Genomic DNA, 72,089 nt, shown 5'->3' with positions numbered 1-72,089 from the left:
ATCTGACACTTGGAGTGGTGAGCGGGTATAGCCATTGCTATAGTTAAGGACACTGGTGTTAAACAACACCTACACAGTTTAGCTGGTGGGACTTGTAGTCTCACAGAAGTTAAAGTGGTTGTAAAGGTATTTTTTTTCCCTAAATAGCTTTCTTTACCTTAGTGCAGTCCACTTTAACTTACCTCATGCTTCGATTTTGCATTTAAATGTTCTTATTTCTTCTGAGAAATCCTCACTTCCAGTTCCTCTGTCTGCGAGGCTTTCTCCCTGGTGTGGAGAAAGCCTCTTGAGGGGGGGGGGGATGCGAGCAGAAGTGTCAGGACACTCTCTACTTTGCAGATAGAGAAATGAGCTGTGTGTTAGTGGGCGTCCTGACACTCCTTATTGCCCCCTCAAGAGGCTTTCTCCACACCAGGGAGAAAGCCTTGCATTACTGTGTGTAGTTACAGAACAGGAAGTGAGGATTTCTCAGAAGAAATAAGGACATTTAAAAGCAAAATCGAAGGATGAGGTAAGTGAAGGAGGACTGCACTAAGGTAAAGGAAGCTATTTAGGGGAAATTTGTTTTACCTTTACAACCCCTTTAAACCCTCTGTCATAAAGGACACAGTCAGCAGATGCCTATTTTCAATACACATTACTGGTTCCAGTAGCCATATCAGATGACATCTTTAGGATTATAAAAAGAAGGAAGTTATTCTACTACCAGGATAAATCACAGCTTTGATAACTTTGTCACACCTTACCTTTATTTAGATTCCTTTTTTTTACAACTAACAAAAGAGGCTAGCTGAAGACATCTGGATTCCAAGGAATACCCTTCCTCGTCTTGTTATAGTTCCTCTCCCCATCTGCTCAAATTGCATTGAACTGCTGAAGGGAGCCATCCTATTGAATATAATATTGTTTATACTGTTATCAATATTTTGCAGTGTGGCTGGATTGTGAGTTGAGAAGGCAGAAGGGAGAGATCTGACACATAAGATATTGTGCCAGGTGTTTATTCTTCTGTTAACCTGTTCACATAGGTCCTTGTATTGAGTCAATATCTGTGTTTATTCCCAATTCAGGGAACCTCACACTAATATATTGTGTTTACTAGACAAGTTTGAGATAAAGAGTGGTGTATACAGGAGTGTTTGCATTATTGACCAAAGTTGATATACATATGTATCTTGTGTTTTGATACTACAGTAAACATATTTGAACCATTTCTTTAATATTGTTTGAGTCTCTATTTACTACCACAGCTGGTGACATGATGGAACCCAGGGTGTCAGAGGTAAGAGAGTATTTGCGGATTTGAGGTAATCAGTGGGGTACAGCGTCTACTAGAAGCCCTTACGGGTACCACTACATACAAAAAATCCTTTAGGTAGCATGCTTAAAACCACTTAAGGACCCCTCACTGTATATATACGTCATTTTTTTTTAAGATGGATATCTCGGTAACGGCAGCACCTGCTGCCACAACCGAGATATCCATCTTTTTAGTGAGCGGTCCTGTAAATAATAACGGTGGTCTCCGCGGCGGATTTGCTGCGAGATCACCGTTATCGGTGGCGGGAGAGGGGCTCCCCCTCCTGCCGCTCTCCCACGCCCTCCGCAGATCGTGTCCTGTCCCCTGCTCTGCTGGGATATGAGTTAGGGCAAGATGACCCCCACCCGTCTCCATAGCATAGCAGCTTCTTAAAGGGACATTTTCTTGTTGTCATTTTTTCAATTTTTTTTTATTTTTTTTTGCATTTTAGTTTAAATATGGGATCTGAGGTCTTTTCAGTTTACATTCCTTGTAATAGGAATAAAAGTGACCCATTTTTTTTGTGTGTAAAAATGTATAAAAAAAAGAAAAAGTAAACAAAAACATTTTTTTTTAAAGCGCCCCGTCCCGACGAGCTTGCGCGCAGAGCGAGAGCAATAATTGCGAGCCGCCGGTGGAGAGCCCTCGTACTCATTTACAAGCACTTGATGTCCGCCAGCTACCCATGATCGCTCCAGAAACAGGCAGAACGGGGATCTGTCAATGTAAACAAACAGATCTGTCAGGGGAGGAGAGAGAGATCGTCTGTTCCTAGTGATCAGGAACAGACAATCTTTCTCATCCTCCAGTCAGCCCAGCCCCCATACAGTTAGCAACACCTCCCAGGAAACACCCTTAATCCCTTGATCGCCCCCTAGTGTTAACCCCTTCCCTGCCAGTGACATTTATACAGTAATCAGTGGCTATCTTTAACTCTGATCGCTGTATAAATGCCAATGGTCCCAAAAAAGTGTCAAAAGTGTGCGACCTGTCGGCCGCAATGTTGAAGACCTGCTAAAAATCACAGATCACTGCCATTATTAGTAAACAAAAATAAAAAAATATGCCATAAATCTATCCCATAGTTTATAGACGCTGTAACTTTTTGCATAAACCAATCAATATACACAATTATTTTTACCAAAAAATATGTATCAGAATGCATATTGGCCTAAACTGAAGAAGAATTTTTTTTTAACTTGTTTTGGGATATTTATCATAGCAAAAACTAGCACCATCATTTTCTGTTTGCAGATAAGTCAATATTGTCATATATCCTTATAATGCAAATGTTGTGACATTCAACCCTAAACGGACAGTCGGACACTCATATTCCACCAACAACATACAATTTGGTAGCATTCATACAATAGCAACATCCTCATTTAACTCGAGAACATTCAATCAGTGTTACAGCTCCCCGGGATATACAAATATAGCTTGCAAATGATGCTTAATTCACAGAGAATGAAAATACTTTCTTGGACAAATTACAATCTCTTATTTGACACTATATGATTTCACATCAGTATTAATATAGCTGAATAATACGTCAGGGATAAAATAGGGTTTTTCATTACATTTAGGAAATGTGTTTAATAACACAGTGTAGGTAAAACAATCAAGGAAAGCATCCAAATGTGAAAAATATATGAATGAAAAAATAAATGTTGCATAAAAATGCTACAAAAGAAAAAAAAAGGTATTAGTGCTTTTTCTTCTATTATGTTTTAACTATCCACACACAAAGCATTTTTTTTTTCATTTGCATCTTTTTTAGTGTTGTTTTAAAAATGCACATCCTTAAAAAAAAAAAAAACCTTTGGGAGCTCCTAGCAGGCAGGTATGTCAGTAGTGAACAGGAATCAATCATTCGTGGGGGTTCTGGTAAATCTGTTTGTGTTTTCAAACATTTCTGTGACTTTGGCAGCAATGAAACAACCACTAACATCTAAATACTTTTTCTGTCAGAACAAGGACAGGCAAGCAAGAATCTGGATAGTAAACTGTGTCAATTTATGACCAGTTGTGATGCCCAGAATTCCATTGATTCTGCACCAAGGTACCATACACACTACAAATAAAACTTCCAGATTTTGCATATAATCAGTTACAGTATGTACAAGTCAGTGGTAGCTGTAAAAAAATTCTGTCATGTTCAGTAAGCTGTACCTCTGTTTCTTTTTTTTTTTTTTTTTTTTATCAATCTGAATTTTATTGGGTTTTAGTAGTACCTAAATAAACATACAATACTACTATAATATTAACGACTAAGCATACATGTACATGATACTTATCTTATCTGCAACCTATAATACCCATAGACACATAAAAAAATAAATAGGAAAAAAGGGGATCAAGAAGAGAAAAAAAAAAAGGAAAAAGGGGACGAAAAAAAAAAAAAGAAACAGAGGTACAGCTTACTGAACATGACAGAATTTTTTTTACAGCTACCACTGACTTGTACATACTGTAACTGATTATATGCAAAATCTGGAAGTTTTATTTGTAGTGTGTATGGTACCTTGGTACCTCTGTTTCTTTTGCCTGTATTAGAAGAAATAGAATAACCAGAATTAGTAGAGCAACTTTGAGCAACCAAATACAATTTATACAGTGATTTTATATCCCAAAAAGCAAACTATATATACACACTATGGCCCGGATTCACGTAGCACTTACGCCGACGTATCTCGAGATACGCCGCGTAAGTGTAACGATGCGCCGTCGTATCTGTGCGCTGTGCCCATAGAACTAGATATGCCTGAAAATAGGCTTCTTACGACCGACGTAACTTGACTACGCCGGCGTATGTTGGGCGCATATTTACGCTGGAGACATATGAAAAATTCGATTCCCATATGAAAATGAGTGAGATACGCCGATTCACGAACGTACTTGCACCCGGCGCATTAATATACGCTGTTTACGTAAGTCGTACGTCCAGCATAAAGTTAAGCCTCATAAAGCAGGGGTAAGTCATGTTAAGGTATGGACCAGGGAACAGCCATCATATTTTACATTGTTTACGTAGTAGTACGTGAATAGGGCTGGGCGTAGGTTATGTCACGTCGTAGGCAGTGATTCGACGTATCTTATGGAGTATTTACGACGTGATTCTGACGCATGCGTACTAGGATGCGTCCACGGGACGGTGCATGTGCCGTTTGTTCGGCCCATCATTTGCATGGGGTCACGCTTCATTTAAATGGATCACGCCCACCTTCCACCTACTTTGAATTAGGCGGGCTTACGCCGAGGAATTTACGTTACGCCGGTGCAACATTGGGAGCGAGTGCTTTGTGAATACTGTGCTCGCCACTCTGCTATACAATGGCGTAGCGTATATTCGATATGCTACGCCGGCATAACAATGCACCGCTCTACGAGAATCTGGGCCTATATATCCAAAAGTTGGGACGCCTGCCTTCACACGCACATGAACTTTAATGGCATGCTAGTCTTAGTCCATAGGGTTCAATATTGAGTTGGCCCACCCTTTTCAGCTATAACAGCTTCAACTCTTCTGAGAAGGCTTTCCACAAGGTTTAGGAGTGTGTCTATGGGAATGTTTGGCCATTCTTCCAGAAGAAAATTTGTGAGGTCAGGCACTTATGTTGGACGAGAAGGCCTGGCTCGCAGTCTCTGCTATAATTCATCCCAAATGTGTTTTTATCAGGTTGAGGTCAAAAATCTGTGCAGGCCAGTCAAGTTCACCCCAAGTCCCCTCCACCCATGTTGTCGTGGGTTATGATGCAAATAATAATAATACATTTAATATTTACTGGCAGGAATATGAAAGTCCAGTAGGCCTCAAAATTGAAATGAAGCATTGCAAATGAAAACCTTTCAAAAAAAAAAAAAAAAAGCACCTTAACCACTTCCATACAGGGCACCTACGCACCTTCCTGCCCAAGCCAATTTTCAGCTTTCAGCACTGTCGCACTTTGAATGGCAATTGCGCGGTCGTGCTACACTGTACCCAAACAAAATTGGCGTCCTTTTTTTCCCACAAATAGAGCTTTCTTTTGGTGGTATTTGATCACCTCTGCGATTTTTTTTTTTTGCGCAACAACTAAAAAAAGACTGAAAATTTTGAAAAAAAATTACGTTTTTATTTTTTTCTGTTAATTTTTTTGTAAATAAGTAAGATTTCTCTTTCAATTACGGGCACTGATATGGCGGCACTGATGGGCACCGATGAGGTAGTACTGACGGGCACAGATGAGGTGGCACTGATTGGCGGCGCTGGTATGCGGCACTGATGGGCACACATAGGCGGCACTGATGGGCACACATAGGCGGCACTGATGGGCACACATAGGCGGCACTGATGGGCACACATGGGCGGCACTGATGGGCACACATGGGCGGCACTCATGGGCACACATGGGCGGCACTGATGGGCACTCATGGGCGGCACTGGGCACTCGTAGGTGGCACAGATGGGCACTCATGGGCGGCACTGATGGATAATTATGGGTGGCACAGATGGGCACTGATAGGTGGGCACTGGGCATGGATGGGCACTGTGGGGTGGCACTGATGGACACTGTGGGGTGGCACTGATGGACACTGTGGTGTGGCACTGATGGACACTGTGGGGCGGCACTGATTTACACATGTTGCCAATCAGTGCCCATTTGTGGGCACTGATTGGCATCTTTTTTTATTGCTTTTTTTTTCAGACTTTTTTTTTATTTTTTCAAGACTTTTTTTTTTTTTTTTTTTAAGACTTTTTTTTTTTTTTTTGCCCGCTTCCCTGGTGGTCCAGGGTGGGCTTCCCTGGTTGTCCATGTGGCGATCCGAGGGGGGGCTGCGCTGATAAACAATCAGCGCGAACCCCCCCTGTCAGGAGAGCCGCCGATCTGCTCTCCTCTACTCGCGTCTGTCAGACGCGAGTGAGGAAGAGCCGTCGGCGGCTCTTCCTGTTTACATCGTGATCAGCCGTGGTTGGACACGGCTGATCACGTGGTAAAGAGTCTCCGTGAGAGACTCTTTACCGAGATCGGTGTTGCGGGGTGTCAGACTGACACCCCGCAACAACGATCGCCGCGATGCGCGCCCCCGGGGGCGCGCAGCGGCTGAGAATCCTGAGGACGTCATATGACGTCCGGTCAGGATTCTACAACCACTTTGCCGACGTCAATTTGTCATTGGCGGGCGGCAAGTGGTTAACATATGTTTTCCAAGTGTCCAAGACATTAACAATTGGATTAGCTATCTCTAACTGTTACAAACTTGGGTAAGAGTTTAGAACAATGATAGTAGCTTTCTCACCAAACAAGAAGTATGAACTGGTTTTAAGTGAAGAGATATACCCATTGTGGGGTTGTTTTAGTAGACACTAATGTTGACTCTAGCTGTCCTAAAAACAATGGATGATGTTGACCAAGAAGAGTCCCTAAGAAAAATTTGTTGATACAGCTGGGTTAGTATCCTGTCTTTATTAAGAGACAGTCTAAAGTTCGATTTTCACAAACCAAGTCATGTATAAAAATTTGACTCATATACATGCAGATGTAGATATCTGATCATAAGTGATGAATATGTCATTTCCCAGACCTTTCAAGGAAAACCTCTGTATGCAGGTTGCATTATAAATACACATGATATTAAAAGTAAGAATATATGTTGACATGGGATAAATTAAAAATAATGTTTAGATTATCAATGACATCTTAGGTCAGAGTGAAAATTATGATTATAGCATCTGTTGATTTAGAGACTTTGTTAGAAGAAAGAAATATACGTATACGCATATACGTCGGCAGAATGGCACGGCCGGGCACATGTGCGTACAGGTATGTCCTGTACTAGTACCCAGCCGTGGGTCGCGCTCCCGTGACCCGATCCGAAGCTCCGTGACCGGGACCTGCGGACCCGATCGCCGCTGGATCGCCACTGGAGTCCCGCGATCGGACCCGGAGCTGAAGAACGGGGAGAGCCGTGTGTAAACACAGCTTCCCCGTTCTTCACTGTGGCGGCAGCATCGATCGTGTCATCCCTTTTATAGGGGGACACAATCGATGACGTCACACCTACAGCCACACCCCCCTACAGTTGTAAACACACTTCAGGGAACACATAAACCCATCAGCGCCCCCTAGTGGTTAACTCCCAAACTGCAATTGTCATTTTCACAATAAACAATTCATTTTAAATGTATTTTTTACTGGGAAAATGACAATGGTCCCGAAAATGTGTCAAAATTGTCTGAAGTGTCCGCCATAATGTCGCAGTCACAAAAAAAATCGCTGATCGCCGCCATTAATAGTAAAAAAAAAAATAATAATAAAAATGCAATAAAACTATCCCCTATTTTGCAAATGCTATAAATTGTGCGCAAACCAATCGATAAACGCTTATTGCGATTTTTTTTTACCAAAAATAGGTAGAAGAATACGTATCGGCCTGAAATAAGGAAAAAAAATGTTTTTATATATTTTTGGGGGATATTTATTATAGCAAAAAGTAAAAAATATTGTTTTTTTTTTCAAAATTGTCTCTCTATTTTTGTTTTTAGCACAAAAAATTAAAACCGCAGAGGTGATCAAATACCAACAAAAGAAAGCTCTATTTGTGGGGAAAAAAGGACGCCAATTTTGTTTGGGAGCCACATTGCACGACCGTGCAATTGTCAGTTAAAGCGACACAGTGCCGAATCGCAAAAAGGGGCCTGGTCTTTTACCTGCATTTTGGACTGGGTCTTAAGTGGTTAAGGTCATTTTTACCCGCACAGTATTTGTCTTGATTTCTTTTTTAATGAAGATATTTTTAAATACAAGTCAATCTATATGACATAGTCTATAATATGAAACTCATTCACGGAGACGTATGATCATACAAAATAGCTACATTTATTGGTTGACAAAAATATGAATATTTACATGAAATTAAAATACCAATTGCGTTACATGAACGACTTGAAAATCAATAAAAATACCCCCAAAATGGGCATGCAGTACACTTGACATTTGTGCCATGATAAATTCTCAATGTGGTTTCAATAACCTTAAATGACAATGAAACAGAACGTCTATTTCACACGCTCAACCGTTACTATACTACAGGTAAGTAAGTGGTTAACAATGTGAAATACATTGGACGATTGTTTTGTCAATAAAATTGGAACTATAAAAAGAAAAATATAATGAAAAATGTACTCTTTAGAGAAAAATCTACCAGTTATTGATTAATGAGAATAAATCATAATTGCAAAATATTCAATAATTCAATATTTTAGAGAACACCATCAATACTTCAATATTTTAGAGAACAACATTAATACTTCAATATTTTAGAGAACAAAAATAGATTCAAGATAAAATCAAAAATGACATAATTACCCATTCCAAAATGGCTATTTCCTACTTGCAAGTGACCAGAGTTAAATGGCTGCAGTGGCTTTCTATGGATTTCATGGGATAAGAATATGTCCTCATGCATGGTGTAAAGACTATAAAGTTATACTAAGTTCTGCCCAACCAGTATGTGTCCTCATCTCATAGGTTGATTGCATATATGGGAGTTACTGTGAAGTAGTGTCTGGTTTCTATTGGCTGACCACCTAATGATTAACTGTTCTCTGGACTTTGAGATCCTCAAGTAATATCACTTTCAACCACCAGGTGTCTCACCTTTATTGTGAGATTATCTGTTTACGTTAATATTAAATTATTGGGGTGACTACATATATACTGTACATGTGTATATGTATATACGGTATTTAAAATCAGGGGGAAATATTGGGTGCACGATATACGCCGATCCCCGCTTCTCGCGCTGTGTTTGAACGCCGCCGCCGACATATACCGAGCGCAGTACACTCGGGTACACTGCTGTTTGGGAGTTAACCACAAGGGGGTGCTGAACGGGTTATGTGTTCCCTGAAGTGTGTTTACAACTGTAGGGGGGTGTGGCTGTAGGTCTGACGTCATTGATTGTGCGTCCCTATATTAGGGAACACACAATCGATGACAGCGCCACAGTGAAGAATGGGGAAGCCGTGTTTACAGCGAATGACAGGCTGAAGCTGTGACATTACTTATATAGGGGAGGCAGGGCCACCCGTCACGTGACCCCGCACCCTCTGACGTACCCTCTGCTACGTCACTGGGGAAGCCCAGGAAGAGGGAAGACTCTGGGCTTCCCCAGTGACGTAGCAGAGGGTACGTCAGAGGGTGCGGGGTCATGTGACGGGTGGCCCTGCCTCCTCTATATAAGTAATGTCACAGCTTCAGCGCGTCATTCGCTGGGCTGTGTCCAGCGGTGAGAGGAGGTCGGGGATGCTGCGCTCCGGATGGATCTTCTCATCGCTGGAGCGGAGATCACCCAGCCGTCGCTGGATCTTCTCATCGCTGGAAATCACCCGCAGCCGTCGCAGGATCGAGACAACGTTGGAGCAGGAAGCCGGGAACGAGTGGATTATCACCGCTGGAGTTTTTTTCTTTTTTTTTTTTATTAATAAAGGACTTTATTCTACGGTGTGTGTGTGTGTTTTTTTTACAAGACTTTACACTTCCTTCGTGAAATGGTAGGGGTACAGTGTACCCCATTACCATTTCACACAGGGGGGGGGTCAGGATCTGGGGGTCCCTTTTGTTAAAGGGGTCTTCCAGATTCTGATAAGCCTCCCGCCCGCATACCCCCACAACCACCGGGCAAGGGTTGTGGGGATGAGACCCTTGTCCCCATCAACATGGGGACATCCTCCCCATGTTGAGGGCATGTGGCCTGGTGCGGTTCAGGAGAGGGGGGGGCCGCACTCTGTCCCCCCCTCTTTTCTGCGGCCGGCCAGGTCAACGTGCTCGGATAACGGGTCTGGTTATGGATATTTAGGGGGAACCGCACGTCATTTTTGTTTTAAATTGACGGCGGGGTTCCCCTTAATATCCATACCAGACCTGAAGGGTCTGGTTATGGATATTTAGGGGGAACCGCACTTCATTTTTTTTTTAAATTGACGGCGGGGTTCCCCTTAATATCCATACCAGACCTAAAGGGTCTGGTTATTGAATTTGCGGGGACCTCCGCGCATTTTTTTTTTCTAAAAGTCCGTGTCCCATTGACCACAATGGGGTTCGGAGTTTGGGTTCGGGTTCCCGAACCCGAACTTTTTCTTTTTAAGTTTGGGTTCGGACCCGAACCCGAACATCCAGATGTCCGCTCAACTCTAGTTGTAATCATAAAATATACATTTCTGGTCTACAAACAGTCAACATACTGTATATCCAATAATTCAAAAGATCACAAAAGCTACATTCACTCAAATAAACATAATATCCTAACCAAATAATTGAAGTATTGTAAATATATCTTTGTATTTGGCCCACCGACTTTGAAAAAAGCTCTTTTTCTTAGCCTTGATTCTCATTGTCCCATAAATATATGCCTACATCTCTAGAAGTTCTCTAGATTTTGTTTACATATTTTAATCCTTATAAATGACATTTAAGGGTTTGCATTTTCTGTGCTTTTTTTTTTGTATTCTGATATACAGTATACTACAGCAGAATTTCATAATTATTTCAGTATCCCAATGACTTTAAATAGCTATGTGCTAATGGATGTGCAGAAAATGTGCACCTGGACTGGAGTAGAGAAATAATGTGATTTAAGTAGAAGTTTTGAAGTGTGGATCAGTTTAAGAAATACCATCGACCCAGATTAGAACAGCCTGAGATAGTATACATTGTACACTGATGAAGCATGTCAGTAGTTTGTCTGAACTGCCAAATGGCCTAGGAAGGATACATATTCTTGTAGTTTTGATATATTTGAGGAGGTGGTGCTGACAATAAGCTTCTAGTATACAGGTAGATTTATGATATTATGATTGAGCATCATGAAATGTGTCAATAGAATTCCCCGGGGTTCCTTGTGATGTTATCTAACAATATGATGGTTTTATAAATTTGAATAAAGAAGATGTGATATTGGTGTGCGGTCATTCAAGTTCTCTTTCTTTGCAAGCTTCTTAATATGATCATAAAGTAACTAATTTCTGTCATGGCTGTTATTGATATGAAAGTGACCTGTCCAAGACCAGGTGGTCCTTGAGAAAGTGCTAGATGCTCTGTTTGATGTTCACCCAATGCCTCACACACACGACCCGACTTTCCGAGAAAAAAAGGTCCGACTGGTCTTTTTTTCTCGGAAAGTCTGGCCGTGTGTAGCCTCCATCTGACTTTTTTTGTCAGTAGTCCGACGGACCTTAGGCCCCATTTACACCTGAATGTAAAGTTTTTGAGCGTTTTCGCACGTATTTGCACTTTTGCATACAGCGTTGTCCGACGTTTTTGAACTTTGTCGTTTTTTATTTTAAAACAAAGCAAAAAACCCTAAGGTTGGCGCTGCGCTGAATTAATTGAGTGATTAAAGGTGTAACAAGAAATTAATAATTGTGTTAGTGAAGAGCAGCTAGCATTAAATTGTGTACCACAATCTTACAAACATAAAAACAAAAAAAGGAATGCAGCGCTAATAAATGATGAATCAACAATATGAGTGAATAATTGATGATGTTAGCATAAAAAATGAAAAAAAATATATATTATCTCCCCAAAGAGTAAACAAATTGAGAAGTAAAAAAGAGAAAATCACCAAGCTGTAAAAAATCCAGAAATTAGTGAATGATTGCACTTGATTTTCTCATAAATATCCCACAAGTGAAAAATGTGAAAAAACTAAAAAAAGAAAAAAATGACACAGAAAGTCCAAAAAAAGTTCCATAAAGGTTTCCAAGACGGTGAGGATAGAGTGATGAGAGATGAAATTTCCACACTACACCCGTGCCTGTAAGAATGCCTGCTTACCGAAATTAAAGACTGTATCTCACCAGTCTCATAAAGCCTCTGGGAATTGAGGTATCCCACAACCCATCCACCTGAATGATCAGAAGGCTCAGCATAGAATCCAAACGGAACCGTGGATAATGAAAGAGAAAAGGATTCTCATAGCGTATAACGTTTTAAAATCACAATACGTATTTATTAAAGGTTGCACTTACAATTAAGTAGTGTATATTGAGCAGTAACAAGCAATCACAAAAAGAAATCCTCCTCCGTTGCTTCAGTACTGAAGCAACGGAGGAGGATTTCTTTTTGTGATTGCTTGTTACTGCTCAATATACACTACTTAATTGTAAGTGCAACCTTTAATAAATACGTATTGTGATTTTAAAACGTTATACGCTATGAGAATCCTTTTCTCTTTCATTATCCACGGTTCCGTTTGGATTCTATGCTGAGCCTTCTGATCATTCAGGTGGATGGGTTGTGGGATACCTCAATTCCCAGAGGCTTTATGAGACTGGTGAGATACAGTCTTTAATTTCGGTAAGCAGGCATTCTTACAGGCACGGGTGTAGTGTGGAAATTTCATCTCTCATCACTCTATCCTCACCGTCTTGGAAACCTTTATGGAACTTTTTTTGGACTTTCTGTGTCATTTTTTTCTTTTTTTAGTTTTTTCACATTTTTCACTTGTGGGATATTTATGAGAAAATCAAGTGCAATCATTCACTAATTTCTGGATTTTTTACAGCTTGGTGATTTTCTCTTTTTTACTTCTCAATTTGTTTACTCTTTGGGGAGATAATATATATTTTTTTTCATTTTTTATGCTAACATCATCAATTATTCACTCATATTGTTGATTCATCATTTATTAGCGCTGCATTCCTTTTTTCGTTTTTTATTTTAGCCAATAGGAAAAATTATAATTTCTTTCATCATTTGTTGCTATGTTTGTAGATTTTTTTTATCTCCTTCCTGGGTGAATATTCTATTTCACAGAACAGATTAAAGTGACAAAACGCCCGTAGAAACGCTCGTTGTCGCGCTAGACGCTTGAATCGAGCGTTTCCATTCGTTTCTATGGGAATGCAAACGTTCAAAAACGCCCAAATTAGCCCAATTTGCGCAACAGAAAAGGGTCCAGAACTTGTTTGAGCTTCAGGCGTTCAGCTTCAGGCGTTTTGGAGTGGAGATGTGAACCATCTCCATTGAGAATAATGGATTTTTTCCCCTCTAGCGTTTTATAGCTTCAGGCTTCAGGCTACAAAACGCTCAGATGTGAATGGGCCCTAAGATAGAGAACCTGTTCTCTATCTTTCCGTCAGACTTCCGACTGACTCACAGCAGACTTTTGCATGGTCAAAAGTCCGACCGTGTGTACAAGGCATTAGTGTGATATATGGAAATGTTGATGCTGTAGTGCAACTCTGGTATCTTAGTGGTTTGAGATACTAGAATTAAATTATGTACTTTGGTCATTACAACTCCCCTGTTATTAGAAAACATTTATTCCTACCACTAAATAAAGAAAAATACATTTAATGCAATTCCTGTATATATCATTTTGTTCAACTTCATGTTATCAAAAAAAATGTCATCAGTGTGAATAGGGATTGAATGAGGTCATTGGATGAGTTAAAAGGTCTTGAAAGAGGAAAATCACAATTGACAGCTGATATGAAGTCTCTGCCAATTGAATCTAGAGGTGATAGCCTGAAAAAAAAAACGAATTCCTGCAATATCTTTGTGTCTGAACTATAATATACCTCGGTGTGCAGGCAGGGTAAGGTAATGACCTCTGTTTCCATAATGTACTGTACTGTCTTCTCAAAATCATTTTTTGGCATGATAAAAACTGCGTTTAAAAAAAATGTAATTTACTGTAAAATGATGGTGTGTGGGCTTCACATCATTTTTCGGCTTCTGAAAAACGACAAAAAAAAAAAAATTCGAACATGCTACATCTTTAATGTCGTTTTTCGGGTTGTAAAAAATGATCGTGTGTGGGCTAAAACGACATTAAAAATCTGCACATGCTCAGAAGCAAGTTATGAGACGAGAGCGCTCGTTCTGGTAAAACTACCATTCGTAATGGAGTAAGCACATTCATCACGCTGTAACAGACAGAAAAGCGCAAATCATCTTTTACTAACACGGAATCAGCTAAAGCAGCCCCAAGGGTGGCATCATCCACATGGAAATTCCACTTTAGAGTGCCGTCGTACGTGTTGTACGTCACTGCGCTTTGCTAGAGCATTTTTTTTAAACAATGGTATGTGGGCAAATGATGAAGTTGGAAAAACTTAGTTTTTTCTAAATGCCGAAAAACATATTTTTTTTTCATGCCGAAAAATTATCGTGTGTGTACGCGGTATCAGTCTTCCCTATTGCATGGTTATAAAAATCTGCAGTTTAAAAATTATCCATTGACTTTAATAAGCATGTCTAAACCCAACATGTAATCAAACATTATTTTAGTATTCTGAAAAAGATGCATTTCATTTTATATGTAGAACTTCCTTCAGGCAAGCTTCAGTTTTGATTAATAATCATCCACACATATTGATTTGCAATTTGAATCCAGGTTGCATATACCCCACATCAAATGTATTGCAGTAGTAGAAACTGGTTTCTCTATTAGTAGCTGTTAGTTGAATAATATTTTTGAAGATGGATTAACTATTTAAGTAAGGCTTCCTGCCATGCTTTTGTCACTTTTATTATTAGGATCATTTCATCTGTAAAAATGACAAAAATAATAGTGAGATTGACAGAGAGAAAAATAAATTCAGAAAGATAGATAGGTAGATAAATAGATGTATAGAGAAATCGATATAAATAGACATATAGACAGATAGATAGATAGATAGATAGATAGATAGATAGATAGATAGATAGATAGATAGATAGATAGATAGATAGATAGATAGATAGATAGTGCTAAACCTAAAGGACAACTCATTTTAAAACATTGTTACAGCACAATTCTGGAAGTGATAGGAAAAAAATATTTTTTTACATTTTGAAAAGTATCAAATTTTTATTGTAAAGCCCGAAACTGTTGAAGACTGAATGAAGCTGGAATCTGTTACGTTGGAGTGGGGTGTCACCTTATAATAATCTCTCAGTTACCTGAATGCATGAGGTAAATATCTTATTGAAGATGCTTGGGAGGAAAAAAACAAAACAAATAAAAAAAAGGCAATTCCAAAGCAGCCAAGCTTGGCCTACTGTAGTAAGATAAAACAATGCATCTACTGTAAAGCTTCTCCACACTTATAGATTATTTTAAGGGATGTGACTCTGGTTAGGGGCCAGCATGGATTCCATGTGGACCCAACCTGTTTGTGGTTTGTGGATCTGGTAACTTCACCTCTATTTGTGTAATTTCATCTCCTTGGCATTCAACTACCAATAACATGCTTCCTGGCCTTTGAACCCGGCTTAGAAGGGGCAAACAAGGGGTGTTTGAATAAGCTAATAGTCTATAAGCCTACAATAGGAAAGGTACCCAGCAGCCTGCCACAAGCTCTCAGTCACCACTTATACTACTCATTACCCGTTTACAGACACCACAAGCTTCTGCTACACGGCCCCCCACATGAGGTTCCTGCCACAAGCTCTCAGTTGCTGCTCATACCACTCATTACCCATTTACAGGCACCACAAGCTTCTGCTACATGGCCTCCCCCACGAGGTTCCTGCTACAAGCTCTCAGTCACCACTTATACTACTCATTACCCGTTTACAGACACCACAAGCTTCTGCTACACGGCCTCCCACATGAGGTTCCTGCCACAAGCTCTCAGTTGCTGCTCATACCACTCCCACTCATTACTCGTTTACAGGCACCACAAGCTTCTGCTACATGGCCTCCCCCAAGCTCTTAGTCACCACCTATACTACTCATTACCTGTTTACAGACACCACAAGCTTCTGCTACACAGCCTCCCACATGAGGTTCCTGCCACAAGCTCTCAGTCACCACTTATACTACTCATTACCCATTTACAGGCACCACAAGCTTCTACTACATGTCCTCCCACATGAGGTTCTGGCTACGAGCTCTCAGTTGCTGCTCATACCACTCATTACCCGTTTACAGGCACCACAAGCTTCTGCTACACAGCCTCCCCCTAAAGGTTCCTTTCACAAGCTCTCAGTCGCCACTTGTACCACTCATTTATCCATCCACACTTACAACTCATGTGACCACTTAGGTCACAGATGCCGACATGCTTCAGCAAGTCTTATTTCAGTCCCAGCACATTTATTTAGGTCACTCAGTCTGCATGGCCTTGGTTATCCCCATACATGTTCCATTTTTTGCTACTGCTTGTTTTTCACCTCCTTTTGAAGGTACTTTCCCCCAACACACGTTGCAAGCTTGTCTCCAGTGGCACTCAACCCAGCAACTCACGTTTTCTTGTCTGTCGTTTCTCCATTAGGTGAGTTGAGTTCAGGTTGTCCATCCTGCACCAGGTTGAATATAATTTTCTGTAAAAAAAAAAAATAGAAAAAAAAGTCTATAAAAAAAGAAACTTAAAAAAAACTTAGAAAAAAAAAGGGAAAAAACACACATGTGGTTTGTATCTTCACTCAGTGGGGGTCAGTCACATATTAGGGGGTGGGTCTGGATTACTCACCACCTGAGTCAGGTGTGTGGTACACCGGTTCCACCCTCACATCACTCTGCAACACCCTTCTTACCATATTTCATTCACATACACAATTTTGTCTGCTCATCAGGCATAAGCTACTGTTAAATGTTTCTTTGCACTACATTTTGTTTTTGAAGGGCGGCCCTACACCTATGCAGATGAGGTTGCTAAACATCGGCCTTCTAGAAAGTACAAGCATTGGAAGGCCGAACATACGTCATAAACTACAGAACGTAACATTACTACTTAGGCCGTACCAGACTTCATCTTCTCATCCCAGTATACCCTGGGGCTCTGGTCCACAGGTTTGTGATTAGCGCAGATGGGCACCCAAGTATCGGTCACCTAGCCAGTCACCCCCTGGCTCATCTCACTTGCCACGCATTTTTTGAGATTTCTAAATTTGCACTCAACAGCATTCAATGCTTCAAAATGCAAAATGGCTTCTTCACTGTGCCTGGCTTCTTCACTGTGCCTGATGTTCCTTTGCTATTCTTCTTCACCTTTTTCTCATCTATGTTCACTTACTCCGTCTCTTCTGTTCTTACCTTTCTGACCCATGACAGTGATTCCAACCTATGGCTCAAGACGACGCGTTTTTCTTTTACACACATCACAAGCTTCCACAGCTTGGTCTCCCCCTTGAGGCATCTGCCACAAGCAGCAAGTCGCTACTCGTACCACTCATTCATACGTTCGCACACACTCTCTGCTCATATGATGCTCCGGTTTGCAGTTCCATCATGAGTCGGCACGTTCCATTCTCATTTATCAACATACAATTACGATACACGACTAGTATGGTCCATGGTTCCTCCCCACACCCGCTCCGGTTTCTCTACTTCCTTTCATTTTCTGCCCCCTCACAAGTTTCAAGGCAGCACACCAACTCATCTAACAATGGCATGGTTATGGCCACTCATTATCTACCAGCGGCACACATTCACAGCCACTCATTCACATGTCTGTATTTTCCCTCTCAGGTCAGTTGGGATCAGCTTGACCCATCCATGTCACGGGCCAACAACGTAGATCTTGCCTCAACCCCTCCGACACCCCCCGTGGATTCTGAGCATGGCAGCGTTCAGTCTCTTAGGGGTTGGAGGCTTCGCTTTCTATGACTACTATCAGTCATTCGCAAATGCAGCAGCAGCCAAACACTCTCAGTTCCAAGTCGGCCCCAATCGAGAAATGCCCCAATCGAGGCATCTTGGACACCAAACTTTTCTGCCGTCACTTGCCGGCTTATGTAACCTGCTCTGCCACATCTGCCAATCCTCCAGACATACAGCGAATGGGTGTTCCAACACATATTTCAGATGTCCCCTGACCATCCCCTCCACCTCCCGTACTGCCCAGGGCATGCCTGCCACTACTCAGCATTCACAGCTGGACACATAGGGGCAGCCTGCCTAGTCGCTGAGGGAAGCGCAGATTTGCAACAATTTCAACTGCGCTCCCCCTTGTGCAGCCAATACCATCTCCTCCACATCCTTGACCTGACCATACAGCATATCATCAGCATAGGCATTGGCACACATCTTTATGTGTTCCACGTCTGTCTTGGTTGGAGGGCTTGGGCCATAAAAAAAGAAGGGCAGTATGGTGGCATGAATTTATGAGAGGAGCCCGAAAGGGGTATTTAATCAGCCCACTCATTTATATACCTTGTTGGTCCAGGTCAGCTATACCCTCCTACCCATTTCCCTTTTCAGGGCACTTCCTTGCACATCCCTCTTCTACAATCATCCATTAATTATCTTGGGTATGCCCCCTTTTCTGGCATACCGACCAGCTGACCAGGGCATACCTCAGGACTGTGTTATGTTGTGAGACTTGGTGATGTCTGTCTTGGTTGGAGGGCTCCGACCATAAATATATACAGTAAAATATAAACAGTAAATGTATAGAAATATATACAGTATATATATAAACACTATATATATATATATATATATATATATATATATATATATATATATATATATATATATATATATACTGTATGTATGTATATGTATATATATATATATATATATATATATATATATATATATATATATATATACTGTATATATTTTTATACATTTACTGTATATATTTTAAATATAGAGTTACATAGCTAAAAAGTTAATCTGGTTGAAAAATCCATTTTAACCAACAGAGAAAAAAAAAACCTACAGAAATGCCTGCACACGAATATTCACGCTTGTGCCAATGTGCATGCGCACATGCACATGTGCACTCACCCACACATATGCGCATGCACACGTGTCAATAACTGGTGCCCAACTGCCATATATAAGGGCAGCAGGTTCACTAGTACTTTGCTGTCTGATCTGCAGCTTATACCCATATACCTGTTCCTGTGATCCTTGCTTGATTCCTGTGTTTGACCCAGCTTACTCTGACTACGCTTGCTGTCTGTTATCCTGACCCCGGCTTGCTTGCCTTGTTGACCTTGCTTAGCCTCTCCTCTGCTTGATATCCTGTTGCCAAACCTTGCCTGCATCTTGACCATTCTCTGCCTGTCGTTTATGCTGATGTCTTATCCTCTGTTGCTGACCTGGCTTGCCTGATTCTGCATCCAGTTAGCCATCTGCTCTGCTCCACATTATGCCTGATGTCACTGTTCTCTCCATCCACTGTTCCTGTGGCTATCCACTGCTTCAGCCATCCAGCACCGCTCTGGTTGATTGCTTACCAGCCACACACACCTCTGCTACCAACAGAAGATCTTGCAGGCACTCCTACCTCACTATGCTCTCTTGGCCACTGTCGCAACTCCAGCGGTCCTTTAATCAGGGCTGTAAAGGAAGTCTCCTCCTACATGTCAGGCTCTACCACAGGTATGTGACACCGCTCCTCGTTTCCTGCGTGTGCCCCCAAAGAAAAACCTGTGCTATAGAGGCACATGTGCAGGTGTGCATCTGAGCTGGGCTGTGTGCATCCATAGACACATTTAGCAAGGCTTAGCATGCCCTCAACTCCCTCCTCACAGGATTTGACTGACAGCAGCAGGAGCCAATGGCTCCAGCTGCTGTCTTGGTCTTCTGTGGGAATGGGTAGAGGAGAGAAAAGAACTGCACCTGAGTACAGTGCAGGAGTTGAAAGAGGGCACAGGTAAGTGTTTGGCACAGCAAGTGGTAAAAAATTTTTACCTTAATACAGGGAGAACATTAGGGTAAAACACGTTTTAACTTTAGAACCACTTGGTTGCTAGGGTGAAAGGAGGTCCTAGCAACTAATCACTAGCTTGTTAACATGAAAAGTTGGGCAGCTCTTGCCCTGCGTCTACACCTGCTGAGCCTCCTACCCTTGGCCTTGTTTAAGGTTAGGACTGTGAAGTGGGCTGGGCCACTCCTGTGAAGGGACTGAAAACATTGTGAAAGTTTGGTGTAATGTGAAGGGGGGCTGAGTACACTGCTATGAAGGGGGATGTGAAGTGAAGGAGGGCTTATGACAATGCTGTGAAGGGGGATGTGATGTTAAGGGGGCGTGAAAGTGGGTGTGATATGATGGGAAAGGGGGTCGTGATGTGAAGGGAAACTAAGAACACTGCTACGACAGAGGAGAGTGATGTGAATGGGGGATGTGATATGAAGGGAGGCTAAGGCCATTACTGTGAAAGGGGTGTGCTGGGAAGAAGGGTTGAGGACATTCCTCTGAAGGGGGATGTGATCAGTGCTGCCAACCGCCAGTATTTTTACTGGCAGCAAATAAAAAATAGCCAAGTTTCTCCTGCCAGTAAATGCCAGTGAAAGAAAAGGTTGCCAGTGAAAAATATGGCTGCGACACTTGGTCGAGACCATCCCAGTGCTACAGTGTGTTCGTACCGTGTTGGCAGTGTGTCACGTGAAGTCATGGTGGGAAGGGAATGGAGCAGCCGTAGCCTCATGTGCAGGTCTGTGGAACGGGAGGAAGGCAAGCCAGGAGAGGACTGATGGACCACCTGCATGGAGAGAAAGAGTCACTGTGACTCAGGAGGGGATGTGTCATGTTGATGAGGTGCCATCATCATCTGTGCTGCTGCACACTGCGGTCAGTGTCACTGTGATGCCTTGTACACACAACCGTTTTTCTCGGCAGGAAAAAAAAACAAAGGATCCCGACAGGATTCCGCTCAAGCCTGCCTTGCATACACACGTTCAGGCGAAATACCACCCGTCCAAAGCGCGGTGACGTACAACACGTATGACAGGACTATAAAGGGGAAGTTCCATTCAAACGGTTCCACCCTTTGGGCTGCTTTTGCTGATCCTTGTGTTGGTAAATGTTTGGTGAGAGATGATTTGCGCTTTTCAGTTTTTGTTTTCCAGTCCGTTACAGCGTGACGAATGTGCTATCTCCATTATGAATGCTAATTTTACATGAACGATCGCTCCCGTCTCATACTTGATTCTGTGCATGCATGTTTTTTTTTCAGCTCGGAAAAGCATACACAAGACCGGTTTTCCCAAGAGGAAAAAGTCTGCCAGGAATACCGACGGGAAAAAAGAAAGCTGGTTCACTTTTTTTTTTCTGATGTTTTCTCGTCTGGAAAACTGCGATGGAGCATACACAAGGCCGGTTTTCCCAGCCAAAAGCTCTCATGGCAATTTTCCCGACGGGAAAACCAGTCGTGTGTACGAGGCATGAGAGTAAATATCAAGTGTGTTTTCCTGTCCCTGCTATATCAAAAATAAAATAAGAAATAGTTTTTGCCTTAATATGTACCTTAACTCACTTTGCTAATTACATAGTGTACTTGTTTGTACCATAAATACTGAAATTTGCACTTAAAACTGTAATTTTGTAACTTTGGGATATGCCAGTATATATGTGCCAGTAAACTTCAATCTGGTAGGTTGGTAACACTGGCTGTGATGTGGAAGGGGGCTGAGGATACTGCTGTGAAACAGGGTGTGATGTGAAGGGGGTATTTGAGGTGACGGGGGATGTGACAGGAAGAGGGGCTGAGTACACTACTGTGTGAAGGAAGGGGGTAATGTGAAGGAGGCTTCAGATAATGCTGTGAAGGGGAGATGTTATGTGAAGAAGGACTGAGGACAATGCTGTAAAGGGGGATGTGATGTGAAGGCCGGGGACTGAGGACAATGCTGTAAAGGGGGATGTGATGTGCAGGGGGCTGAGGACAATGCTGTAAAGGGGGATGTGATGTGCAGGGGGCTGAGGACAAAGCTGTTAAGAACAGGATGTGGCTTGAAAGCGGGATGAATAATAAGTGGAGCTAAGAACAATTCTGTGATAGGGGAGATGTGATGTGAAATGGGGCTGAGGACATTTCGGTGAAAGGGCAAATTAGATGTAATGGGGGGGGGGGGTCTGAGGACAATCCTGTGAAGTATAAATACAGCCTGGACCAGCACTAATTCACTTTAGCAGTACTACCATTCTTCTAGTACTGAAGCATAATATGATGTGTGCGTGTTAATTGCATTACAGCTTTCTAATTCTTGACTTGATACAGAGGTCTCAATAAGGCTTAGCATATGACTGAACATGGAAAAATATTTTTATGTTTTTTTTTATTAGTTTTGCTGGATTGTTATTGTATAGAAATCACGTATTTTCATAAACTCACGTATAATTCTTGAGGGACAGCCACACACTGAAGGTGACTACTGTTTTATTATTATTTCTTACATTTCAATATTTCATCATGTTTGGAAAAGTAATGCATACAAATTATTGGGGAATTGAAAATAAGAACAAATATAGTTATTTGTAATTTGTCTGGATATTTTTTATCATGGCTGAATTCATAACTATGCAAACATACACTTATTTGCAAATATTGTTCCTTCTGTAATATTTGTTATGGCACTGATGCAATATTATTGGAAATAACATATTCTACACACATAGTTTTGGCTATATCTCATCAGAAAACTCTACGTTGCAGAGACAATGCTAACTGTATATCATATTTTTAAGTGTAATTATTGTCAGTAGATGGAATGTACTTGTTAGAAGATCCATTATTTTCCTGACTACATTCAACATTTAAAATAGGTTGTTTGAAAAACTACATACTGTTTGAATTAAATATATATGCAGTGCTTACGGTACATACTTGTTAAGTGTAATAAACAATTACAAAGCAAATATTTAACAAAATTATATTAGTAGGAACATTAAAATCGAAATAAGCTAAAAAATCCAACCTCGGGGCGTGTCCAAGATGGCGACGTGAGCGGTCGCATCCTCCGTGAGCTCCGCCGGCTTCTCGTTACTTACCCGCTTCCAAGCCCTGCAGCCGCCTGATCACCCGCTCGCTACCAGCTGGATGAGGCGGGGGACCCCCCGGGCGCAGTCCAGAAAAGGCAAGAGGCTCAAATTCCCTCCGCAGCCGGAGATATCACCGTCCGCTTCTCCGGCCTTCCACGTGGAGCCGCGCGCCACGCGCTCTTCCCGCATGGCGGCCCAGCCGCCTATGGACGCCTCGGATCCTCGGCCGTCCTGGCTCCCGGAGGTGATGGCGGCTATAGCCACATGCCAGTCCACCCTGACGACGAAAATCGAGGAGGTACAGATGGACGTAGGCCTTATCCGGCAGGATATGGACAAGCTCCGATCCAGGGTCACGGAGACGGAACAGCGCATCGGGCTGCTGGAGGATGACTCTATGGAGCAATCGGCGTCCCTCCGCACCCTCCATACTAAAGTTAAGGCCTTGGAATCCAGGGCGGAGGACGCCGAGAATAGGAACCGGAGAAATAATCTCCGCATCATCGGCCTCCCGGAGGGGGTCGAGGGCAAGGATCCGACGGCCTACGTGGAGGACCTGCTGCGCTCCGTCCTCCCGGACGCGCGCTTCTCCCCCCATTACACCGCAGAGAGGGCGCATCGGGTCCCCCCTCAGCAGGGACCCCCGGGAGCCCCCCCGAGGACATTCATACTGCGGCTGCTTAACTTTAGGGACAGGGACGAAGTCCTCCGCGCGGCCAGGCAGCAGGGGGAGATCCGCTTTGAGAACACCAGGCTGATGATATTCCCCGACTACTCCGTCGAAACCCAGAGGCAGCGCAAGTCCTTCGACCAGGTCAAGGGAGCGATGAGGGCCCGGAACATCAAGTATAGTGTCCTCTTCCCGGCCAGACTCCGAGTGCAGGATGGTGAGTCCCTCCGTTTTTTCAACACCCCGAGGGAGGCCTCTGCCTGGCTTGACACCCTACCTCCGCATGGCTGATGAGGCACCCGTGAGTATTTGCCTTCTCCCTGGATTTGTACTTTGTTCCTCTCGGATGGGATTCCCGGCCCGGTTCCCGGTGCCCGGCCTCCCCCCCATGGTTCCCTTTGCCCCCTCCTTGGAGGTCCCCTGTCTGGTGCCCCTCTGACCCTGTCTTTCCCTCCCCGTGTTCCTCGGGGCGAATGACTTCCGTTCCCCAGCCTCACCCTCTATTGACACTGCCCTGGATTCTCTGTTGGGGACCCCTGTACCTGTGGGCTTATTGGAGGGTGGAGATGTTCATCCTCGGGGGATTGCTGGGTGGTTATCCCACCGAGAGACGTTTTTTTTTTGTTTTTTCCTTTTTTGTTTTTTTCTTTGTAACGTAAAGATTTGTGCCCCTGATTACCTCAGGAGACTGCTCTGGAACAGCCTTCTCATTTGCAGCGTGATTGTGCCCTTCACCTCGGGGGGGGGGGTTTCCCTTTTTTTTTTCTTTCCCCCCCCTTTCTGTTTCTGTTTTTGTTTCCCGCTCCTTTTATTTGGGGGGAGGGCTGCAATGGCTGGAATTCATCATCCTGGCACTGGGACATGGAGGATGTCTTTTTGCTCCTTGAACTACTACACTTCATGTTCTCCTGCCCCTTCTGCCTGATAGCCCTTCTTCGAGAGGCCGGGAGCGGAGGGGCGTCGTGCTCAAGTGGACACCCCCTGGACTGACTGGTGGGCTTAGCCTCGCCGCTTGCACATTTGCCCCCCTTTTTGCAGCCAGCGTGCTGAGTTGGGTTTGGGGAGTGGAAGCTCTTCCTAGTTTTGGGGGAATGAGCGGGGTGGGGGGGGGGGACTGTTGCCCTTCACGGGCTGATGTTATTATGGGTATTCGCCCCTTTTATTTCATCATTTTGTTTTTGGTTTTTGTTTTATTTACTGTTCAGATGTTTTATTGACTATATATGGTACAGCTTAAAGTTTAAATTTAGAGTGATTGACTCGTCTCGGGTCCTGGCGGCAGATTCCATGGAGCCCCCCTTCTTTGGTCCGCCAAATTTCCCTCCCGCTGATTACAATGACGGCGCTTAACATTATGTCATGGAACACCAGGGGCCTTAATTCTCCGGTTAAGAGGTCACTGGTGTTCCAATTCATTAGATCTCATGCCCCTCACATTTGCATTCTTCAGGAGACCCACCTTGTGGGCAGTAGAACCTTGGCTCTTAAAAAGCCGTGGGTGGCCAGCCACTATCACTCCACATACTCCACCTTTGCTAGGGGAGTGAGTGTCCTGGTTAATAAATCCCTACCCTTCAAGCTCCTCGACCTGGCGCTGGACCCAGACGGCAGGTATGTGGTTATCAATGCTAGAATCCATTCCCAGACTTGGTCCATTGTCGGTCTCTACCTGCCCCCCCCAGCCTCCCTTGTACTGTTGAACAAGATAACTGCCATCCTTGCTGACTTTGCCTCTGACCACATGATTTTGTTGGGAGATTTCAATATGGCCCCTGAACCGGGCGTGGACAGGATGGCTGGTGTGGGTCCCTCATCCCCGGGACTACTCTCCTGGGCCGAGGCCTATGGCTTGACTGACGTCTGGAGGTGGAAACACCCTCAGGAGCGGGCCTACACCTGCCACTCTGCCTCGCACGCTTCCTTCTCCCGCATAGATTTGGCCTTCGCTGGTCAGTCAGTCCTGTCTAGGGTCAAGGAGGTCAGGATACTTCCCCGGGGGATCTCGGACCATGCCCCCCTGTTGGTGTGCTTGGGTGATGCGGGGAACCCTGCCAGGCTATGGAGACTCTCGAGATTTTGGATCTCGGACCGTGATGTGGAATCTCAATTTACAGGGGTCCTTGACGGTTTCTGGGCCACTAACCCGGCCTCGGCCTCCTTGAATGTGGTCTGGGACGCCTTTAAGGCTTTTGCCAGGGGTCAGTATCAGACCATCATAGCGCGGGTTAGGAGGGAGAGGCGCTCTGCGCTGGTTGCGGCTGAAGATGCCGCTGCGGCGCAGGAGGCGCTTTATGTCCGCTCCCGGGAACCCCAACACTACGTTAGGCTCCAATCCCTGACAACGGAAGTTATGTCCCTTCGTACCTCCTTGACTCAAAAGAAACTGTTAGCCCAATCCCAACGTATATTTGAGCAGGGTGAGAGATCGGGAAGGCTCCTGGCCTGGCTCTCTAGGGAGCGTTCGGGGGGCATGTCTGTCCCCCAGATCGCTGGGTCGGATGGGGGTCTCCTATACACCTCGGAGGAAATTAACCACACCTTTGCTACGTACTATCGTCGCCTCTACGAATCGCAGGTGACCTTTGCGGATGACGAGTTGACCCTTTACCTTGACGAAGTCGATGTCCCTGTCCTGACCGACAAATACAGAGACTCCCTGGACAGACCTATCTCCCTGGACGAAATCCTTACGGCGCTTAAGACTTTGCAGCCGGGTAAGACTCCTGGGCCTGACGGTCTCCCTGTTGAACTTTATAAACAATATCCTGACGTACTAGCTACTAGGCTGCGGGAGATGCTGGTGGCGGCTGAACTTTTGGGTTCCCTCCCCGATTCCATGGGCGATGCAGTGATTGTCGTTATCCCGAAACCGGGTAAGGATCCCTCCCTGTGCCCCTCCTACAGGCCCATTTCATTATTAAATGTTGATGCCAAGCTGCTGGCTAAGGTCCTTGCTATTCGGTTGAACACGGTTATCACGGCCCTGGTCCACCCCGATCAAACGGGTTTCATGCCGGGCAGGGGTACTGACATCAATTTGAGGAGACTCTTTTCCCACATAGCCAGGGCGGATGATAGGGGTCAGACACTGGTGGCCTCCCTCGACGCCGAGAAGGCTTTCGACTCGGTCGAGTGGAGGTACCTGTGGGCAGTTCTCGCCAAATTTGGCTTTGGTCCTAGATTCATCTCCTGGGTTCAGCTCCTTTATAAGGCTCCCCGGGCCAGAGTCTGTACCAACGCTTGCCTCTCGGACCCTTTCCCGTTGGAGCGGGGCACGAGGCAGGGCTGCCCCCTCTCTCCGGGGCTTTTTGCACTCGCCATAGAGCCCTTGGCGGCCCTCATTAGGGCAGATGAGGGCATACGGGGAATACGGGTTGGTCCTCTCCATGAAAAAATCTCCCTATATGCGGATGACGCCCTGTTATACTTGGCTGACTCGGCTGACTCCCTAGGTAAAGCCTTGGCCCAGTTTGACCGCTTTGCCGGCTTCTCCGGAGTCGGAGTCGGAGCTTTTCTCCCTCCACCCCTCCCCTATCGACTCTAACACCCGGTCGCAGCTTAGGTGGGTTCAGGAAATCAAGTACCTGGGGATAAAGATTACGGTGGAGTTGGGGGACTTTGTGACGCGTAACCTTCAGCCTCTGATGAAACAGGTCACTGCCAACTTCGCGGCGTGGCGCTCACTCCCTCTGACACCGGTGGGCAGAATTAACCTCCTTAAGATGGTGCTTCTGCCCAAATTTTTGTATTACTTTAGGAACACCCCGGTCCATCTTTGCAGAGCCTTCTTCAAAAAACTTGAGAGTCAGGTGGGGACATTTGTCTGGGCGGGTAGGGCCCCTAGGATAGCTAAAAAAACTCTGTACTTGCCCCTTTCGGGTGGTGGCTTATCGCTCCCGAACCTCCAACTGTACTATTGGGCGGCTGTCCTGGTCACCGTTCGGTGGTGGTTTGCCCAACCCAAACTGAATCCGGCGGTTACGTTGGAGGCCGCCATTCTGGGCTCATATGCCGCCCTGAGCAACCTTGCGTTCAGGGGTTGTCGTGCGGCCCTCTCGGTAACGGTCCCGATGAAAACAACGCTTAGGGCCTGGAAGGAGGCTAGGGTAATCTACGCGAGGCCCTCGCATATCTCCCCGCATCTACCTCTCTGGGGCAACCCCCTGCTACCCCACCTGTACTCCCTTCCTGACCCTTCGGTTTGGGCCAGCAAGGGGATCACTACTCTGAAACATATCGTATCCAACGGCGCTCTTATGACCTTTCGGGAGTTGAGGGACAAATATTCCATCCCTGCACATTGGACATTCAGATACTGCCAACTTAGACATGCGTACACTGCCCAATTTCCGGACACGCTGACGCTCCAATCTGACTCGATCGAGAGACTCTTGACCTCGCGGACCATGGGGCGACCCCTCTCCACCCTTTACCTCTACTTGACAGTTGCACATGACTCCGGGTCGACTCGCTCTTTCGAAAGGTGGAAGGCTGATATACCTGACCTGGATGATGAAAAGTGGGAGGAATGCGTTTCCACGTTCATCCCGTCACTTATAGCAGCTAGGGACAGGTTCATACAAATTAAGTTCCTTCATCAGGCTTATTATACTCCCCAGAGGTTGGCCCGCATCTACCCCCAGAGGGACCCTCTTTGTCCGCGATGCAGGGTTCAGGAGGGATCGTTTTGGCACATGGTGTGGGCATGCCCCGAGATTCAGATTTACTGGGGCCGGGTGGCTGGGATCCTGGGTTCGGTGTCTCAGCTGCAGGTCCCGATTGACCCCTTGGTTCTCCTTTTGAGCCACCTGGAGGAGACGCAGGGTGACAGGTACTCTAAATTGTTTCTTACCTTCTCCCTCTTCTATGCCAGGAGGGAAATCCTTCTTAAATGGAAGGCAGCTGACCCGCCTACGGTGGAGTCTTGGACCCAGTCTATCAACAACGTTCTACCACTTTACAGGATCACTTATGAAAGTAGACAGTGCCCAGCAAAGTTTGACAAGGTGTGGTCCGGATGGATCGATGCCAGGGGTTAAGGTTGGGTTTTGGTCCGAATAATATGCTGTACCTGAATACTTGGTGAAGTTTTATGTGATCAGTGACATGTGATTTTCACCCGCTCTGCTTTGCACTCTCCCCCCCTGCCCCTTTCCCCCCCCCTCCGAGGGTTGCCTGTTTTTACCCTATTCCCACTTCTTTTCTCTCAGGTGACCCTTGGGGGGGCGGGGGCTGAGTATGAATCCGGATATGAATATATGTCTTTTCCCTTGGGGTTCGGGGGGGGGTTGGCTGGGTGCGGGATATGAGGTTTCTCCCCCTGATATGGTATTGCACTTAGTAATTTTATCCTGCTCTAAGTTCCTGAGGCGGTCCTGTAACTTTTCTTTTGTATTCGACTGTACCTATATTTATCTGTGACAATGTAAACCTGCTTTGTTTTCTCAATAAAACATCTCTGTTAAAAAAAAAAAAAAAAAATCCAACCTCTGTTTGGGTTTTTATTTTTGCTGGCGTCCCACCACATTTTCTGTTCTGGTTACATATTGTGCCATTCTGATATACATAAGGATTGATTTACTAAAATTGGAGAGTGCAAAATCTGGTAAAACTGTGTATGGTAGTCAATCTGCTTCTAACTTCAGCTTTATCAATTAGGCTTTTTAAAAAAAAAAAAAGAAAAAACCTGGAATGGTTTCTACACTATATCATCAATGTTTTTAAAAAAATTACTTAATCTTAAGATATTTTCTTCTCAAAAACCCAGTGGGGAATCAGTATTGTTACAAAAGAAATGCATATTTAAATTAAATATTTTTTAATTTTTTATGAGTTCTTAATTTATTGCACAAAAATATTGTTTTATCACAACCCTATGGGGCTCTTTTGTTCTGCTGTTCCCGATTAACACCTCATAGGACCTTGCTGTGAACTAAACACAGAAGAAGCATTTTTGATAATTGACTATTGTAGCACTGTGCTATTTTAACTGGCAATTGCACAGTCATGCAACACTGTACGCAAAATAAATTTGTATCAGTTGTTTTTTACACAGCTAGAGCTTTCTTTTGGTGGTGTTGGTTCACCACTATGTTTTTTTATTATATAAATATAAAAACTGAAGATTTTGTAAAAAAAAAACAACAATATTTTCTACTTTCTGTTATAAAGCATTAGAAATAAAATTGAATCTCTTCATAAGTGTGTATTAATTGGTTTGTGTGAAAGTTAAAACGTCTACAAACTACAGTACATATACTGGAATCTTTTCAGCTATAGATGCTATACTAGTAACGGCGGTGGGCATGGGCTAGGAGGGACACTGCCTGACTAACTGACCATGACTCGCTAGTGACACTAAGGCCTTGTACACACGGGCAAACATGTCCGCTGAAAACGGTCCGCCGTACCGTTTTCAGCGGACATGCCCACCCGGAGATTTCTGTATGATGGCTGTACACACCATCATACAGAAATGAGAGACAATCCGCGCGGACAGACAGTGCGGTGACGTGTTCGCGCCGTCGCCGCGATGATGACGTGGTGACGTGCGCGACGCTGAAAGGTCAATGCTTCCACGCATGCGTCAAAGTCATTCGACGCATGCATGGGATGGCGGCCGCTCGGACATGTACGGTAAGTCTGTACAGACGACCGAACATGTCCGACGAACAGGATTCCAGCGGGCATGTTTCTAAGCAAGTTTAGAAACATTTGTCCGCTCGAAAACGGTCTGGCAGGCAAATGTACGCTGGAATCCTGTCCGATCGGCCGTACACACGACCGAACATGTCTGCTGAAACTGGCCCGCGGACCAGTTTCAGCAGACATGTTCGGTCGTATGTACGGGGCCTAATACTGTACAGTGATCAGTGATAATACTGTACACTGTGCTAATGACACTGGCTGGGAAGAGGTTAAAATCAAGAGGCAATCAATGAGTTAACTGTGTGCTTAACAAGTGTAATGTGTGCTGCTTTTTCCTCCTTTTTTTTTATTAATTCTTTATTTTGATTTTTCTTCACAAAAGATAGTAATACAGTATTTCATACAATACATCCATACAGCAATTCCAATTGGTTTACTCCTAAAATCTTCTTTGCATTGTGTTAATTACTCTCAGGAGCACTACAAAGACAACCTTTTTTAATTATTTTTCATCTGTCTCCTCATTTGTCATATTAACCCGTATTTTATAATGGTCTGCTATAATACTATATCTTTGTTATGTTTTCATTAACCTGGGCCCCTCCATGGTTATCCCCCTTCCAAGAAAGGAATGCCCTGAAGATTCAGGCTTAGAGCAGAACAGAAAAGGAAAGGAAAGGAAAGAGAAGAAAGAAAAGAAAAGAAAAGAGAGAAAAAAAATCCCCACCTCTCCCCGACCTTTTTCTTGCTTTTTCCTCTTGAATTCAGAGTTTATTTCAGGGAGAAAAAGAAACAGCCAAACAGTCAGAAACATGGGAGTGCATTCTGGCACTCAATGGCTAAGGCCCCGTACACATGACCGAACATGTCTGCTGAAGCTGGTCCGCAGACCAGTTTCAGCAGACATGTTTGGTCGTGTGTACGGCCGATCGGACAGGTTTCCAGCGGACATTTGTCCAGCTGACCGTTTTCCAGCGGACAAAAATTTCTTAGCATGCTAAGAAACATGTCCGCTGGAAGCCTGTCCGTTGGACATGTTCGGTCGTCTGTACAGACTCACCGTACATGTCCGCTCGGCCGCCATCCCTCGCATGATTCGACGCATGCGTGGAAGCATTGACCTTCCAGGGTCGCGCACGTTGCCGTGTAATTGTCACAGCGACGGCGCGGCCACGTCACCGCGTATCGCGTACGCGCGGATTTCTGTCTGATGGTGTGTACAACCATCAGACAGAAATCTCCGGGCGGACATGTCCGCTGAAAACGGTCCGGCGGACCTTTTTTAGCGGACAGTCCGTTCGTGTGTACGAGGCCTAATAGTATGTCTTGTTTTGGGCACATACTAAGAGGCAGGATCCAAGAAACTAGGCCAAAATTACTCTATTTTGAAAAGATAACCTCTCAAGGTTTTTGGTAAGGAATATAACTTGGACTTTAAACTCCAATTTTTTAGAATGCAATTGGAAACAAACTTAGGGAACATAATTTGAAATACAAAATTTTCACCAAAGGTATAATTTCAGTATTTGGGTTTTTAAACACAGTGACAGCATAGTGAAAACTTCATATAACGATATATTCAGCTACCGCTCCCATACACTAAGGCCTCGTACACACGACCGTTTTCCTCAACAGAATTCATCAAAAAAACTTGGTGGCAGAGCTTTTTTGCCGAGGAAAATGGTCGTGTGTATGTTTTTCATCGAAAAAACTGTAGAGGAAGTTCTCTTTTTCCTCGACGGGAGTCTCAATTTCCTCGTCGTGTTCTTGTCGGGCTGGTTTTTGACGAGAAACACGTTCATGTGTATGCTAAGAAACCCGCGCATTCTCAGAAAAAAGTGAGACGGGAGCGCACCTTCGGTAAAAGTATCGTTTGTAATGGAGATAGCACATTTGTCACGTTGTAACAGTCTGAAAATTCCAAATTGTCTCTTACCAAACATTTACTTAACACGCAGTAACATGAGATTAGCAAAAGCAGCCCCAAGGGTTGTGCCAGTCTTGACAGTGTGCACGCAAAGAAAGCTTGTCAAGTTTCTCCACAAGCCTGACAAGGAACTCGTCGAGGAAAACAATGTTTCATTTACGACGAGTTCCTCGGTCGTGTGTACGAGGCCTTAGACACCATATAAGTATGCCTTAGTCACTTGGTGGCACATGGCAGGGCCCAGAAGGGAGTGCATTCTGGTTGTAATTGGCTGAAAATCATTATGTAGTTTATAGGCAACAAATGACATTTGTTTCAGTACTATGAATTATATATTTTTTTTGTCTACTCTAAAGTATTATATATCAATTTTTTTAGGGCAAATATGGCTTTACTTTAATAGCACATTTGGAGACATATATTTTTATTTCATTAGTAATTATTAAGAATCAATCATATAAAATGGGAAAAAATTGCACTTTTAGGTAATTTTCTCAATGCAATATTTACAAAATTCGTACTCCTGCATCCTCATAAAATAGCCCCAAAATATAATCAACAAAGCCTGCTAATTAAAATGATATAACATTATGTAACACAGCAGAATAGTAAAGCAAGTAAAAGTAAAATTATAAAGTAAAAGTGTGTAGTATGTAGTAAAAGTAAAAGTAATTGTATGATTTTACTTTAGAAGAGCTTTGTTCCCATTTGATGCTACATTGCATTGCACGCAGGGAGATAAGTGAGTGAGTGAGAACTTGTATAGCGCTGTAAATGCAAAATAAATCGCCTCAAGGCGCTTTGCATCCAGAGTCGTCCTGATCCTTTTAGAAGAGGTGGGTCTTACGTTTTTTTCCAAAAGGCACAATGGATTTCTTAATGATAAGAAAAAACTTTGCAGAAATGGTTAGTGTAACAGTGAGAAAACATTAAGATGGGTTGATGAGGGCACAAATTAGCAGGACTGTGACTTTTTTCACAGGTAAGAGATTGCTAACCAATCCTCTCTGACGTGAATGTTGGTTTGGCTTCTTTTCTGCAGCCACTGCAGCCTCTGCACCTGTATGAACGAAGCCTTAGGAATTATTATGGGGAGGGAATATATACCGGTATGTATAGATATAGATATATCTATATATATATAAAAATTACTTTTATATTTATCTAGACTTTTTAAAACATTTTATTAAACTTTATTTCTCTTCTCTAATTCAAGCCCCCATGCAGATTTGCAGCAGCAGATCACTGATATTAGCCATCTGTTTCTGGCTGCAATCTCCATCCTTGATTTCCCCCCAGAGATTCTCTCCCTAGTGAGTAGTTTGCGTTTGTGTTTTTAGCCCTCAAGTGCATTACCTTACATTTCTCCACAATAAATCTAGTTGCCCACTCCATTATTTTGTTCAGGACTTTCTGTTAAATTTCTATATCCTGATGTGAAGTTATTGCCCTGTAACCAGTTTTTTATCCAAGAACAAACCTTATGGTCCAATGCGAGCAGACCTCAGCTTGTAGATTAAGCATCTATGGGGAACTGTATCGAATGCTTTTGCAAAACCCAGATATACCACATCCACAGGCCTCCCCCTATATAGATGGCAACTCTCTTCCTCAGGGCCCACAGCATTGTGGTAGTTCATTAAAAACTAAAACCTGACAGCCGCAAAGCCTTGCAGACCGTGTAGTTTTCCATTTAAATAGGACTGTAAATTGGTGATGCGGCTGGGTGGGCAGATTCATGGGCTGCTGTCACACCGTCAATTGTGGAGTGGGGTCGGCGCATTCATAACATGTTACATGTTAAACCCTGAATATGGGTGTAACATGTTACGAATGATTATGAAGAATTTTAGCTAAATGTTTGTCCTTCTTAAAAACCAACCAGTGCTTTCTGATGAATTATTATAACTTTTTGTTGGACATTAAAGTCCAATAGTGTTGCTGTTCCATATTTCTCCTTGTCTTCAATTTGGTTTTCCCTCTCCATAGGGTTTCTCTCATAAGTGTGTCAATTTTCTAAACTATTTTCTGCAGCCTTCGCTGCACTGGACAGTGAATGAATGGGAAGTGCTCTGTGCTGAGCGGCTTCCTGTTTATTCACAAACTAAAGCATAGTAAACACTTACTTATGAAGTAAAACAATTTACACATGGGTAAGCCCGAGCAGTAGGGGGTACCACATAGAATGATTAGGGTATGCCCAGGCACACCTGGCACACCCCCTGTGCACGCCTATGGTTTCCCTATTCAAGTTCTTTACTTTCTCGATTTATTCCATAATAAATTCATTATTATAACCCTTTATCACAAATCTTTTGCCAATTATTTTTTCTTGATCTAAATATGTATTTGTAACCTCATCAAATAGCCTCTAGAAATGCTTACTAGAGGGTTGATGACTATCTTCAAACTATCTTTTAAAATGTAACCATTCCTATTCCATGATTTAAAATATGTCTTGGTAATAAACTCCCCATCTCAGACTTTAATCATTAAATCCAGGAAAATTTCAATGTCCAAGAAATTTTTGTTAACTAGTAGCCGACCGCGCACCGTCATTATACGGCGGCAGGTCGGCTCTCCTGGGCGAGAGCCCGTAGCTATACGTCCTATCGTATAGCCGCCACTAGGGGGCGCGTGCGCGCCGCCGGAGGCGCGCGCGCGCGCTCCCCGCTCGCCCCCGACTCCCGTGCGTGTGCCCGGCGGGCGCGATCGCCGCCGGGCACACGCGATCGCTCGGTACAGAGCGGGGAACGGGAGCTGTGTGTGTAAACACACAGCTCTCGTTCCTGTCAGCAGGGGAAATGCTGATTTTCTGTTCATACAATGTATGAACAGAAAATCAGTGTTTCCCCTAGTGAGGCCACCCCCCCCCCCCACAGTAAGAACACACCCAGGCATACTTAACCCCTTCCCCGCCCCCTAGTGTTAACCCCTTCACTGCCAGTGGCATTTTTATAGTAATCTAATGCATTTTTATAGCACTGATCGCTATAAAAATGCCAATGGTCCCAAAAATGTGTCAAAAATGTCCGAAGTGTCCGCCATAATGTCGCAATACCGAAAAAAAAATCGCTGATCGCCGCCATTACTAGTAAAAAAAATATTAATAAAAATGCCATAAAAATACCCCCTATTTTGTAAACGCTATAACTTTTGCGCAAACCAATCAATAAACGCTTATTGCGATTTTTTTTACGAAAAATATGTAGAAGAATACGTATCGGCCTAAACTGAGGAAAAAAAATGTTTTTTTATATATTTTTGGGGGATATTTATTACAGCAAAAAGTAAAAAATATTCATTTTTTTCAAAATTGTCGCTCTATTTTTGTTTATAGCGCAAAAAATAAAAAACGCAGAGGTGATCAAATACCACCAAAAGAAAGCTCTATTTGTGGGAAAAAAAGGACGCCAATTTTGTTTGGGAGCCACGTCGCACGACCGCGCAATTGTCTGTTAAAGCGACGCAGTCCCGAATCGCAAAAAGTACTCTGGTCTTTAGGCAGCAATATGTTCCGGGGGGTAAGTGGTTAAATTACTAGACTTTCATTAAATAACACAGTGGGGTATTGTGAAAACACAAACACAATTCTATCAGTCTGGTGTGGCCAATTTAAAGGAAGATGAGGGCTTAAGCTTTACTTATGTTTTTTACAATTTCCCATATATTTTAGATATTTTACAATTATTATTATTATAACTACAAAAAAAAAATGGGTAGCTGCTACTCCCACCAGTCATTGGTGCACAAAAATATTAGGTGTCACATCAAAAAATAACCTAAATTTTCCTAATTTAAATAATGAATCAAACTGTTGTGCTGCTGCTGCTATGTTACAGCCAAGCAACAATGTAAGAGTAAATAAATGATTACATATTATGTGATATCAGCATGCAAAGTCACTGATGCTGTTGGTGAGAATTGCATTTCTTTAACACCACATACAACTCAAAGGCATTGGCACATGTCCCCCAGGGCAGTGCTCAGCTATCCATACCATTTTTTGTCTGACAATCCCTTGCCTATTGGCTTTAAAATTGTTCATAATAGTTTTTTCAAACTTACCAGTAGACTTCTATGGTATTTGGATTTCAGAAAAAAAAATGAGATTTCAGATAAGTATGAGAAATGGACCACAAACCAAATCCAAGCACATTCACTCGTCATTATTATTTATTTATAAATATTTATAAAACCTGAGAATGGAACCACTGAGTTTATAAAGGCATGTTGCTGTTTAACTGCATCCTTTTCTGTAGTTTATCTTGTTTTATTTTACTTTTCTAGCAAGACTTTTCATTCTTTTGCTTCAAAGTTTAAATGTAACAGATAAAGAAATAAAACATGCCAAGCTATTTCATATTTCTGATTTGACTTTGTAGATAAAAGGAAAATTACTTTGATATTACATTTGGGACATGAGTACTGTGAATGCTAGGAGCTATTTCTACTTTCTCATGCAGTGAAAACTTTGAAGAAACACTGTTATATATGGATATAGCTTATCTTCTTGAATAGCTAAGAATTCATGAAGACCCAAATGACAGATGAGTTACAGGTTATCTAAGTGATATGGAAAACAGGAACAATAGGATAGAGTTTACAAACTGCTTTCAACTTGAATTTCATGTTATCATGCAAAGGTTTCATATCACTTGGAATTCCTTCTTCATTCTTGAATCTGTAGCTAAAAATCAAAAAAATCTTTTATATTCGAGAAGTATACATAGTATTTTCAGAGCTGACTTTTTATTTATAAACTTCCACAATACACAAACTAGGCAAACACATATTTTTTTTAAAAATTAGAATGGGCTGCTAGAACTTTTGTAAAAATGTCAAAACTTTACCCTCGCTCCCTGTCCCAATAACGTGACAAGGGATGGAAGGACATTTCTCCAAAGAGAAGGAAAATGCCACGTTTAACAGTTAACATTTTTGGCAGATGGCTTCAAGTAGGGTGCAGAGTGAAGAACACTGGATTGGAGCTGATAAGTATTTCATCAAGTGGGCAGCACTTTGGGAAGGGATGGGGGCGAGAGAGTACCTATTATAGAGGAGCCATACAATGCTTCTGCTCTTCTTAGAAATACTGGTTTATGGAGCAAATTTTTAAGTAGACACCTCATGGTAACATAAAAAGGATCATTTACCAGGAACTGGCCTTAAAAAACGGTACCAAGCTCATGGCTTTTGCTGCAGACTTGGGCTTACTTTAACAATTTAAATGATGAGCTGTTTCTAGCCTTTGGTTGGCAAGTGGTTAAGGGTGCCTTGTGTCATACACAAACTATGAGACATCTATTGATGATAAAACTAAAGAAGGAGACTTTTTAGGTGCAGATGATGATATGCAATACAGTAAAACCTTGGTTTGAGAGTAACTTGGTTTGAGAGAGTTTTGCAAGACAAGCAAAATGTTTTAATAAATTTTACCTTGATATACAAGTGGTGTCTTTATATAAGAGTAGCGTCATTTCACAACTGAGTATAAAAAAGAACAGTGGAGACTCTAAAGCCTCGTACACACGACCGAGAAATTCGACGGATGAAACACATAATTTTGCTCGTCGAGTTCTTTGTTAGGCTGTCGAGGATCTCAGCGAGCCAAATTTCCCCATTCCCGTCGAGGAAAAAGAAGACATGCTCGCTTTTTGGCTCGACGAGTTCCTCTACAGTTTCCTCGTCAAAGTGTACACACGACCGGTTTCCTCTGCAAAACAAAACAAAACACCAGTTTCTTGCTGGTTTTTGCCGAGAAACTCGGTCGTGTGTACACACGATCAGTACAAACTGATGAAAACAGACTGAGGTTCAGTTTCATCAGTCCAAACCTACCGTGTATGGCCCATCAGACTTTTGTCCTTCAGTCCAAAGTTGTAGAACTTGCTTTAAAATCAGACTGATGGACTGATGACCGATCGGTCAAAACCGATGTTTAGTACGCAAAAGCATCAGTTCAAAACCTGCGCATGCTCAGAATCAAGTGTGTTTTATGTCACCGCGTTGGACTCGATCGGATTTTGAACTGATGGTGTGTAGGCACATCAGACCATCAGACCATCAGACTTCAGCCTTCAGTCCGTTTTCATCGGATGGACTGATCGTGTGTACAGAGCCTTAGTGTAGCAATATGGTTACATTTAATGAAGGTACAACATTTAACAATTTATAGCTACACTTAGAGGTGACTCTCTTCTCTTTTATACCCTTAAAAAAATGCTTTAATATACAAGTGCTTTGGATTACAAGCATGTTTCTTGAATGAATTATACACGCAAACCAAGGTTTTACTGTACAGATTAATAAGAAATAAAGCAAAATAATAAATGTTAATTTCATGCTGAAAAATATTAATTCAATAGCTATGGAGCATTTAAATAGGAATGAGGTTTGGTTCCTGAGCTTGAAGCAAACCCAATCTGCTCATGGTTTTCCCTCCCACCAGACAAATACAAAATGTCACCTCGGTACTAGTCTTTTGGGTACTACTGTATATGTATGAGATAACATGGTTGTACACCGCAAAGCTTGGTGCATGCAGAACCCTAATGATACCAGTCAAAACTCCCTAGAGTTGTACGCGGGTGGGTTAAAATTGTTGAGGTCACTGTTATCCTCTGCTGCAGGCGATTGAGACAATAAGCTCCTTTACGATTATATTTTTGCACAATTCACATAAAACAAATGTACATGTAGATTCACTGGCAAATTGCTATGCAGTTTTCTTTAATACATAGCATACTGTTACTGCAGTTGTATCTCAGCTACCAAACTTGCAATGATTGCTGCAGGATAAATTCTGCATTTTTACCTCAGTTTTTAGCCTATTCCACTGATCTGGAACTAAATGACCCATACATGTCTTTGCAGCTCATCTTAACTTCCAAATTTGTACTGCTTACTGCAGGATTATTCCTGCATTGTACTTCAAAGTTTTCAATCAATTCCAATGCTCCAAAGGGATGCATCCAACAAGCATTAGGACTAAAATGATTATTAACCACCCAGTTATTAACCACCTAGTTAAACACTCTTCCCTCTTCCTTCTTTCTGTCCAGACTGTTTTTCAGTTTTTAGTACTGTGATATTTTGATTGACAACTACTTACACATAATTGTCATGCAAAATTGTACCCAAATGGATTTTATATTATTTTTAGACAGATATAGCTTTCTTCGGTAGTAATTAATCACCCCTGTTTTTGTTTTTTCTTTTATTTTTATTATTTAAAAATAAAACAACCCAAAAAATGGGGGAAAAAACTGTTTCCCTTCGTTTTGATTATTAAACTAAAAAAAATGTATTATCTATCTTCATAATCATAGGTCAAAATCTATTCTGCTACAGTTTTTAGATAAAAAAACAACAACAGATAAATGTCTATTAACAGTCTATATGCCACTATGCTAGAACACCCTCACCATTGTGGATCAGAGTCCAAAAAATACTTTATGATGCTTTGAAAACGTTTAGTCTTATGGAAAATAAAAATATTGATATTGACTGCATAAACATAATACAGTATTCCCATGTACAAAAACAAAAACATTTACTATACCATGTGTAGCAGGGGCATTTTTGCCTTTTAATCTTAATTAAGTGTTAATGTTGTGTAATGATATTTCATGACTAATGCTATAAACTGGTATTTGACACCATCTAGTGGCTAAAAGGGGAAATGGACTTCATTTATTATTTTGTTGTTTTTCAAGAACATGGTGAGGTATTATGCAAATAGCCTACCCATGAACACTTGGGGCTGAAGTGCATGCTGGGAAGGAGATAAAAAGCCCTGTGGTGGCCATCTTAGGTCTCTTGTTCCTGGGACACTTGGCCAGCAAGCAGAGCTCTGTGTGTGTGTGTGTTCCAGGAAGCTCTGGCCTACATTGTGCTGAACAAACCAGCGACCCTTGGAGGAGGTAACTGAGGTCTCCTGGTCTTCTCTGAAACAGAACAGTGTGACAAACCAGCGACCCTTGGAGGAGGTAACTGAGGACTCCTGGTCGTCAGTGAAATGGTACAATGTGTTCGCAGCAAACAGACTGAGATCCTGTGGAGTGGAGGCATCCATCTGCCTGGACCTCGTGTGGTGAGAGGGCTGATGCCCAGAACTTTGTACTGCTTTTCACACACCTAGACTGACTGCATAGTATTGCTGGGACCGGTAGTTCCACGGAACAGTTCAGTTCAATAGAGTCACATGTGCATAGGCCTCAAGCCTGAATTGATTGTTTAGTGACTGCCGCTGGAGGTGCATTTCTAGGAAGGAGTGCACAGATACTTTTCACAATTTAAACTACAGTTCTATGTTGTTCTACATTGCTTATTGATCAGAGAGCCCTTTGGATTGCAATCTTTGTCTCACAATAGCTAACAGAAGAAAGAAGACCAGAGACTATACTGTATTCTTATCGCAAGGCCTTGCAGTGCTGTTACCACTTACTAGAGCCTGTAAGGGGGGGGGGGGTATTGAGTTAATTATACTGTGATATATCATTCTTGCCAAATACTGTGTGCCGCATAGTGGGTTTCATAGTGTCTACATGGTGTGCTGGAAGTGGGAAGGTGCTCAGTGCTGAGGTTGTTGCCTGAGCATTAGTCCCACTTGGAGACACTCCTGCTGAAGCAATACAGGAGGCTCTCAGGCAATTGCCACTCATAGCCTCTTGTCTCATTGTTGTATACCAATTGTGATTCCATGTTAAAGATAAAACCTGTTCTAGTAAAGTTACCTTTTGCTTTAACACAATCTGTTGTGAGGCTTGTTAATTCTCCAAGCAGGTGTAACAGTGTATGCCCGGGTGACAACACAGGTAAAGTGAATATAATCTGTGTCTATTTACCTGTCTTTTATTATTGAGCTTCATATCAGCACTGCACCACAGCTGTGTCAAGGGGAGTGAGACCAAATGATTGGGGGGGGGGGGCGTTAAAGCAGAGTACAGGCCCAATTAATTACCAGCGGCTCCTTCGGGGGTAGCGCTACACATGGATTAGGGCAAAAAAAACAGTCCACTTTGATATATATTTAAAAATGTATACACAATAAACAATTTTCTGTTCAGCTCCTAGACCAAAAAACGCTACATTTGATGTGATGTGGAGACTTGACCTACCAGATTTTCTGGCCATTTAAAGCAGGACAGTCCAGAGCAAGCAGCGGATACACCGTGAAGACTATTTGTGTGGTCCCTCTCTTGCCCTGTAACCAGTTGTATGGACAAACACAGCACTGACATCACATATGAGTTATGTGGCTTCCAGGTGCAGCATCCCTGTTTCCTTTAGTGGCACACCATTTTGTTGGTTCCCCAAAATCCCAGGATTACATGTTGTTTTGCAGATCCCCCACTTGCTCTGGGCTCCCCTGATTTGAGTGACCACAAGGTCGGGTAGGTTAAGCCTCCACATCACATCAAATACAGCGGTTGATGGTCTAAGAGCTGATCATTAACCACATTGTTTATTGTGTTTTAGCCTTTAAATATACTGGGCCAGATTCACAGCTGAAATACGCTGGAGTATCTACTGATACGCCGGCGTATTTTCAAATTTGCCGTGTCGTATCTTTAGTTTGAACCCTCAAACCAAGATATGACGGCTTCTGGCTTCGATCCGACAGGCGTACGGCTTCGTACGCCTTCGGATCATAGGTGTAATACTTTGGCGCCCGCTGGGTGGAGTTCGCGTCGTTTTCCACGTCGGGTATGCTAATTAGCTGTTTACGACGATCCACGAAGGTACGCGCGTTCGTCGCATTCTCTTACGTCGTCGCTAGTCGGCTTTTCCCGGCGTATAGTTACGGCTGCTATTTCATGGCTTATATTTAGACTTGCCATGTTAAAGTATGGCCGTCGTTCCCGCGTCGAATTTTTTTTTATTTTTTTTTGCGTAAGTCGTCCGTGAATAGGAAAGGACGTAACACACGTCGCCGTCGGTGCGACGTCATTTCGCGCAAAGCACGGCGGGAAATTTCAAAACCGAGGGAGAAAATACCCACGCATGCTCAGACTAAATTACGAGACGGGAGAGCGCTCGTAATGGAGATAGCACATTCATCATGCTGCAAATTATTGCATAGTCTAATGTAGCACATTCTTTTCTTCTTTCTAATGCTAGAAAAAATATGTTTTTTGCTGCTGATATTCACATTGAGTTCTGACAAACGTATTTCTTTATTGTTTCTTGTGATCTCATGAATATTCATATTTTCTTTTAAAGCCAGATATAATAAAAAAACATATACGTATATATGTGTGTGTATATATATATATATACAGTCCTGATCAAAAGTTGAAGACCACTTGAAAAATGGCAAAAAATCATATTTTATATTGTTGGATCTTAACAAGGTTCCAAGTAGAGCTTCAACATGCAACAAGAAGAAATGAGAGTGAGACAAAACCTTTTTTGAGCATTCAATTAATTAAAAATAACGATTAAACTGAAACAGGCTGTTTTTCAGCTGATCAAAAGTTTAGGACCACATGCCTTTAAAAGGCCAAATCTGTGCAAAGATGTGGATTCATTGTCATTTTCTGTCAGGTAGTCACACGTTGTGATTGCAAAGGCAAAAAAACTCTCCCTTTTTGAACGTTGTCGGTTTTGAACGTTGCTGAACTGCATAAGCAGGGTCTCTCACAGCGCGCCATCGCTGCTGAGGTGGGACGCAGTAAGACAGTCATTTGGAATTTCTTAAATGATCCTGAGGGTTTTGGAACAAAAAAAAAATTCCACCAGCACTGAGCCGGAGGATCCAATTGGCTGTCCGTCAAGACACTGGACGATCCTCGACCCAAATTAAGGCCCTTACTGGTGCTGACTGCAGCCCCATAACAATCAGACGGCATCTGAGACTGAAGGGCTTAAAAAACAAAAAACGTCTTCAAAAACCTTGTCTCCTTGAACGCCACAGAACTGCTCATTTGGACTTTGCAAGAGAGCACCAAACATGGGACATTCAAAGGTGGAAGAAAGTTTTATTCTCTGATGAGAAAAAATGTAACCTTGATGTTTTCCAACGTTATTGGCATGACAAGCAGATCCCACCTGAGATGTTTTCTATGCGCCACAGTGGAGGGGGCGCCATAATGGTCTGGGGTGCTTTTTCCTTCAGTGGAACAATGGAGCTTCAGGAAGTGCAGGGGCGTCAAACGGCCGCTGGCTATGTCCAGATGTTGCAGAGAGCATCCCTCATGACTGAGGGCCCTCGTCTGTGTGGTAATTACTGGGTTTTTCAACAGGACAACGCTACAGTACACAATGCCCGCAGGACAAGGGCCTTCTTCCAGGAGAATAACATCACTCTTTTGGCCCATCCTGTGTGTTTCCCTGATCTAAATCCAATTGAGAACCTTTGGGGATGGATGGCAAGGGAAGTTTACAAAAATGGACAACAGTTCCAGACAGTAGATGGCCTTCGTGCGGCTGTCTTCACCACTTGGAGAAATGTTCCCACTCACCTCATGGAAACGCGAGGCATCAAGCATGCCGAAACGTGATCAACAATAACGGCGGAGCTACTCATTACTGAGTTCATGTTTGGAAGTTGGATTTCTGTTTTGGGGGGGTTTAAGTTTTTTTTTGGAGGTGTGGTCCTAAACTTTTGATCAGCTGAAAAACAGCATGTTTCAGTTTATTCGTTGTTTTCATTAAATAGAATGCTCAAAAAATGTTTTGTCTCACTCTCATTTCTTCTTGTTGCATGTTGAAGCTCTACTTGGAACCTTGTTAAGATCCAACAATGTAAAATATGATTTTTTGCCATTTTTCAAGTGGTCTTAAACTTTTGATCAGGACTGTATATATAATATATATATATATATATATATATATATATATATATATATATATATATATATATATATATATATATATATATATGTGTATATATATATATATATATATATATATATATATATATATATATATATATATATATATATATATATATATATAGTGATTTGAATCAAGATCTCCTTTTTTATTGGTGGGGTTTTAATATTGTGATATCCATTTTTATTTTCTGGTCAAGTTACCACAACAACTTTATTATCTTGTATTTTGTTACCTCAAGGAGGTTGGTGTTGGCGTCCCTTTTTAATTACACATTGTATTTATGAAATGTACCTGCCTACTCACAAACAAAGTGTCCTTTTTATGAAAAACACATAGGCAAGTTTTTAACCGGTTAAGCCCCGGACCAATATGCTGCTAAATGCCCAAAGGTGTTTTTACAATTCAGCACTGCGTCGCTTTAACAGACAATTGCGCGGTCGTGCGACATGGCTCCCAAACAAAATTGGCGTCCTTTTTTCCCCACAAATAGAGCTTTCTTTTGGTGGTATTTGATCACCTCTGCGGTTTTTATTTTTTGCGCTATAAACAAAAATAGAGCGACAATTTTGAAAAAGATGCAATATTTTTTACTTTTTGCTGTAATAAATATCCCCCAAAAACACATATACATTTTTTTTCCCTCAGTTTAGGCCGATACGGATTCTTCTACCTATTTTTGGTAAAAAAAATCACAATAAGCGTTTATCGATTGGTTTGCGCAAAATTTATAGCGTTTACAAAATAGGGGATAGTTTTATTATTTATTAATTTTTTTACTACTAATGGCGCCGATCAGCGTTTTTTTTGTGACTGCGACATTATGGCGGACACTTCGGACAATTTTGACACATTTTTGGAACCATTGTCATTTTCACAGCAAAAAATGCATTTAAATTGCATTGTTTATTGTGAAAATGACAGTTGCAGTTTGGGAGTTAACCACAGGGGGCGCTGTAGTAGTTAGGGTTTACACACGGCTCTCCCCGTTCTTCAGCTCCAGGGAGCGATCGCGACGGGGCGGCTATTAACGAATAGCCGCGCCGTCGTCCCGGATCGCTCCCCGCGGGAATCCGACCGCCGCATGTAGCGGGGGGGGGGGGGGTTCCGATCGGACCCCCGACCCGTGGAAAGGCTGAGACGTACCTGTACGCCCATATGCCTGTACGTGCCATTCTGTGGACGTACATATACATGCGGCGGTCGTCAAGTGGTTAAAGTAAATCAAATATCCAGTTATTCTGGGTAAACAAAATAAAGAGGAAGGGCAACAACGGAGAAATTGGTTGAATTTATGCAGCATTTGGACCCCAAGGCAGACATGAAGTGTATGGAAAATAAAATAAATAACTTGAGAAACACATTCAGTTGGGAGCACAATATGGTCCCCAAATCACAGAAATCAGGAGCAGCAGCAGAAGACACATATGTACCCAAGCTGTGGTACTCTTCTGGCAGACCAGACTGAAGAAAGAGAATCACTTTCTGGTCTTTCTTGCAGCCTTCCCTCCACGCTTCCCTGCAGCATTCCTTTCATGGCTCTCTCCACGCCCCCTTTGCAGGCTGTGGCTCTGGTGGTGGAAATGTGGCAGGAGGAGGAGGGAAAGAAGGATGGCTGAGGTCACACAGATGGGTGGTCTCTTTCAGCTGGCCCCTCACTGCCTTTTGAAGGACACTAGAAATAAGCTCCTCGGAGAGGATACATTGTCCCTCCTCCACTTTCTGTAGCCTACTGGCCACATAGCACCCATAGGTCTCTTCAGGGTTGGGGGGCACTCACAATCTCAGCTGCGTTCCTTATGAGCCTCAGGGATTCCTCCTCCACTTGAGTTATCTTCCTTGGCCTTTTTGGTCTAACGTGGAGGGAAGGCACCTGTGACTGGGTGCTGCCACTTGGCCTGGCACCTGCTGGCTTACAGTTGGCACCTCCTGGCTACCACATTCCTGAGCCTCATCCTCCTGGCTGACCTCATCCTGTGTATAAAAAAGGAACGTTTTAGTTTTTGGTTCATCAATCACACACAATTTTCAGCTCATGACTGTTGCAAATTGAATGTTAATAAATAGAAAAGATTCCAATACAAAAACAAATCTCCTGCGCTCCGGTATTCTTTGGAAAGATGTTTGAAGAAAAAGGTGATACTCAATAGCAACTCAATTAAAAGGTATCTTCCAAAGTCTTGCAGCCCTCCTCTGAATCGTTGGAATTCATAAAACTAAAGGAAACAAAAGAGGAAAAACGGAGGGCGCACCGACCTAGTGTGATACTGTTTGGTGGATTTTATTAAATCAATAAAAACAAATCATAATACTCACAAAAGGAGTGTTAAAAACAGGCCTTGAATCACAATGCAGCAAAGAACCAACACCATCGGCATAGCACGATATTGTTTCGATCCGTGACCGTGGCTAGGGCTGACGCGTTTCAGGGGAGAACCCCTTTCCTCAGAGCTAAAAGGTCTGCAGTGCTTTTAGCACTCCTTTTGTGAGTATTATGATTTGTTTTTATTGATTTAATAAAATCCACCAAACAGTATCACACTAGGTCGGTGCGCCCTCCGTCTTTCCTCTTTTGTTTCCTTTAATAAATAGAAAAGATTATCATTCTGATCCCAGAATTTTTCATTCTTGTCCCAATCATTTTTGGGCACTACTGTCTATTGATATGTAAAAAAATGTTTGATTAATCCTTCATTTGGTAATAATAACATCTAGCTCCCATCACTAAATTGTCTGTTATGACGAAACACGTCTGGGAGGGTACTTACGTCACCACACCATCGCGGCGAGGACGGGAGCTTTGCATTGTAGCAGGCCGGCTTTGTACTACATGCAATTTTACATAATTTTTCTTGTAAGTTTTACAATTGTATTTAACCACTTAAGGACCGGATCAATATGCTGCCAAATGACCCAAGGGGTTTTTACAATTCGGCACTGCGTCGCTTTAACAGACAATTGCGCGGTCGTGCGACGTGGCTCCCAAACAAAATTTGCGTCCTTTTCTTCCCACAAATAGAGCTTTCTTTTGGTGGTATTTGATCGACTCTGCGATTTTTTATTTTTTGCGCTATATACAAAAATAGAGCGACATTTTTGAAAAAAAAAACAATATTTTTTACTTTTTGTTATAAGAAAAATCTAACTAAATTTTAGTCAAACATTTAGGCCAAAATTTATTCAGCCACATGTCTTTAGTAAAAAAAAATCACAATAAAAAAAAAAAGAGCTACCTAGCGGCAACAGTGACACTAATACAGCGATCAGAAAAATGATCGCTTAGTGACACTGGCAATAGGGAGGGAAAGGGTTAACTAGGGCGGTGATCAAGGGGTTAAAACTTTATTAGGGGGGGGTACGGGGGCTACCCTGAACCTAACACTAACTGCCTGTCACACTAACTGTCACACTGACACTAAATGCAGTGATCAGTACATATATGATCACTGCATTCAGTGACACTGTGACAGGGGGGTGGGGGGGTGATCGGTGGGGTTAATGTGCCTATGTGTAGTGTGTGTCAGTGTAGTGTTGGTGCGACTTACTATGTGATGTATTCTGTCCTCAGCGGCGGTTGAAAATACCGCCGAGAGGAGAGAATACATCACTTCCCCCTTCCTGTGTTTACACAGGAGGAGGAAGTGACACATGGGGGAGTGCTCTCATTGGCTGTGAGCGATCCGGAGGGGGCGGACAAAAACGAACAGCCCCCCCCTCGTCCCGGGTCACTCGTGAAGCCACGTGAACCGCCGCATGTACCGGGGGGGTCCCGATCGGACCCCCGACCCACGTCTAGGCAGGCACGTACAGGTACATTGATGTGCCTGTCCGTGCCATTCTGCCGAAGTAAATGTACATGCGGCGGTCCGGAAGTGGTTAAATAAAACAGTTTGTAAGGTATCACACTATGGTCCTCTATCTCTCTTTGGGTTAATATCTATCCTCACGAGATTCACGGATTATACAGATCATAGGCAGAGGTTTCCATATCCATCTATCCAGCAGCCACTATCCTGGCTTCAATTAGACAATTATTGTCAGTGTTTGGTTTTGCCTTCAAAATTTGTTGTCTGGTAAGGATTCAATCTATACGGTGGTGGTGCACATTGCGGTGTGATACTGGGTGTCTTTCAATTGTTATCTGCGCAGGACAAGTTTTTGTGTTCATTATCTGCCGTCTGGTAAGGAGGCCCTTCATGCAGTGGTGGTGCACTTGTGCGTGTTTAATCACTGGGTGTCAGTCGATGCAGTTCAATTTCTCCCATATTGCATGCGCATTGGTCTCAATACAAGGTCATTAGCTGTGGCAGGATCACGCTATGATGAATTTTCTCTTTTGGGTTAATTATTGATCAACATATGTGGATTCAACCTTATACCCATCTGAAGAATCTCATCATTGGAGAGTTAATGACATTCCACTAACCAAAGGCCTGGGTTGGGTTATAGCCACCTGCTTTAGAGTCTTAGGCCCCATACACACGATAGAATCCATCCGCGGATAAATCCGCGCAAATGGGTTTCAGCGGATATATTCTATGGTGTGTACACTCCAGCGGATCTGTTTCCGCGGATATTTCTCCGTCGAATGGCTTTTCAGCAGATCGAATATTTGTTGAGATGTTGAACAAATCTATCCGCTGCGAATCTATCCGACGGATAGATCCGTTGGTTAGTACACATTATCCGCGGATAAGAACCACGCGCATGCTCAGACAAAATAAGGGGATGGGAGCACTCGTTCAGGTAAAACTCTCGTTTGTTTGTGATATGGCACATTCGTCATTGTAACTATATAGTGTGTCGTTTATTTCCTCTTGTTTTTTCAGCGTTCTCTTGCTAGAATAAACCCGTTCTCTCGCTGATGCCATCTATCCAGATGTTTGAACTTTATTTTTTGCATCCACATGTGAATGTCTTTGTTTTTCTTTTACAATTTATGTCCCCATTCTTTTTCCTTGCCCATTTTTTAACCTTTTTTTTATGTTTAGCTAATTATGTCCCCATTCTTTTGTCTTGGCCATTTTTTTACCCTTTTTTTTATGTTTATTAAATTATTTTCCCCATTCTTTTCCCTTGGCCATTTTTTTACCCTTTTTTTTATTTTTAGCTAATTATGTCCCCATTCTTTTCCCTTGGCCATTTTTTTAACCTTTTTTTTATGTTTAGCTAATTATGTCCCCATTCTTTTGTCTTGGCCATTTTTTTACCCTTTTTTTTATGTTTATTAAATTATTTTCCCCATTCTTTTCCCTTGGCCATTTTTTTACCCTTTTTTTTAGTTTTAGCTAATTATGTCCCCATTCTTTTCCCTTGGCCATTTTTTTACCCTTTTTTTTATGTTTAGCTAATTATGTCCCCATTCTTTTGTCTTGGCCATTTTTTTACCCTTTTTTTTATGTTTATTAAATTATTTTCCCCATTCTTTTCCCTTGGCCATTTTTTTACCCTTTTTTTTAGTTTTAGCTAATTATGTCCCCATTCTTTTCCCTTGGCCATTTTTTTACCCTTTTTTTTATGTTTAGCTAATTATGTCCCCATTCTTTTCCCTTGGCCATTTTTTTACCCTTTTTTTTATGTTTAGCTAATTATGTCCCCATTCTTTTCCCTTGGCCATTTTTTTACCCTTTTTTTTATGTTTATTAAATTATTTTCCCCATTCTTTTCCCTTGGCCATTTTTTTACCCTTTTTTTTAGTTTTAGCTAATTATGTCCCCATTCTTTTCCCTTGGCCATTTTTTTACCCTTTTTTTTATGTTTAGCTAATTATGTCCCCATTCTTTTGTCTTGGCCATTTTTTTACCCTTTTTTTTATGTTTATTAAATTATTTTCCCCCTTCTTTTCCCTTGGCCATTTTTTTACCCTTTTTTTTAGTTTTAGCTAATTATGTCCCCATTCTTTTCCCTTGGCCATTTTTTTACCCTTTTTTTTAGTTTTAGCTAATTATGTCCCCATTCTTTTCCCTTGGCCATTTTTTTACCCTTTTTTTTATGTTTATTAAATTATTTTCCCCCTTCTTTTCCCTTGGCCATTTTTTTACCCTTTTTTTTAGTTTTAGCTAATTATGTCCCCATTCTTTTCCCTTGGCCATTTTTTTACCCTTTTTTTTAGTTTTAGCTAATTATGTCCCCATTCTTTTCCCTTGGCCATTTTTTTACCCTTTTTTTATGTTTATTAAATTATTTTCCCCCTTCTTTTCCCTTGGCCATTTTTTTACCCTTTTTTTTAGTTTTAGCTAATTATGTCCCCATTCTTTTCCCTTGGCCATTTTTTTACCCTTTTTTTTAGTTTTAGCTAATTATGTCCCCATTCTTTTCCCTTGGCCATTTTTTTACACTTTTTTTTAGGTTTTGTTTTGGTAAAGTTATGTCACCATTTTATGTAGGCGTGTGTTTTTCCTCTTTTCTTTTCCCAAGTTGGTACGCCAAATTCCCCCCCCCCCCAAGGAGTTGGTGTCCTTTCTAAATGACACATATTATTTGCTAAAATGTTTCATGCCTAATCACCACAGTATTAAAACACAATAGACAAGGTATTTCAGTAAATCAAATAACCATTTATTTGGTACATAAAGATACATAAATTAAATTACCAAGAAGGGCAGCACTTGCTGAGATAGCAACATAAATGCAGACTTGTGTTCCAGACTGCACAGGCAACATAGTCAAGGACAAAATGAATAACCTTGAGGACCGCATACCGAGAACAAAAAAAGAACAACAAAAACAAAAACCAGGAGCAGCAGCAAGTGAGCCAATGGAGCCCAGGCTGTGGTACTCCAAAAAACATGAAGTTTTTGGGGGATCAAATAGAAGGCCGGCAATCATCGTCTCCTGTTCCTTGGAACCCTCCTTGCAGCAGATCTTCCACGGACCCGTCCACGGCCCCTTGCAGGTCGGGATGATGTGGCAGCAGGAGGAGTTAGCAGGTGTTGTGCAGGATAGGCCGGGTCACTCAGCTCAGTGTCATCGGTCAGCCAGCCCTGGTGCAGCCATAAAAGCACCTGGTTCATGAGGTTCCTGGCACGCCTCTGACCGTCCTCCCCCGCTTGGGACAATTCATGGACCACATAGGCACTGTAGGCCTCAGTGGGGTTGAGGGGGGCCCTCATTAAGGCGCTAGCTTCCCTAATCATTCGGAGGCTCTCATCCTCCACCTGCCTCCTGCGCCTCATTAGGCCAGTTTGCCTGACCCTGGGGGGAGGGAGTTGCCTGGTGGGGCTGACCGTGGGCCTGGGGCCCTCCTGGCTGGTGCTGGGCCCGGCCTCCTCCTCCTGGCTGACAATGACCCCTTCCTCCTGGCTGGCAGGCAGCTCAGCATCATGAGCCAATCTTTCCTGGTTGCTCCCTTCTTCCTGTGTAAAAAAAAGTGACATTTTTAAAAATTTGGCACAAGCAAATCACACACATTTTCATGCTCTAGACTGGTTTCTTTTATCTTACTTTAAACTTGAATAGACTCTCCTTCTGATCCCTGTACTTGGCATCCATCACCCCTATTTTTAGGACCATGACTTTTCAAGTCCATTTTTTTGTTTGGGATTACAATATCAACTCAATAAACAAACAAGAATTAGCAGGCCAAAAACATTTTTTTAAATACTCTACCTCATCAGAAGTGGAGAGTCGCAGATTTTCCTGACTGCCAGCCAGCCCCTCACCGTCCTCCTCCTGGCTGGGGTGATCTGTGGAAGGTCTGCTGCCCTGCTGTCTGGGTGGAAGGCTTGACATTGATTGCCGGCCCTCTATTTGATCCCCCAAAAACTCCATCTCCTGGTAGTACCACAGACTTGGCAACGTGGACTCTCTTGCTGCTGCTCCTGATCTTTGCTCCCGAAGTTCTCTTCTTTTTGCTCTGTATGCGGCCCTCAGGTTATTCATTTTGTTCTTCACCATGTTGCCTGTGCAGCCGGGAACCCATGTCTGCAGATATCGAGCTATTTCAGCAAGTGCTGCCTTTCGTTGGTCCCGGTTTGAATAATGAGGATGTTTTGAATCCCAAAGTAGGGGCATTTCCCTAAACTTCTCTATTAGCCTAGAAATTATCTCCTTTCCCACGATATTTTCCATTTGTGAGTTTTTGTAGGTAAATTTCTGATGAACACTGTTAAACCAAAAATTTTAAAAATTAGAAAATGCCCATCATACACATTGTATTCATATGTGGCCCCAGATTGATCTTGTACTATGCAAACACAGTGTCTCCTGCAGCCAAAATGCTGGCCAGCTCTGCCCCATTGTTGTGACCCAAAATTAGTTCACATGCAGACCCTTTTTAAAATCATTTTGCTAAATACGTGTAATCTAGACCCATCCCAAAATTTACAGATTGCGACCTTTCATGAAGGCAGTATTTAATGTGTACTTAGCCTGCCACTCATCATTCCTGAAATCTAAATACACTTCCTAATAACCTTTGGCCAACCAACACAGAACAATACTTGCATGATCACAATACACCTGGCAAAAAGTAAAACTAGGTAGAGCATTCTTCACATCTAGATTTAAGTGATGTGTAAAAGCCTTTTGAGAATTTAATTCAGTTTGTGGGGACACAATAAACATACTAATTTGCCTTAAAAGGCTGCAAACAACAGACAAAACCACAATCCCATGGCTCTCAAGTTTCTAGGCCTCTGCTGATCCCATGTTTCAAGTTTGTACCTTATCTCTAGCTCCTCGTGCAGCTCAATGAAATAATCTCCGCGTAAGCAACGTAATCACGTCGGTTCCCTTTTAAAGACTCCGCGTGTGCGTGACACATCGTCACCATTGCCAAGCCCCCTAATCAATGTTAATTCTCAAAATCTGGCGTTAACTGTGTTACTGCTGTCAAATGTTCTACAAATCTCCGCGTAAGCAACGTAATCACGTAGGTTCCCTTTAAAAGACTCCGCGTGTGCGTGACACATCGTCACCATTGCCAAGCCCCCTAATCAATGTTAATTCTCAAAATCTGGCGTTAACTGTGTTACTGCTGTCAAATGTTCTACAAATCTCCGCGTAAGCAACGTAATCACGTAGGTTCCCTTTAAAAGACTCCGCGTGTGCGTGACACATCGTCACCATTGCCAAGCCCCCTAATCAATGTTAATTCTCAAAATCTGGCGTTAACTGTGTTACTGCTGTCAAATGTTCTACAAATCTCCGCGTAAGCAACGTAATCACGTAGGTTCCCTTTAAAAGACTCCGCGTGTGCGTGACACATCGTCACCATTGCCAAGCCCCCTAATCAATGTTAATTCTCAAAATCTGGCGTTAACTGTGTTACTGCTGTCAAATGTTCTACAAATCTCCGCGTAAGCAACGTAATCACGTAGGTTCCCTTTAAAAGACTCCGCGTGTGCGTGACACATCGTCACCATTGCCAAGCCCCCTAATCAATGTTAATTCTCAAAATCTGGCGTTAACTGTGTTACTGCTGTCAAATGTTCTACAAATCTCCGCGTAACCTACGTAATCACGTCGGTTCCCTTTTATAGACTCCGCGTGTGCGTGACACCTCGTCTTGCCCCCTACTCAATGTTAATTATGTAAATCTGGCGTTAACTGTGTTACTTGCAGTCAAATGTTTTACTAATCTCCGCGTAAGCAACTGAGCAGAAACGGGCGCATTATCTCCGCGTAACCTACGTAATCACGTCTTATTCATTCTCTAGACTCCGCGTATGTAGTACCCGCCGCCCTGGTCCCCGCCCATGACGGGACATTTCCAGATTTCCACGCCCCTAATCTCTGTGGGGATGAAAGATGGCGATGACAGGCGAGCATGCACGGAGCTCTCAGGCCAGAAGTGAGGGGACAGAGGCAGGAACGTCCCGATCCCGGCCTAAACGTTATAAGGCAACTAATATGTCCTTTGACGAAATGGTTGAGCTGGTAGACATTATGCGGAGGAAGGACTATGATGGGCAATATGGCCCATACAAGACCCCCAACCGCAGGAAGGGGAAAATTATGGAGAAGGTGGCACGTAAAATGCAGAGGATGTTTGGCATCGCAAGGTCCAAGGAGCAGCTACGGAAGCGGTGGTCCGACTTAAAGCTTCGTGAGCCACATCAACTAAAGAAAATAAAAAAAATACTGAAAAAACGTAAGTTATTTTTTGTTTTGAGGGGTGGGGACAATTGTATTATTTGAATGTTTGGTCAGGTACATTTCTACATCTGTATCCTTGGCCTGGTTGTACTTCTGAAAATATGTTTAAATAATTGTATTTCTCAAAATCTCATTTGCTTGGCCAACGACTGTTAATAGGAAACCTTGTTCACATCAGGTTGCTTCGCAAAAATACGATGTTGGCCCAGGAACAACACACCTGGACATGCCTCTCTTGCCAAAAACATTGTTTGTAAACATTGTGGTCAAATTTTGTAATTGAACAATTAAATCCAAGAATGGGAAATGCAAACAGTGCTACTAAGCAGGTGTTTCCATATCTGTAATCCATAGCACCTGTGTCTCCCTCAAAATCTTACCATAAAATTTGGATGGTCTCAGCTCTAAATTATAAGGGGGGACATCCATGTGTGTCACTTTGCTAAAAATGGAATTAATCAGAGCTTGGCCTAGAAGTCATCCTAAAATGTAGGTTTGTGTTCATAAGACAACTAAATATTTTTCTAAAAAGCCTCTAAACCTCTATGCAATGTGTGCGATTTATGCTCTACAATATCTTTTTATTTTTTTTTTTTTCTAGGGGAAAGAAGACGCCAGCAATTTGAGGAGGCAGAGAGGGCCAGACATGCCCGGGATCTGCCATCTGGCCATGTGGAGGAGGAGGAAGGAATAGAGGAGGATGTTGAGGAGGAGGTGGAAGGAAGAGATGAGGATGTTGAGGAGGAGGTGGAAGGAAGAGAGGAGGATGTGGAGGAGGAGGTGGAAGGAAGAGAGGAGGATGTGGAGGAGGAGGAGGAAGGAAGAGAGGATGATGGCGTAATTTTAGATCTGGTAGTTGTTGAGGAGGAAGATGAAATTGAAGAAGAAGATTTAGCAGATTTTGAAGATGGTGGATTGGTGGAAGAAGAAGAAGGAGGAGTTATTGAAGATGGAGAAGTGGTGGAGGAGGAGGAAATCAACACTACATCAGGTCAGTGTCATCCCAGCTTGATAGGGCAAAACAGATGTAGATAGGGTTGCCACCTCATCCCTTTAATCCAGAACACATATGGATTACACATGTTCTGTGGCTAATGTAATGCTGATATGGCACCAGGTGAGTAAAATTACCACCTTTTAATCAGCCACAGAACCTGTGTAATTAATATGTGTTCTGGTTTAAAGTGATGAGCTGGCAACCCTAGATGTATCTCGTCCGCTCAAATGTCTAAAATTTAATATTTTGTACTAATTTTGTAGGGGATGAAGATGCTGTTCCCCATTTTTCTCGGGCAAGTGCGGGAATTATAATCCAGCAAGTAATGGAGTGCAGCAGCGAAATGGAAAATATGCGGCAACAGATGGTTCAGATGGAACAGAATGTGCGCAATATAATAGTCGACTGCTGTGCCGAGCTGGACACTATGCGGCAACGAATGGTGCTTATAGAGCAAAACTATAAGAACATCATTGACATGATGGGCCGTGTGAAAGAATAAACCAACCCCCCCCCCCCCGCCCATCCCCCAACCTGTTTTTATGTCTGACTCAGCAACACGCCAAAATTTGAAGATGCACACACAGTGTGTCAACATGTGCTATCTGCCATCACAGAATATAGAATATCTGTGCTTTGTGGGTACAACCCCCTCCTCGATTATTAAATAATTTTCGAGGAAAGGTTTGCTCCCACAAAACCCAGACATTGTTCACCCATGATGGCAGATAGCACATGTCGCCTTTTTAAAGTCTTTTGTTGTGGTAGAACTGACATTTGGCGAAAAGCACTGAATGTGTGCATCTTGAAATTTTGGCGTGTTCCGGTGTGACCTCACACCATGACTGTTTTTGGGAATGCAAAAGTGACACATTTGGGTTTGTATTTTTTGGGACATGTTTTCTATTGTATAGTTTAAAAATGGCTTCCATTCAACAAGCCATACAAAACAGAAAAAGTAAACAAAAATTTAAAAAAAAAATGTACAAAAAACAAAAAAATTTAACAAAAAATTAAAAAAAAAGATTGTTTAACACATCGATCCCAAAAATATGATCAATATTTTTAATTGATTTCCAAAAAAAACAACACCCAAAAAAAAAAAAAATATTATATTGTTATAAAATATTTCCCCCAAAAAAAAAAAAAAAATTATTTTGTGAACAAATATGTAAAAAAAATTTGAATATATTTTTACACACTATTACGACAAAAAATATTGAAGAAATTGTTTGGAACCCAAAAAAAAAAAAAAAGGATACTTACAAAAAAAAAAAAAAATAACTAATCAACGTGAAACGTAAAAAAGTTGGCATGTTTAAGAGCACAAAAAAAACCTTTTGCCAAAAACATAGAAAAAAGCTGACAATAAAAAAAGTTGGTTTTAAAACATTACAAGGAGTGGCTTGATTTTTTAAGATGATGAATACCCAGTTTGGAGATGAGTGAATAATGTGCAATTGTGTTTATTTACTAAAACCTGAACCCTACATTTGGCACTAGAAGTGCACTATTTTTTGGGCTAACCAGGAAGACAGAAAAAAATAGAAAAAGCAGTAATGACAAACAACTGTATAAAGTCCAATGGTCTAATTATTTATTTTTCCTGAGAATATTCCTTTCTTTGGGGGGCCAAATTAGAAAGAAATATGATCTGGCATAGCAATGGCCCCCCGACCCATGAAGTACTCAACATATTTGTCGCGTACCTCACGAGCAGATGGGGTGCCAATGCCAGCGCGACCAGTGACCAGCCCAGGGAGAGGATCTGAGAGTAGTCTTGCCTCAGAAACGCTGTCTGATAGGTACGTCTGGGAATGCCTGCGTAAAAAGTTGTGCAAAATGCAGCAGGCAAATACAACGGTGTTCAATTTATATTCCGCCAAATGTATCGATGTCAGGAACAGGCGGAACCGGTTGCTGAGGATCCCAAAGGCATTCTCGACTACCCTCCGAGCCCTGGACAACCGAAAATTGAACACACTCCTCTCTGAGGTGAGGGTCCTCTGGGGAAAAGGCCGCATTAGGTGAGGTCCAAGCCCGAAAGCCTCGTCCGCTAGGAACACAAACGGAAGTCCTTCCACATTGTCTTCATCTGGTGGCAGTGCCAGATCACCAGTTTGGAGACGATCGTAGAATTCAGTCCGTGAGAACACTCCCCCATCTGACATCCGGCCATTCTTCCCCACGTCCACATATAGAAACTCATACTGTGCCGACACCACCGCCATCAACACAATACTATGATAACCCTTGTAGTTAAAATAGTAGGACCCCGAGCGGCGTGGGGGCACAATGCGGACGTGTTTCCCATCTATTGCTCCACCGCAGTTAGGAAAATCCCACCGCTGGGCAAATTGGGAAGCCACAGACTGCCATTCCTGTGGGGTGGAGGGTAGCTGTGGGGACAAACAAAAAATGAGATTTACTACTTTGGCACATAAACATTGCAAACATAATCGAAAAACCATCATTGTGCAACATCAACAACAGGATTCACATTTCACACAAGCATTGTGAATTTTTTGTTTTTTGGTTAAAAATATAGACCCACTTAATTATCAGACTCCACATCCCTCTGATGATAGAGCAAGAAACTATTTTGGGGGGGGGGGGGGGGGCAGAGCTACAATTGATTATCCTAAAAATAAACCAGAATTTAGGCTAGGTGGGTTTGGGCCTAGGAAAGCATGCTGGACAGGTTTATGGTGGGTAAGGAAAAAATATGCAGCTAGGCCCAAAACAAACATGTAAAGGTTAACAACATGCCTGGGAAGAAAAGGGAACATCCCACACACAGCAGATTACAATCTCATGGTTATTAGGGAAGAAAAAAAAAAAGACTTTCTCACACATTTAAAAAAAGAAAATTGTGTTGTTCAAATTAGGGAACTTACCTTAATATACTCCTCCTGCAGAACATGTATGATGGCAGTACACGTCTCCGGTATGATGACCCCAAGTGACTGGGGAGAGATGCCTGTCGAGAACTTGAGGTCCTGCAGGCTCCTCCCAGTCGCCAGGTACCGCAACGTGGCAATAAGCCTCTGCTCGGCCGTGATGGCTTGGCGCATCACAGTGTCCTGCCTCGTGATATAGGGGGACAGAAGTTCCAGCAGACGGTTGAATACGGGGTCCGTCATGCGGAGAAAATTCCGAAAATCATCCGGATTATTCTCCTGGAGTTCCCTAAGCAGAGGCATATGAGAAAAATGGTCACGCTGGCGCAACCAATTCTTGGCCCAGAAACGCCTCCTCCCACTGTTCCTGGCCAAACAACTGATTCGCTGAGCCTGTCCATTAGCAATCCCATAACCAGCACCAATTCGCGAGAATCGACGCTGCTGCTCCATCATGGATTCAAACCGGCCGGCTGGTCAGTCAAGAACACACTCCAACAGAAAGCACTCGCAAATCCAGCACAACCTGCTAAGCCCGCACGACACACAGATACGAGCGCACAGTACGCGGAAACGTGCTGAAAGCCTGTGCCCGAATGCCAACTGCAAACCCGCAAGCAAACGCACTGAACCCGAGAATACCTACTGTCAAAACGCGGAGAATGAAAAGCACGAATCGGCTCTAACCAAACCTTCACTAGCACGCGGTCACACGGAACTAGCAAAAGCGGAACAGAGGGCGGCAACGTTGACTTTGGTCTTCCCCTTTATAGTGACGTTTTACGTGGTTTACGTTGCATACGTTCTGGTTCGCGGAGATTTTTGGGCGCTAGTGTGTACGTTCCAGCGGATCAACAGATAAATCCGTCGATCCGCTGAAACCGATCCGCGGATAAATTTCAGCGGATGGATTCTATCGTGTGTATGGGGCCTTACGATTTGGTAAGCATGTTTTTTATCAGATTTTGACCCAACTTCCAACAGAATAATCACGACACATAACATTTGTTTTATCTGTGTACAACTTTGGGACTTTTTATAATAATAAAAAAAAAAATTATTGGACTGTAATTAGCGCAATTCTCTCTTCCCACCCACATTATATGCATGAAGGTAAAAAACTTTTCTGTACAGCACCTCCCCCAGCTTTCTAATACTCACCAATCTTCCTTCGGCATTGTGCATGGCACATCTCTCCTGGGACTCTCTCTCCTCTTTGGCTGAGACAGCAATGGGGACCATTGGCTCCCACTACTGTTAATCACAGCTTGTGAGCCAATGGGGAGAGATTGAAGTGGGGTCGAGCCACGCTTAGTGTGTAAATGGACACACAGAGTGGTGGCTCAGGAGCAAACCTGATCAAGTGTCCTTATAGCAAGCTGCATGCTATGGGGGCACTTGGCATGAGGGAGGGGCCAGGAGCAATGGTGGGGGACTCCAGAACAGGTGTATTGAGGCTACTATGTGCAAAACCATTGCACAGAGCAGGTACGTTTAGTATGTTTGTTATTTAGAAAAAAATCTGCCTCTAAAATCACTAATAACTGTGGTACTAAACTGTAAAATTTCTTCCCTTCCCAGTCCCACTTAGTCAAATCTTCAGCTTTTTCTGCAGTGGTTTGAATACACGTCAAAGCCATGTCAGGTTAAACTTTGAATGCCCTACTTCCCAAATAATTTGCATTGCTTAAAAAAACTGGAATGCCACTGCAAGCTGCTGTTTTATCAACTATTTTTCCAATGCTGTCTCTTTCTTAATTTTGGATTCTTTCCAGGGCATGAAGAAAATGCACTAGCTCTAGCAGAACCAACTGACATGTTTCAGGGGACAGGCCCCTTTCCACCAGTCAGTGATACCATGAGGTTGGAGGGTGGACTTCTAGACTGTATCATGATATGCTATTATTCCATGTTTGGTTTGTGTATACATTTTTTAAAATCTTTTATCTTACAATAAAGTACTTGAGATAATGCACTAGGCTTTTACACCTTTCTGTTCTTTGTTGTTTTTCCAGTGCAAGACCCTCTGATCTGAGGAGGGCTGCGCCATCACAATCATCCAGCTTGAGCTACACAGTAGTTATGGCATTTGCACAATTTATGGCAAGCTTTTCTTTGGAATTTTGAGCACTGAAGTGTCACGTTGCTCTGGTTTTTCTGCACAAGAATTGAAATTAAGCCAGTTTAGAATTTTCTATCCATGAATGGGCAGACTGGTTGTATACAAATCGGTCAACTTGTGTACAACCAGCCTGTTGGGTTTTTCCTGAATGATTAGAATCCCTGGCTATAGACAGAAACACTTATCTCTGTATTCTGGTGTCCAGAAAGGCTCGCCACTGACCAAATACAATACCACAGCGGGAATGGTTCCTCCATCCACATTGAATGTGTGGATGGGGAAAACAAGGCATTTCCTTTTGTTGAACCTACTGGTTGAATGAAAAAAAATGCATAATGTATGGGCTGTCTTAGTAGTCAGAAGCAATGCCAAAATTGAATGGAATTTGTCTGGTAAAGGTGCCCTTTAACCAGAGGAGGGAGGAGCCAGCGATCACCTGACCATCCAGGAAGTACTTACATGGCGGCGGCACCCTGCTGGGCCAGATAAGACATTTACCTTCATTGTGCTTTTAAAATCTGTGCCTCTATTCACCTGTCTGCTGACCTGCCTTTTGTGGACTGCTTATTTGATCGCCTTCGATCTGTGACACCTGCTGATCATCTGCCGCCTGACGCTGTGAGAGTGCGACGAGCGGGGGAGGAGCCAGCGATCACCTGACCATCCAGGAAGTACTTACATGGCGGCGGCACCCTGCTGGGTGCCGGCAGCGTGCCGGCGGCGCGCCAGAGGCGCGCCAGAGGCAAGCCCGTCCGGGCCCGTCTGGGTCCGATCGGGCCCGGTCCCGGCACGCCATGCTGGCCTAATGCAGCCCCACATGGCCCACACCTTAAGGACACCATCTTGTGAGTTGACGGCACCTCGCCGTCTTTACAGTAAGATGCAATTGACTCAACTAGATCACGTGGACTATACTATTTCAAAAATGGTCAAGAATGTTTGCCTGTCCAACAGGATTTTCAGACACCCTGCCAAAAAAAAACATTCTTTGGTCGACCTTCCACGGGTGGGACTGATCAATGCTCGATCAGCATACAAGAATGCATCACAGATCCACGAGTTAATTACTGAAAATGACCTTCACCTGATGGCCCTGACCGAAACCTGGTTCTCCTCAGGAGGGCTGGTTCACCTGGATGAGCTCATGCCCGAGAATTACAAGATTTTAGCTAAATGTAGACCTGTCAAGAAAGGGGGGGGAGTGGCTGTAATTTACAATGAGGACTTAACATGTATAGAAGTTTCTTCAGCACCTTTTAAGTCATTTGAGCACCTCCTCACCCGATGTAGTCTAGACAATAACCTCTCCATCTTGCTTGCAGTGGTCTACCGTCCACCCGGCTATGATAGCTCCTTTGCGAATGAGCTCTCAGCTTTTGCTCTACACTGCCTAACTTTATGTGACTTTTTTATTTTAATGGGGGATTTTAATATCTGGTTAAATGTAGAACATGATAAATTGGGACAAGAAGTATTGGCGGACATGGAATCCCTGGGTCTTTTGCAAACCGTTTCTGGGCCAACTCATGATAAGGGCCATCAGCTGGATGCCATATTTTGTTCTAAGAATCTGATATGTAATACTCTTTCAAAACAGGTGATTTGGTCCGACCACTTTTTCTTGTCAGCCAATCTTAACTATGAAATACCAAAAGGTAATCCCCCTGGCCCACCAATGGCAGTAACTGAACCTTATAGGAAGTTACATGACATCAAAACCCCGGCATTTACAGAAGCTTTTTATTCATGTGTAAATATCGATCCCGAGGATGTAGATCTGGGCTCCTTTGAAATGAGTCTTTCTGCCCTCGAAGCCAAATTAGACGTGTGGGAACTTAAATTAAATACAATTTTGGACATTGTTGCACCTTTAACAATGTCTAAAAATCGCCACAGGGCTGGCAAAAACCAACCCTGGTACAGCCACTCCTTGTCTATTATTAAAAGGAAATGTCGGGCACTAGAACGCCATTGGTATAAGACCAAAAACTCGACTGACAAGAGGCAGTATAGAATTCAATGCCGAGCTTATACACAGGCCTTAAAACGGCAAAAAAGGTCCCATTATGGTAATCTTATTGATAACGCCGATAACAGTGCTTCGGCACTTTTTAAAATAGTTAAAACCTTATTCTCCCCTACGCAGAGCCAGGTGAATATACCCCATTCGCAGGCTCTGTGCGACAATCTACTTAATACTTTTGTTACTAAAGTAGCCGACATACGCTTAGGCATAGGACAACTAACTCCCTTGGAATATCCCAAATCCTCATCCGACCCCCTGTCACTCTTAGGGACTGACTCACAGAAACCAATCACTTGCCCCCCCAAACCAAATTCCTCAGTGCCTAATTCCCTGTCGTCCTTTAGTAAGGTCAGCCGGGAACATCTTCTAAAATCTATGGCAAAAATTAAGGCCTCCTACTTCTATGGTGACATTTGTCCAGCCTGGCTCTTGAAGAAGAATGCAGAGCTGGTTGTGAACGACCTCCTGATACTTGTCAATCTTTCTCTAACCCATGGCGTGTTTCCGGCTCGCTGGAAACATGCCATTATCACACCAATTTTAAAAAAAAACAACTTGGACCCTGGCTGTCTTTCTAATTACAGACCCATTTCTGCTATAGGTTTCCTGGCTAAACTGGTGGAATACGAAATTTTTCTCCAACTTCAATCGTACTCGGAGACAACAGGTCTGTTCCACGACTCGCAGTGCGGTTTCCGCCCGGGCCGTGGGATTGAGCTCACGATTCTTTCCACCAGAGAGAAGCTGCTCGGAGTCAGGGATGCGGGGGGAGCGGCTGCCTTGGTGCTCCTTGACCTCTCCGCAGCCTTTGACACCGTGGACCACGCTATGTTGATTGCCAGGCTTCGGGACGAGTTTCACATTACCGGCTCCGCTTCACATTGGCTTTCAGACTTTCTCACCCACAGGACCTTTCAGGTTAAAACCGGTCCTTTCCTATCTGCCATCAGCACCCTGAGTTGTGGGGTGCCTCAGGGCTCTGCCCTGTCACCATGGCTGTTTAATGTGTATCTTCGGCCACTTGCGAGTCTGCTGGAAACCCATGCAGTGTTTAATCGGTTGTACGCAGACGATGTCCAGTTGGTCGTTGACAGCCTATCCAACCCTGCTCCTGGCCTGCAGCTTGCTTCCTGTCTATTAGACATCAAACAATGGATGGATCGCAACTCCCTTAGTCTAAATGCTAAAAAGACAGAAATTCTCATCTCTGGACGTATTGATCCAGCTGTCTTTTTGGGAAACTGGCCTACGAGCCTTGGGCCGTGTCCGGTTCCAGTGAATCAAGTCCGCGTCCTGGGGACAATTTTTGACTGTAATCTGAATTGGATACCCCAAGTCAATCAATGTATCCACAATGCACTGTATTACATCAGGTGTTTGAGAAAGGTCAAAAATTTGTTTTCTCAGTACCACCGGAAAGTCTTGGTTCAATCTCTCGTCAACTCCCGGATTGACTTCAACAATATTGTGTATTTGGGTATGCCTCTAAAGTGGCTGAGGAAAATCCAGCTCGTCCAGAACCAGGCCGCTAGACTAATCTCCGGCTTAAATAGGCGGGAGCATATTACCCCTACCCTGCGATCACTGCACTGGCTCACTGTGGTAGATCGCATTGAGTTTAAGGCTCTCTGTCTCGCCTATCGCGCCTATCATGGGACGGGCCCACAATACCTGAATTCCTTGATAACGCGATACACCCCTGCACGAGGACTTAGATCACTTACAGCTGGTCTCGTCACTTGTCCATCTGCTCGCCTGCTTACCTTCGGGGGTAGACGCTTTTCTGTGAGAGCAACGGCCCTATGGAATAGTCTCCCTGTTTCTATCCGGTCTCTCCCCTCCATTATGGCCTTTCGTAAAAGGATAAAAACTTGGTTTTTTGAGGGAAAAGCAGGCTGAGTCACGTTAGTTTTCCCTGTTGTTCCTTGGTAGTTTGCTTTTTTGTGCTCTCCTTTTTTCTTTTCCTTCTATTTTCTTTCCCTGACTTGATTTATCTATTTACAGGTATGTCTTCTGCGCTTAGACGCTTCCCTGACGGGTCAGTATTTGGCGCATTACAAATCCAATCAATCAATCAATCAATCAACCACTTAAGGACCCGCTCACGACTATATACCTCCTGTTTTTAAAGATGGATATCTTGGTAACGGCAGCAGCTGCTGCCACAACCGAGATATCCATCTTTTCCTTGAGCGGTCCTGTAAATGATAATGGTGATCTCAGCGAGCAGATTCGCCGCGAGATCACCGTTATCGGTGGAGGGAGAGGACCCCCCTCCCGCCGCTCTCCCGTGCCCTCCGCCTCTTACCGGAGCCGTCGGCAGCGGCGGAGGCGATCGGGTCCTGTCTCCTGCTTGCTGTGGATGCGAGTGAGGGCAAGATGGCCCCCACCCGTCCCCATTGTATAGCAGGGCGGAAGTGACGTCAAACCGTCACTTCCGCCCATGCCTCTTAAATCAATATTTTCTTGTTGTCATTTTTTCAAATGACAATTTTTTTTTTTTTTTTGCATTTAAGTCTAAATATGAGATCTGAGGTCTTTTTGACCCCATTCCACGAGCGGGCGCAATTTTGAAGCGTGACATGTTGGGTATCATTTTACTTGGCGTAATATTATCTTTCACAATATATAAAAAAAATGGGCTAACTTTACTGTTGTCTTATTTTTTAATTCAAAAAGTGATTTTTTTCCCCAAAAAAGTGCGCTTGTAAGACCGCTGCACAAATACGGTGTGACAAAAAGTATTGCAATGACCGCCATTTTATTCTCTATGGTGTTAGAAAAAAATATATATAATGTTTGGGGGTTTTAAGTAATTTTCTATAAAAAAAAATGTTTTAGTCTTGTAAACCCCAAATCTGGAAAACAGCCAAGGTCCTTAAGTGGTTAAGGTGCCCATATAGGGATTGAAATGTGTCTGGTACAGAAGGGGGCGTTTAAATTTCAATCTATGTATGGGCATGCTTAGACTGAGTCAGAGTTTCAAGTTTGTAGTGATTTTGAAGAGTGTCCTTTTGTGATGTGCATTCAGTGATGTAATTTCTTGTGAAACGCAGAAATGTCTGGCATAGTAACCCCATTCAATACTTAATTAAAAAAAGAAAAAGACACATTTTCCTATGTTCTTATCACTTTATTTTGATATTACACTTTGCTATTAGTTCTACTAAATTAATTTCAGCTTGATTAAAAAAAAAAAAAAAAAAAAAAGTGGACAGTAAATGTAATTTGAATAGTCCAAAAAAAGCTTTTTTATGGTAGATACTAAGGGCCAGATTCACGTAGAGTGGCGCAAATTAAGTTACTCCAAACGTATATCATTTAAGTTACGGCGCCTTAATTTTGTGACGTAAGTGCCGTATCCACAGTGCATTTGCGCCCAAATTTGCGCCAGCGCGACGTAAATACCGAGGCGTAAGGCGGGGTTATTGCAAGTGGGAAGGAAGTGGGCGTGCTCCATTGAAATGAGCCGTGACCCCATGCAAATGAAGGGCCGGCTGCACTGCACGCACAAATCTGCACCTCACTGGGCATGTGCAGAACTTGGCTCGGCGCAATCAGTGAGATAGGAAAAAGGCCAAGCGTACTTAGTTTGAGAATCGCCCTGTGCTTAAATAGCCCCAGACAAACGCACTTCCCTTGCAAAAGTACATCCCTGTGTTTCCCTTCCTAAAGCAAGTGTCTTTTGCTCTGTTGTCTGTGGCTGTTTGTTGGTGAGTGTAGTGTTATATTAAAGATTTATTGTAGTAGGAGGTTGTAGAAGCTGTGTGTATTTTCTGAGTGTTTTTTGTGTCTGTTTCTTCTGTGTTTTTTGTTTGAATTTGTATTAGCTGTCTGCTTGTGTTTTTGTTTTTTTGCTGTCTGATTTTTGTGTGTGTCTGTTCTGTGTCTTTTTGGCTGTCTGTTCTGTGTCTTTTTGTGTCTGTTCTGTGTCTTTTTGTCTGTTTGTTCTGTGTGTTTTTGTGTTTGTTTGTTCTGTTTGAATTTTGTGTCGGTTGCTGAGTGCTGTGTGGTGAGATGGCACCTAAAAGAAGGAAATTAAACTTCTCGGTGCGAGAGAAGTACTTGCTGGCCAGGGCGATCACCCAATTTGGGAGATTTTTGCATGGCCCTGACAGCCGGGACGTCCCCCTGGCCAGGAAGAGGGAGATCATTCAGCAGATAACTGATCGGATCAATGCGGAGGGGGGGAGACAAGGACCCCCAGTGGGATTAAGAAGAAGATCAATGATCTGAGGAGTTTGGTCCGTGACAAGATGGCCAAGCAAGCAGCCCATGCCAGGGGCACTGGAGGAGGCCCACCCTGCACCGTAAGGTGGACTGAGGAGGAACTTGCGGTGGCCCGTTGCTTCCACAGCCAGCAAGTGGTGGGCCTGCCTGGCTTTGAATCTGATGATCCTGTGAGGACAGGTAAGTTTTTTTTGATTTCCATCTGGTGAGTAGCATGTGTGGGTGGGGGAAGGGAATATGTGCCAAGTGTGTGGATCCTCCAACCTGTGTATGTTTTGTGTCCCCCACAGATGGCCAGGAGGTTGCTGGGCCCTCAGGCCAGGCTGCACCACCCCCAGGACAACAGGCTGCTGAGGAGCCCCAAGAAAGGCCGGAGTCCCCAGGGCAGGGGAGTGGCCACAACTCCCCTCATGAGGAGGTTCAGGGGGAGGAGGTTGAGGGTGACCGGATGGACATTGCCCGAGAAGTGATGTTGTGTTGGGTTTAGGATTCCCTTGCGCCTGACAGCAGTCAGGCCACCATCAGGGGTAGTCCCTCCCACTCCTCCCCCAACAGGGCTGCCCCCCCAGGGGAATCCCCTACTCCCAGGCCACAAGCCTCATCTGGAGGCAGTCAGGCCACCATCAGGGGTAATCTCTCCCACTCCTCCCCCAACAGGGCTGCCCCCCCAGGGGGCTCCCCTCCTCCCAGGCCACAAGCCTCAACTGCAGGCAGGAAGGCCACCCAGAAGACCAGAGGGGTGGCCGAGTTCCTGCCTGCAAATCTGCAGAGGGACCAGGCTCGTCAGACACAACATCTGGGTCAGGTCACCCGGACTTTGGCCCAGATGGAGGAGAGCCTGGCCTCCATCAATGATTCAGTCAGTGAGGTGGGCACAAATTCTTTAGCTTTTATAAATTGCTTTTCTGAGCTGCAGGCCGCCACAACAGGCGTGGCCCTTGAGGTGACTGCCCTGACCCAGGCTGTCCAGGACAACACCCAGGCTGTCCAGGCCAATACGGCAGCCCTCACTCTGGGCCTGACCAGGATCGCCGTGGCCTTGGAGGGCAGGCCAGCAGGTGGGCAGCCACCTGGGGAGGCTCCTCCTTCCCCTGCCTCCCCCCCATGAGGATCCTCCTTCCCCTGCCCCCCCCATGAGTCTCCCCTGAGGGCCCGTGCCCGTGGCCGGCCCAGGCATAGCTCACGCCGCCGCCATTGAAATTGTGGGTGTACTTTTCTTTATTTTATTTTTTTTCTGAATTTTTAGTGTGATTCTGATTTGTTTTGTGTGTGTGAATGATGTATGAATGTGGGGGTGACATTCCTGGTGAAAAAGGGTGTCACCCTCAGTTTTGGTGGATTAGGGATCCCCAGGACCAGGGAGAAGTAATCCCAGGTCCGTGTGAAAGGTGTATGAATGCACAGTGACATAATTGGAGCCGTGGCGTTACTGCTCCCTAATACCATGTGGTTTTCTAGGGTCCAATCCAATTAGATGTGCATGTGATGTGTCTGTGCTAGGGACCACAGTGGGTGTGCATGCATGCATTCTCATTGTGCCATGATTAATGTGTGTGTTTACTGTGCAAAGATGCATTATGCGAGGCGTCTCCTGACTGCTGTTCACTCAGAAGAGGGGGTACCCTCGGTTACTAAAGTCACTAGTATAGTTATGAGCATGGATGCCCCTGGCATGTTGGCAGACAGATTGTAGTCCGGCAAGTGTGTGTGCTCAGCTCTTCCTTTATGGTGTTGCTTTAGCTGACATTTACAAGGCTGGAGCAAAGTTAAGGCACCTTTTATAAAGTGTAACTTTACTTCGGGAAACTAACAGATGCGCACAGGGCGTAGCCTACGCCGCACACACTTAATTTTGTGGATCGCCTTATCTCCCTCATTTGCACCTTTGCCTAGGAAAACAATGGTGTGTCTAGCGTATTTTGCGCTCGAAGAAGCGCCGGTGAAATTGTTTTAGGTAGGACGAAAAAAAATGGTTTTCAGGCGTATTTCGTTTTGAGGATCAGGCGCAAAAATACGCGTGGCGCATTTTTCAATTACGCCGCGCATCTCTAGATACGTCGGCGTAAGTGCTTTGTGAATATGGCCCTAATTTCTTAATTTGGTGTTATGGGAAATTTGGAAACTGAAATAACAAGAGAATAAAACATATTTTGGCACAAGATTCTTACAAACAGTTAAAAAATCAGTTACAATAGTTTGAACTAAAAGGAAGGAACAGAAAAACAAAACAATAGATTCATCAAATTGTATATATGTTATAATACCTTGCTTTTTTTTATTTTTTTTAAGGAACACATACAGTATTTATTTGTGAAACCATGAATTCAAACTACTTGTTGTGTTGTTTCAAATGAAGTCTCTTCTATATCTGAGACTTGAGATGAACCACTGAACAGAGGCGGCCCTAATGACTGCTGTTTCTTCAGAATATAATTAGCCTTCAGAGAGACTAATGGACCCTTCCAAGAAATTGAAAACTCAATTAATACACATTCAATCAATACTGGTTTTGTTTCAATTTTATCTTAAAGATTGTAAAATCCATAAAATTCAAAATACAATAGCCTGTGATATAATTTTAGTATGCTACAAATCCATTTACTTCAAGGTGTAGCATTCTAAATACCTTTTTATTTATCTACATGACTTAAATCGTAACATGTAAGTACTCTTCACATAGACTTTCAGTAGCCAAACAGCATTGAGCATCACATAAAGAAGACTTAGTGCAAACCTTCAGAGCACATATACAATTTACATGTAACATCCTCTACTGCATTGGGTGCCATTTATTTTAAATGATATACACCTGAACGAAGGCAATGCACCTGCATTGTAGCATGCCACAATGCCCAGCAGTGCACAGTAGGGTCACAAAATAATACACACGTGACATAATATTACAAAAAGGGTCATATTTAAATTTATGGTGCCTAGGTCCTGTCTCCTGCTTGCTGTGGATGCGAGTGAGGGCAAGATGGCCCCCACCCATCCCCATAGCATAGCAGGGTGGAAGTGACGTCAAAACGTCACTTCCGACCATGCCTCTTAAAGCAATATTTTCTTGTTGTCATTTTTTCAAATGACAATTTTTTTTTTTTTTTTTTGCATTTAAGTCTAAATATGAGATCTGAGGTCTTTTTGACCCCAGATCTCATATTTAAGAGGACGTGTCATGCTTTTTTCTATTACAAGGGATGTTTACATTCCTTGTAATAGGAATAAAAGTGATCCATTTTTTTTTCAGTGTAAAAATTAATAAAATAAATAAAAATAAATAGAAAAAAAACAAACAAAAAAATGTTTTAAAGTGCCCCTTCCGGACGAGCTCGTGCGCAGAAGCGAACGCATACGTGAGTAGCGCCCGCATATGAAAACGGTGTTCAAACCCCACAAGTGAGGTATCACCGGGATCGTTAGAGCGAGAGCAATAATTCTAGCCCTAGACCTCCTCTGTAGCTCAAAATATGCAGCCTATAGAATTTTTTAAACGCCGCCTATGGAGATTTTTAAGGGTAAAAGTTTGACGCCATTCCACGAGCGGGCGCAATTTTGAAGCGTGACATGTTGGGTATCATTTTACTCGGCGTAATATTATCTTTCACAATATATAAAATAAATGGGCTAACTTTACTGTTGTCTTATTTTGTAATTCAAAAAAGTGATTTTTTTCTCAAAAAAAGTGCGACTGTAAGATAGCTGCACAAATACGGTGTGACAAAAAGTATTGCAATGGCCGCCATTTTATTCTCTAGGGTGTTAGAAAAAATATATATATAATGTTTGGGGGTTTTAAGTAATTTTCTATCAAAAAAAAAATGTCTTAGTCTTGTAAACGCCAAATCTGGAAAACAGCCAAGGTCCTTAAGTGGTTAAGGTGCCCATATAGGGATTGAAATGTGTCCGGTACAGAAGGGGGCGTTTAAATTTCAATCTATGTATGGGCATGCTTAGACTGAGTCAGAGTTTCAAGTTTGTAGTGATTTTGAAGAGTGCCCTTTTGTGATGTGCATTCAGTGATGTAATTTCTTGTGAAATGCAGAAATGTCTGGCATAGTAACCCCATTCAATACTTAATTAAAAAAAGAAAAAGACACATTTTTCCTATGTTCTTATCACTTTATTTTGCTATTACACTTTGCTATTAGTTCTACTAAATTAATTTCAGCTTGATTAAAAAAAAAAATCTAAAAAAGTGGACAGTAAATGTAATATTTTAAATGATATACAACTGAACAAAGGCAATACACCTGCATTGTAGCATGCCACAATGCCCAGCAGTGCACAGTTGGGTCATATTTAAATTTATGGTGCCTAGGCATCCCATCAATGGAATAATGCTATTAATGCACCATTTACTTATTTCCATTTCTGTAGATATTCAAATGCACATTGTAAGTTTTAATTTTTTTGTCATTGGCATTGTTATGACCTGAGTCATTACAAAACAGGAATGGTAACTATGATAACTATGTTAATAGTTTGTATCAAGATGTATAATCATGTAATTGAGGTAATTGAAGGCTGTCTTAAAAACTCTTTTATTGGGGGGTATGGGAGTCTTTCTGGTAATTTTTTGTATGTTTTAATATTTTTTTAGGGGTGTTTATATATTTTTTTTATCTATATATGTATTCATTGTATGTCTGTTTATTAACTAATATTCCAGAGTATGCTAGGCCTAATGATATAATGCTAGCTATAAAGACAGACCCATTTGTTCAGCAAACCATTTTACATTTATTTCCTTTAAAATATGAATATCATACTAACAGCAAATATCTACAACATATATAACAAAGAACATTAAAGAAACTTATAGCTTCCTCGGGGTAAACCCTCACTGGCTGAACTCGGATGTTAACAGAAAGGTCTGGGCCACATGGCTAGGCCCAAATAGCAGTCAGAGCACATTTTGTCTTGAGAGAACCGCAGCATAAACCAGACACTTTCCAGCAAGGAGTCTGGTTTATGCTGCGGTTCTCTCAAGACAAAATTTAACCACTTTTCTGGTTTTAGTTGCGTCGACTCCAGCATGGGTGAATGGGGAACGCCACCAGACATCTAGCACCAAATGAATTCTATATACCCATTTTCAGAATTCACCAGCAACTACAGGGCGCTACATTGCTTATTTCTTTGTTTTTAATACGCTGTATGGAAGGTTATATATGGAGAACATGTACCAAGTTATCACGGGCTGATCCGTCCATTTTCCCCTGAGGAAAGAGAGACAATTCTCCGAAACGTCGGGTTTATAATCGGACAATCATCTCCCGTATACTTTATTGCTTTATTATATCATTGTTCTCATGTGGTTTTATAACTGTTCCATATACGATTCTATTTTAATGTATAAACAAACTTTTTGGTATACGCACAATAAATTATATTTATACCTTACTTTTTGAGTTTATATATTTTGGTGCCTTTAAAGTCCACTAGGGGATCTCCCTTTTGTTTCTCGATTCATTAATTGGATGTGGCACTATTTCTAAGAGACGACTACCGATAACATTTTTGTTGTTATTTTTGTTTATAGCGCAAAAAATAAAAACCGCAGAGGTGATCAAATACCACCAAAAAAAAGCTCTATTTGTGGGAAAAAAAGGACGCCAATTTTGCTTGGGAGCCACATC

This window comes from Rana temporaria, chromosome 5 (genome assembly GCF_905171775.1).
Source record: "Rana temporaria chromosome 5, aRanTem1.1, whole genome shotgun sequence".
NCBI classification, from domain to species: Eukaryota; Metazoa; Chordata; class Amphibia; order Anura; family Ranidae; genus Rana; species Rana temporaria.
Note: the sequence above shows the minus strand (reverse complement) of the source record.